Genomic DNA, 72,089 nt, shown 5'->3' on the forward strand with positions numbered 1-72,089 from the left:
CTGGATTGAATTAATCTTTTCTTGATACTGGCTTCCATGTAATAAAATAATTGTTTGCAAGTTTTGTAAAAAAAAACTCACATCTTTAGAAATTAAAATTTGCAATATTCAAGTTGAAAAACACAAAAAGAATTCCTTTATCAAAAGAGTTAGTTGTGAAACAGGATTCAATTGCATTAAACTATGAAACTGACAGCTGAGTCAAAAACAATTCTTTTTGAAACTTTCATTCCAATTATCTGCCACTAAAGGGTACACAAAAGTTCTGAAATACAAAAGTTTTATAAACATAGTTTAAGGTGGAAACAGGATCCAGAATCTAGAAAAAGCTCTAATTCACCCCTAATTCAGCTAGCCCAGTCTAATGATAGTTTTTAAGAAACTTTTAGCTTAAAAGTGTTACCTGGCACACTGGAATTTGTTTTCAAAAGCAGTGTCTGTATCCTAGCCCATGTTGTTTTCAGGCATTTTCCTGTAGAACCAGCAGCATCTTAAATTTGTAAGTTCAAATTCTGTACTAACCATTGATATCCACCAAAGGGAGGGACTGGATATAGAGAAAGATTTCCTTTCCCCTAAAATGTTTTGAGCACTGCAAGAACTGCTGATTACTATGTCCTATCAAAGTCAGATCTCAGGGATTCTTACAAGCAATTCAAAGGGGGATATGGTGGGGTGGGTTAGTTCATATTAGTGCCAGCCTGCTTTCTGAAGAAGATATCTTGTAGATAACCAGATATGAGATATCCCCTCAGGGACACTTTACATCGAATCATCCTACCAAAAGTCCATTTTAAGATGAAATATGAATCCAATATGTTCACAAACATACTCAAAAGGCATTCAAATGTCAATTGTCTCATATTGTGAAGTATTTTTTTAAACATAAACCTTTTATTTCCCAAAACTAAACTCAAAGAAAGTGACAAGCGCTACAAGTTTTATACTGAAAAAAAAAAAAAAGAAAAAAAGAAAAGAAAAGGCATCTATTTTCCTGCCCATTTTCTGGTCTTCTCCTCTCCCCCACTCTCCAACCTACAGACCATTAGTAGGTCTTGGTTGTTAAAGTTTATTTCTACAGTAGTCTTATAATGCTCTAGATGCTGAAAAACTTCTTATCCTTTAACATTGCTTGGCTTAAATTTATGCACTGCTCTTAGGAAGGAAACCCAAAAGCCTTTTTAACGACAGATGTATTACAGAAAATTTTCCTCACAAAGTTCTGATGCTGTGAAATATCAACTCCCTGAAATCACAGAAAGGAAATGACTTACATTCTTGAAAAATGAAATCACTAGCATCTTTCTCCAACAGCATTTTCTAATCCCCAAATTACACCCTGTGGCAACTGGGAGTATTTCATACAAAAACTACATGTAAATAGATGCTTATAAAACAAATAAACAAATATCACCAGGTACTTGAGGATAAGGGAAGAAATCACACATGGAAAAAACAGCAAAGATGATTTTCCTCTACATTTAGAAGTGCTAGAGCCCAGACTCGAAGTCAAAAGCAACCTGAGAATTTTAAGTTTGTCTTCCCTGCTGTGGGTAATGCACAGCTCCTGAGGAAAATGCTGGCAAAACCGATTCTTTCCTAAAATAAAATAAAAAAGAACTAAAAGGGGAGAAGGCAGTCAATAACCTAATATTTCTTTAGGAACAAGGTACACAACTGTATGGTCCCAATATTTTGCAAGTTTTCCTTTCAAATTTCAAATATACTAGTTTTGACCATTTTCCATCTCTTCATCTTTTAGAAAATGCCCCTCTGTTAGGCTCTGCCATCCCAGGACTGGAGGTGTTGTTTTCATCCTTTTGATCTCCCATGAATGGCCCTAGGTGTCCCTACCTGACAGTCCCTGGCTGTCCATGCCAGAGAGTAAACTGAGGGGTCTTCTTTGCTGTCACCTGGCCTACAGTCTGCAAACTCCTCCCAAAACCCACATTCTGCAGGCCACCCCCAACTCACATGTCCCCTGAGATCCCTTTAGATGCCCAGGAGCTCCATACTAGAGTCTGTTTTCCCAATGAGGCACTTTCTGGGTCGGGGAGCAGAGGCTATACTCTGATCCTTTCTGGAAGTCAGGCAGCCCAGCCTCCAGGGCACAGAGCAGGTGGCACCACAGACCCCAGGAATGCGGGGTCCTACACTGGTCCCTCTGAGTGCCATTTCATCCTTCCTCATCTCTGAAATGAGAATGAGGTCAGGCTCCACAGAGCCTCCTGAGTTTCTGAGGGCCTCACTAAGTTGCTGAGGCTGGCCTCCAACTTTTGATCCTCCTTCCTCAGCCTCCCAAGATGCTGGGACAAGGCAAAGTGGAGCTATTTCTTCAAAGATGGCCCAGATTTTTTTTCAATACTCTTTTGGTTTCACCTCTGAGCAGCCAACCTGGGGGATGATCAGTGAACACTGTTGGGCAAAATCCACTAGCCCGTGGGGCAAAGGCTGGTTCTAGTTTTGATATTCTCCGTGTTTTCCAGTGTGGTCTTCAGCACACAGTAATGCTAATGCTGGATGGCCTCATCTGGCAAATTAAAATACTGCCTAGATTACAAGGAGTCAACAAGCTGCCCACAGGATGGTTTGGTTGGGACCACATAGTCTTAGATGTGCCTTTAAACTTGGCTTTTTTTGTGGGGGAATTGAACCCAGGGGCCCTCAAACCCTGAGCCCCATCCCTAGCCCTATTGGGTATTTATTTAGAGACAGGGTCTCCCTGAATTGCTGAGGGCCTGACTTTTGTTGAGGCTGCCCTCAAACTTACTATTCTCTTGTCTCAGCCTCCCGAGCCAGCCACTGGGATTAAAGGCATGTGCCATTGTGCCCGACTCTTGCCATTTTTTGACTAGGAACTTTTGTGTAGAAATCCAACTATTTGGCTTCTTTTGAGAAACCAGGTCTGGAACCAGCGGCCCTCTTTTAGTGAAAAAAAAACACCACATCCTTGGGCTTGAGCCAGTCACTTTGCTTACCTCACTGCCTGAATGCTTAGGGACCTGAGTTGGCAAGCCCAAAGCATGTGTTCTAATAGCAAAGGGAAAATGTCTAGAACAGATCACAGAGGGATGTGATTCCAACACCATATGAACCAGGGGAGGCCACAGGCAGCTCTTCTCACCTGTTTTATTTTGCTGGTTCTGGGAATGGAACCCAGGGCCTTGTATGTGCCAGGCAGCTGCTCCACCACTGAGCCCCAGGCCCAGAATTTTTTTTTATTTAGAGACAGAGTCTCACTGAGCTGCTGAGGCTGGCCTCCACCTTGAGATCCTCCTGCCTCAGCCTCCCGAGTTGCTGGGTTTACAGGTGTGAGCTACTGTGCCTAGTTTTTATGCCCACCTTCTAACCAGAATGTGTCTTCCATGTTCTTTTCCAGCCCCCAACCCCCATTATCAGTTTCCAGTATCAAAACAGTGACCACGTCCCACTGAACAGCATCCCTGCCTCACTCGACCTAATACTGAAGGGGTGACCATTACCCTTCCATTCAAATAGGACCAATACTTGATTAAGAATGGCTCAATGGCTGTCCACATTTCTCCAATTAAAAGCTCATGGAAGCGGCTGGGCTGGGACTGGGGCTCAGTGGTGGAGCACTCACTGAGCATGTGCAGGGCCCTGGGTTTCATCCTCAGCACCACATAATAATAAATAAATAAAAAAAAGCATGGTGTAAAGCTACAACTAAAAATATATGATATTATAAAAAAACTCATGGAAGAAAGGCACATATCCCTACCTTTTCCTATGGAGCTCTATATATCTCACTAATCTTTCCATAGCCTGTCATCTTGAAAGTCTAACTTGTATCTTTTTATATGTTAATATTATCAGGCCTCCCAACTGATCAATCAATACCCACCAAGATGCATCGCAGACTTTTATGTTGTTTTTTAAACAGGGTTACATTATTTATATTTATTTTTAATTTTTATTCTTCAAAACAAGTTTAATTTTGTTACAACCCTAAATTAGGGGAAGAATTTAAATCTTAAAAAAATGCTCAAAAATCAACCCAATATAAAGTTAAGCTGCCCTCCCCTTAGCAATAAATATTGAACTGATATAGGTGACTGAACTGATATAACTGATTTAGGTGTAGATGGACACAACACAATGCCTTTATCTTTATGTGGTTCTGAGGATCGAACCAGGTCCCGCCCATGCTAGGCGAGCACTCTACCGCTGAGCCACAATCCCAGCCCGCTAACTTGTATTTTATGGATTAGGAAACTGAGAGCTGGGTGTTGGGTGCACGCCTATAATCCCAGCAGCTTGGGAGGCTGAGGTTGGAGGATGGCTAGTTAGAGGCCAGCCTCAGCAACTTAGCAACGCCATAAGCAACTCAGCAAGACCCTGTCTCTAAATAAAATACAAAAAGGGCTGAAGACGGGCCTCAGGGGTTAAGCACCCCTGAGTTTGATTTCTGGTATCCCCTCCCCCCCCCCACAAAAAAGGATTTCTCAGTATTTCTTCTGGTTTTTGGGGACAGCCTTGCAGTGCAGGTTGTTTGGCAGCATCGCTGGCCTCTAACACTGGAGTTCCCCATCATGTTTTGAAAACCACAAGAGACGACTCTACAGATACTGGCAAAGATCTTCTGGAGGGTAAAACCAGCCCAGGTGGAAAATCACTGCAGAGCTAATCTCACCCAGCTGGACTTCCAGAAAGACCACACAGAGAACGGGAACAGGTCACAGCTCAGGGGTTCAGAGCTGGCGACTTTCCACACTAATGACACCAAACAGTGAGACTCAGCGCTGTGGACATTAAGAAAGGAAAATCGGGGAGGGAGCCCTATCCAAAAGTACCTCCAAAAGATCCAGAAACAAAGGTTCCAACATTGAAAATCAGACTTCTTAAGAGCAACACTGGAAGACAAAAAGTACCAAATAACACTGAGAGAAACAGCACTGAAGGAAACAGCTATCATGCTGGTGCTGTGGCACAGGCCTGTCATCCCAGCAGCTTGGGACGCTCAGGCAGGAGGATCACGAGTTGGAGGCCAGCCTCAGCAAAAGTGAAGCCCTAAGCAACTAAGTGAGACCCTGTCTCTAGATAAAATGTAAAAAAAAACTGAGGATGGGGCTCAGGAGTTGAAAGCTCCTGGGTTCAATTCTTGGGGTTCAATTCTTGGTAAATCCCCCCTTCAGAAAAAATGAAAGACGACTTGGACAAGCTAATGTTCCTGTAAGTGCACACTGTATGGTATTCCAGCCTCAAAAAATTTCCCCCAGACACAGAACTTCTTCATCTACCATCAGACACCACACAACACACCCTGGCAACTCCATATGTAGAACTTCAAAATGAGAATTCAAGCTTTTATTTCACAGCTGATTCTGTTTCTGCTTCTGAAAGGTCAGGAGCCTGCCCCAGGGCTCCCAGCTGATCAGTGAATACCCATCAAGATGCATCTCAGACCTTAATGTTGTTTATTTCTGAACAGGGTCATATTAAGTCACTTAGAGCCTGGTGAAATTGCTGAGGCTGGCCTCCAACATGTGATCCTCCTGTCTCAGCCTCCAGAGTCACTGAGATGACAGGCAGGGTCCACTATCCCTGGTAAGAGCCCACTTCTTTACATACAAGAGCGTAGGCTCCTACTCTCTGGTGCCAAGAGGCCCTTCCAGAGAATAAGCCATGCCCAGACCACGAGCTCTGGGAAGCCTGAGGATCTGGCCAATCCCCTTGAAGATCCCAACAACCTCCACCATGTGTCCTCCTTTGTCCCCTGGAAAGCCCGACTCTGAATGGGAATTATCAAACCCTCTGCCCAACTCCAGCATTTAAAATCAGCAGTTTGAGCTCAGCATTCAACTGAGCCATTTTGTGCCATCAGAAGACTTCCTGGTTCTCTGCCCAGAAAACACTAGAAGCCCCTTGAAGATCAAAAGGGCGTTTCTGTTATTTGTCAATCATGTGTGTAGCCAAAATAGTGGTGGACAAAGTTCGCATTCAAAAAAATACTGGATGACTCAATTTTCCCCCTCCAATAATGTGCCACAGAGATTTAAAAATATTTTTTAATGGTGTATGGACACAATATCTTTCTTTTTTTAATATTTATTTTTTAGTTGTAGTTGGACACAATACATTTATTTCACTTATTTATTTTTATATGATGCTGAGGATCGAACCCAGGGTCCTGCACATGTGAGGTGAGTGGTCTACCACTGAGCCACAGCCTGTCACAAATTTTTTCGAGGCCCTGGACCACCAGAATCAGATTTTTATCTGGGCGTGGTGGTGCATGCCTATAATCCTACCGCTCAGGAGGTTGAGCCAGGAGGATCATGAGTTGGAGGCCAGCCTCAGCAAATTAGCATGGCCCTTAGCAACTTTAGCAAGACCTTGGCTCTAAATAAAATACAAGAAAAAGATGTGGCTCAGTGGTTGAGTGCCCCCAAGTTAAATCACTGGTTAAAAATAAAAAAGAAAAGAAAAGAAAAAGAGATACATTTCCCAAGCAAAAGAGACTTGAAAGAGTTCAAGGACAATCCCAGTGACCAGACCCCTCTCAGGACTTTCCCTTCTCTCTAGCAAGGATGATTTCATTCTAGAAGTATGAGTTTGAGATCAGATACTTTTCTTAAACACACATATGACCCATGTCACTAAACAAAGACTAGTTAAAATGTATATTCCATTTGGCTTTGACCTGAGGTTCATCCTCTTGGGCAGCAGAAATCAATGAGAACAAAAGGACCTTTCCACTTCCCAGAGGTCCGGCCCACAGCATGGCTCTTCCTGCCATCTTCTTGCTTTTGATGAACTCTTCTATGATGTCACATCCCTGGTCACTATTACTATGTTTCAGTGGGGAAAAAATGCAGTCCCTGGTCCAAATGATTCACAGACTCATCCAACCAACCCTGGGTGCCAGCGCCCTCCAGGCACTGCTCTGGATGCCCCGACAGTGGAGGTGAGAGACAAAAGACTTCCTGGCACAGTGGCCCACACCTGTGATCCCAGGAACACAGGAGGCTGAGGCAGGAGGATGTCAGTTCAAATCCAGCCTCAGCCAAAGTGAGGCCCTGAGCAAAACAGAGAGACCCTGTCTCTAAATAAAATGCAAAATAGGGCTGGGGATGGGGCTCAGGGGTAAAGGGCTCCCAGAGTTCAATCCCTGGCACACCCCATTCTCCAAAAAAAAAGACATAGACAAGAAACCAGAGACTTTTCTTTGGCCCTTTCTGTTAATAGGAGGTTCTGAGGCCACAGTCACAAGCTCATATAAATTGCAGGTTTTTGTAGCTGCTCAGCCTCCAGGGAGGTCACAGGCCATGACTCTAGAGTCCAGCAGCTTAGAAGCAATGGAGTGCAAACCCCCAGCTGTCATTTCTAAACTGGTTGGCCAATGGATGTGACATTTTCTTTTGCAATAATAATAATAATAATAATAATAATAATAATAATAATAAATACCGTAAGTGCTGGGACTTGGTAGGGTTCCCACTTACCAAAAGCAGACCTGACTGGTAAAAGGATGTTTGGTCTGGGTGCAGTGGTGCTGGTCTGTCAACCCAGGGCACCTGGAGGCTGAGGCAGGAGGACTGCAAGGTGGAGACCATCTCAGCAGCTCAGCCAGACCCTGTTTCAGAATGAACACAAAAAGGGCCGCAGTATGGCTCCTCGGACAGGGCCCCAGGGTCAACTCCGAGAACCAAAGTGACACTGAGCTGGTGCAAACGCCAGGATGGTCTCCACGCCCCCATGCCCCCGTCCCCCATCCCCCCATCCCGGGGCCCTCAGCCCCGCCCACGGCCCCTCTCACGTGTTCTCCTGGCCAAGGAGCCCCATGGTCGCCTGCTTGGCCAGGGCGCTCTCGTCAAGCCCCAGCCCATTCTCGTGGCTGTGTGAGGGAATACGAGGCATCTTTATCATGCTCTCCACCTCCTCAATCTTCAAGGAGCCAGCTGGAGTGCAACCCACGCAGGAATCACTACCCTGCCCCGGCCCAGGGGTCACCAAGCAGCCATTACTAGGGCGGCTTGCAAGAGCCCACCTCCATCGGTGCCCCATTGGAAGATATTGGAACACCCCACTCTCCATTGGCTCAGGCATGTGCCCATCCAACCTGCTGGTAGAGCTCCACCCACACACTTCCCTCTGTGTCTCTGAATTGACTTCCCTGGCAACACTACTTCCGGCACTCTGGGGTGTGATTGCAGAAGGTTGGAGCCCTGGAGTTTTGCTCCCTGGCTGAGGAGCTGAGCCCAGGCGGTGGGTGGCCCCAATGAGCATTTTTCTGGGTGTATGTTTGGTACAGGACTGAAACTAGGGGCTCTAAATCACTGATCCCCAGCCCCAGCCCATTTTTGTATTTTAGAGATCGGGTCACACTAAGTATCTTACAGCCTTTCTAAGTTGCTAAGGCTGGCCTCCAAATTGCAATCCTCCTGCCTGAACCACCAAAGCCACTGGAATTAGTGGTGTGTGCCACAATGCCTGGCACCTACTCAGAATCTTAATAAATGAGTAAGACTTTGTCAGAAGCAAATGGCATTCTACCATTTTGCAGATGAAGAAAACCCATCCAGAGGAAAACAGAACTTCCGGAGATAAGCGAGCTCACAGGAGGGAGAAGACACGCCTGAGGTCCAATCCAGCTGTGGGGATTGCTGATGCCCATGCGATTTCTTTGTCCTCTTCAGTCTGACTTTAAAATCTAATTATTTTATTCTGATCATTGACATCATTATTGAGTCGATGTTTGCCTCTTTCCCTCTACTGCTTTACATTATGAAGGTGGAGAACACATATTTACCATTTTAATTTTAATTTTGGAACATGGTACACAGTCTACAAAACAGCTCCTAGATAAGACTTTTTATGAATTCAAAGAAGGTTGTAGAAACACACCCCCCCCCCCCGCACACTCACACACACACTGTTGAATCCATGCTCTTTATTTTTATACTATGGATTGAAGCCAGGGGCACTTTACCACTGAGTCCAATCCCCACTTGTTTTTATATTTTCTTTACAGACAAGGTCTCCCTGAGTTGCTTAGGGACTCATTAAGTTGCTGAGTCTGTCCTCCAGCTAGTGATCCTCCTGCCTCAGCCTCTCAAGTCACCAGGATGACAGGCATATGCCACTGTGCCTGGCTTCAATTATATTTTTATCCACTAATATATACTAAAATGTCAGATCAGTGCAATGAAACATACACCAATAATCCTATGGAGAACTACCTTCCAGAACCATGCAATGGACAATCCCATCTCTGCCGCCTCTCAGTTTCTCAGTCCCAGCAACTTTCACCTTAAGTTCTTCAACCTCTCCTCTCCAACCCAAGATGGATGCCTTCAGTCACTTGGTTCCCGACTTTTCTGCTCCCTGACTGCCTTGACCTCTGCCCCATCTGACCTTTGAACACCCAAGCCCGGGGTCAAGCCTGCCTTTTCTTCTGTACTGGTGCTCAGGAGGAGAAAGTCACCCAGTGTTCCCCAGGAGTCCTTGGGTCATCATGGCCCCCAACCTCAGCTGCACACTCACAACTGTGCAAGTGATGATCTAATGTTGTATTAGTTAGATTGTTAGTATAACTGCATTAACAGAGAGACTCAAAACAATAGTGGATAGAGAAAAATAGAAATTATTTATTTTTCTCAGTTGGGCACATTGGCACATGTTTGTAATCACAGGGCTCAGGAGGCTGAGGCAGGAGGATGTCCAGTTGGAGGCTCAGTGACTTAGTGAAACCTAGTCTCAAAATAAAACATTAAAAGGGCTGGAAATGTGGATCAGTAGTTAAGCACACCTGGGTTCAAGCTCCAGTGACAACAACAACAACAACAAAAAGTTATGGATAGCTGCATGGGATTTCCAAGAAAGAAAAGCAAAGCTCAGGAACTAATGGCTTGACTTGATTGTGAATTCTATGGTATATTTAAAGAATGAACACCAGCCAGGCAAGGTGGTGCACTCCTGTCTTCCCAGCAGCTGGGGAGGCTGAGGCAAGAGGATTACAAATTAGAGGCCAGCCTCAGCAAAACTGAGGGCCTAAGCAACTCAGTGAGGCCCTGTCTCTCAATAAAATATAAAAAGTGCTGGGGATGGGGCTCCGTGGATAAGCGCCCCTGGGTTCAAATTCTGGTACCAAAACAAAGAATGAAACCAAATGCATCTCAAACTCTTACTAAATAAATAAATAAATAAATAAATTAATTAATTAATTAATAAAGAAGAAGAAATGTTTTCTAATATGTTCCCATGAAGCAAGTATCATACTGGTAACAGCAACAGGTAAAGATTCTACAAGGAAAAACAAAACAAAACAAAAACCCAGGTCAATAACCCCGTGAACAAGACACAAAATTTCTCACAAAAATCTGGTATTAGTAAACCAAATTTAGCAGCAGGTTTGCTCATTGATTTCAGTCCTAGGGAGGGAACCCAGGGATGCTCTACCATTGTACTATATCCCTCGCTCTCTTGGTGTTTTGAGTCACTGTCTTACTAAGCTGTGAAAACTGGTCTCCAACTTGCTTACCATCCTCCTCCCTCAGCCTCCTGAGCCACCTGGATGACAGATTAGCACCACTGTGCCCTGCTTGAATGAGATTCTGCCACTGCATCAGACTTCCTCCACCTCTGATTCAGTGTGGCATTAGCAGAACTTTTCAGTTCTGGGGGTGACAGGGAGCTCAGCTGGAGGCCTGACAGTCTGCTCTGAGGTTGGTGTATGACCCACTAATGAACACACAGGGTTAATGGCAATTGCTGACAAGGTAGGTCCCCTCTGAGAAAAGAGACATTTCTATTTCACTCCTGAAAGCATCTTTAAAACCCAAATTACAATCAAAGGGGAAAGTCTAATAACTTCCTATGGGCAAATTTATAATGAATCCAGGATTAATTGGCCTTCATGAAGTTGAATTCATGATTGGCTGTTTGTAAAGAACTCTGAACCACCTTGGTTTCAAAATGGCATTGAAGACACAGAAATAAGCCAGCATCCTATGACCAAGAAGAACAAATTCCAAATCATCCAGTTCTGCGGGCAGTTTTCCACCAGTCATGTCCCCAGGGACTGTGACCAGCAGGTGGGACTGAAGGGGACCTTGGGAGTGTGCTGTAGAGGAAAATGCCTATATAGGCTAGTGTTCTGGGGGTGAGTCCCACTCAAGTTGGGGTCATGCTACATTTACAGGTGTCCATGCAGACTCAGAGCTGGGTATGGTGGCACATTCTTTCATCTCAACAGCTCAGGAGGCAGAGGCAGGAGGTTCAAAAGTTGGAGGCCAGCCTCAGCAACTTAATGAGGCCCTGAGCAACTCAGCGAGACCCTGTCTCTAAATAAAATACAAAATAGGGCTGAGGATGGGGCTTAGGAGTGAAGCATCCCTGGGTTCAGTCCCCAGTACACAGAAAAAAAGAAAAAAAAAAAAACGGAAAGAAGACCAGCAGCCCTCAGGATGTGAGTGGCTTCAGGAGGGCTGACCTGTGTTCTAGCCTTCATACTCAGTCCCGAGGCTAGCTTTGAACTCAGGCACGTGGCCCGTGTGGAGGGACATGGGGCCAAGGAGGGTCTTGGGCACATCTGGACGACAGGTGGCTGTAGAGATGTCCTTACGAGCCTGCTATCTCCAAATGACAAGAAGATAGAGAAGTGTTGACAGAGGGCTCCAACTCCAAGTCAACACTTCAACAAGCTGGGAACCATAAATGGTTGACCTTCGTTTCTAACTCTGTGAACTACAGCCAAGGACAGGAGCAGCCCTGCCTACTGAGAGGTCTGTTGGGTAAATTACAGGCTAGAAAGTATGAAAATACTCATGAAGCTTTAAAGGACTGTTCAAAGTTGGTGACAGGTAGAGATTCAAAAATGTCTGCCAGGTTTTGCTACTGTGAGTAAAAGATGACAATATATTTTTCCATCTGAGTCAGAGAAGTCTGTTCAGTTTTACTGCCCACCATATTCTGTTGAGATAGATAAATCAAGGCTTCTGAGCATGGGAGGAGCTTATCCAAATTCCCACAGCTCCTCTGTGTTGGAAATGATGGCACATTGCACTCTGCCATTGGGGATCTTGTAGGATTTGGTACAAAGTCCTCTCTAAAGAGTCAGATTGACAAAGCTGGGTTAGGAGCAGTCTGGGTGTGATGTCACATGCCAAGAGCCTTGGCTTTAAGTGGATTATTTCCAGTTTCTGAGAGTTGAGTGTCTCCTTTTCCCTTTCCTATTTACCTGAGATTTACTCGTGTCTTCAGAGCAACATTCTGTGCTCTGCCTTCTCTGCTATTTGGCAATGCTGTCCTTGAATCAGGAATTTCCTCCAGGAAGAAGCCAGGTGGTTTCATGATGCAAAAGATAAACTCTGAGTTTAGGGCCAAACAGATGCAGTTGGATTCCCAGCTTCACTTTTTATTAATATGGGAGATTGCACAAGCCATGGTTTCTGAGCCTCAGTTTCCTCATCTGGACTGACTCCTTTGAGGCTCTGAAATGCTTTAAAATTTAATGAATTAACAAACCCAAATGAAAGAGCCCAGCCTGGGGTCCAAAACTGAGCCAATGCTCAAATAGAGGGGGCACCTTTGTCTTTCCCCTACCACGGAAGAAGTTTCTTGGGAATATAAGATCAGTGTGTCCCAGGGAGCAGATAGGCAAGACCTTACTAGCTCTGGCCACCAAGGACCTAAAAAAAAGCAAAGATTCAGTGAGACAAGTCCAGAGAAGGTGGTGTGGAAACGTTCAGAAACATGTGACTAAGATTTACCTGGGAGAAGAAGGAAAAGTTGCTTATTGAAAAAAATCTACGTCAAGAAAAAAATCCAGGGAATCTTAGGAACACTATTATGTGCAGAGTTGATAGGGCCTTGAAGATCATCTTATCCAGCTCCTTTGGCCCATGTGGAAATTGAGGCACAAAAAGAAGAGGTTAGTATTGGGGTCACAGAAGGCATTCATGGAAAACTTCCAACTCCGTCTAGTGTTCATGACACCTCCCATGCAGCCTGGGTGGGACTGGAAGAGGGCCTACCTGTGTCATGGAAAGGGACATCAACCCTGTTCCTATCTATTGGTGGTCAGAAGAAGAACAGGAAAGAAGGTGGGTCCATTGGCAGCATCCAAAGCTTGGACCCCAACTTTTCTGTCCATGCCTGGTGGCCTTGCAACGACTCTGATCTGCCAGTGGAAGATGGCTGGCCAGCCCTACCTGTCTAGAATTCTTCCTGGCCCATTCTGCCAAGAAAGAAGTAATTCCGCACTCAAAGTGGGTGCTGGGGCAGGCAGGATGTCCTTGGAGGTCCTCAACATCTCTGGAAGTCTTCACACATGGTCTCTGGAAAAAATAAGAGGTCATGTGCCTGCAGAAGAACCATTAGAAACTTCTGTGTGATGGTGACACAAACCATTTCTTCTTCCATAACCATTCTTGCTATAGCCCTGGCTCAGGTCAGACAGCCTGAAATGCATGCACTCTATTTTAAAATACCTCTTGCTTTATCTATATTTATATATCAATCTCTCTATATATCTATCTACCTATCTATCTGTCCATCTATATATATCATCTATCTATCTATATCTGTATATCTATATATCATCTATCTATCCCTGTGAATTCCTGAACTCCCCGTCAGAAGAAAGCACTCAATTCTCTCTTTGAGTGTGCTGATGGTGATGTGATTTCTCAGACAGAACCCTGTGAGCTCTGCAGCAGAAACAAGCACCCTCCCGATGTAATTTAAAAGAATAGCCTCCCAATTTTCTCATCTCTTTGCTGGATATACCTTATCCAAGGACAGGATAAGACAATGTTTGGTTAAATAGTTCAGAAGTTAATTCTCAAGAGATGTGAGAATTTTTTCTTACATTCCTCCACTCCTAGAGGGAATCTGGTCAGCTATTCTTGCTGGATTCACAAGGCTACCTTTGGCCCACATGTGCCCCACTCTTCAGGCCTTCCCACCTTCATTACATCACTGAAAGATAACAGAACAAAGGACAGGAACACTGACATAAATGCAGGAAAGCTAAAAGAAAACCTTAGCTATAAAAAGAGGAAGACATCGCCCTTCCATGGATACCATCTCTTGGGTCCCCTTCTTCCTCCGGGAGAAGTCTTTTCTGCTGTCCTTTAATAAACTTCTACTTTCCACTATGAACTTGCCTCGGCGTGCTTCTCTGGTGTTATACTTCAACATTGGAGAATCAAGGACTCATCACTGGTAAACAACGATAACACTGGTGTCCAAAGAAGTGAGGATTTCTGTCTTTTTTTGTTTTCTAGGCTTCCTTTGTTCTCCTGTCTTTTCTTCTTATTTTTCTCCTTCCTGAATCCTTGACTAGGCCCAGAACTAGGCCAAGAAATTCCTGGTGGGGTGGCCAAAAGGTGGAACACAGGTGAGCTGAAGGGGGAAGGGCAGTGCAGAGAGCCAAAGACAAATGAACTACCGTAAAGCTTCCTGTAAAGAGGGGCAATTCTTGGGACAGATTACCTTGGTTACAGGTGGAGGTGTGAGGTTCTTGAAAAGGGTCAAAGAAGCACTCTGAGTTAAAATTCTTCTCTTATGGGGACAGTCTCCAAATGGTTGGAATCAGTCAAAAGAGATCTTCTTGATCTTGCCTGACTCAAGTTATGTATCTGTACTGACTGCCTGACTAATTCTGGCTTCATGAACACATTTGCTTTTCAATTTTCAGTATTTTTTCTATAATATTCAAAAGATTCCTTGTGCCCATTTGCAACCACTGCCACTATCTATATTTTCTCTCTATAGATTTGTTTTTTCTAGACATTTCATGATTTGAAGCATCTAATATGTGATTTTGTGCATATAGTTTCTTTCAGTTAGCATATTTCCTTGTCATAGCATGTATTATGATTTTATTCCTTTTTATTGGTGAATTTACAGTATTACATTGTATGGCTGTCTCATGTTTTATGTGCCTATTCACTCATTATTTGGTTGACATTTGAATTTTGGTTATTATTAATAAAACTGCACTGAACAATCATGTGCGATATTTTATGTGGACATATTCTTCATTTCTCTTGAATAGATACCTATAAGTAGAATTGCTGAGTCATATGTTAAGTAGGTAACTTTTTTACAGTAGCTGTCAAATTTTCCAAATTGGGTGTACCATTTTATATCTCTACCAGCAGTATGAAGGGGTTTTCTGTTTCTCTGTATAGCAGCATTTATTATTGTCTTTTTGATTGTAGCCATTATCAGTATACTTAACTATAGGTTTAATTTACATTTTTCTAATGACTAATAATGTTGAATGTCTTTTCATATGCTTATTTTTCCCTCTGTAAATCTTGTTTGTGAAATGTCTGTTCAAATCTTTTACCTATTTTTAAATTGAATTATCTCTTACCTATTGAGTTGTAGGTGTTCTTTATGTACTACAGATAAAAGTTCTTTATTTTTACAATATTTCCTCCCAATCTGTTGCCTAATTTTTGAAAACAGGATTATTTTAATTTAGTCTCCTTTATTCTGATTATTAGTATTTATTTATTTATTTTAAAATATTTATTCTTAAGTTTTAGATAAACACAATATCTTTATTTTACATTTATGTGGTGCTGAGGATCGAACCCAGTGCCTTGTGCATGCTAGGCGAGCACTCTACCACTGAGCCACAACCCCAGCCCTGATTATTAGAAACTCAAACACAATTTGCTGGAGAGGACTTCTAAAACTTTTGAGATACAAAAGTATAATTGAATCAAGGGACAGTATTCTCTCACAACCGGTATATGGGCAACTACCTTGGGCTTTGCTACAGAAGTGGTACAATCAGATGGATGTAAGGAGAGGCAACTATGGGTGGCTTCAGAACTGCTCAGATAAACTACGTAGAACGCATTATAGCTTACTAATAGAATAAATACAAAAAAGGCTTTAGAGGGAAAACTACTGTTGCTTTGAATAAAAAAATAAATCTGCCTTTCCTTGAAAATCTATCTTCCTAGCTGACATCACCTTTATTTAAATGCTATTTTAAAATTAGAAGTTATAGTAACTTCAGCATTGCCTTGTGTCCTGTAGAGGTTGAAAGATATATACAAAATTGGTGTTTGTGACTTAAATTTTATTTTACATGGTTAAAAATGGCACAAGGTATTATATGGTTTTCCTCTTACACATAGCTGCTGCTTCTGATATTAAATGGAGGGTATGTAGATTGAATTCTTCCTAACGGACTCAAATTCTTTTTGATTCTGAGTTTAGAGATTTTGTTTCACAGAGATTTTGTTTCACACTGAAGCTTTTGCCCCTATTTTGAGAATACTTATCATATTTCTTGAAAATCAGTGGCAAGGTATGGGTAAGAGAAGAGTGTGTGTGTGTACATTTTTTAAAAGAAATTTCCTTATTTTTTATAGACACAACATACCACCCTATATTTTACCATTATAATGCAATAATGGCAAAAGCAGTAGAACTTCAGGTCAAACAACTCTTGCTACTAATGTAATCTCATTCTCAGAAAACCATTCTCACATGGACAGTGGTTAGAAAAAAGTACATGAATGTGCTACAAAAATAGAGCCACAAGACTTCTCACAAGTAAAAGAAATTCCTCTGTGTAAGTCCACAGTTGACCAAGGTCCAGCCTCCTTAACAGTGAGCAACAGTAAATATGCTGCCAAGTCACCATCTTCAGTTCTGAGAGTGAGTTTACATGCTTCCCCAAAGGCACAAAGTCTCATGACGATCCAATGAATCAACAGACACTTGGGAAATATTAATAAACAATTTTTTATGAACTATTACAACAAAGAACTTCAGCAAGAAGGAAAATGAAGTTTATGATCTTTGAGTAAACATTTTTAGCGTAACAGTCTCTGTGACCAGATATTTAAAGAGAAAAATCAAGCTTATAAAACACCATTTCTCTGTTATCAACTGGAATACACTAAAAATAGGATAATGGAAATACATGTTCTTAAAGCATTTCCACAGGAAATGTCCATAATTATGACATTCTAAATCATTTAGCAATTGTATATGCTACATTAACTAAAACAAAGGTATTCCTTATTGCACATTTTAAAGTTGGAAGGATACTCTAGTTTAAGTGGGGGATATTTAGGGGGAAAATATTTTGGCTCCAAATGTATACTGCGCCAAGGCAGCTTCATTCTAAAAACATAAACCATTTAAAATAAACTTTTATATTTTGAAGCCAATAATTCTTCAACACAATGAATAGTTCATAGTCCACTTTCTGACTAAGTGTCAGAGGTTAATTTTATGGGCCCTGTTTTAAGGCCTGTGAACAGCCCTCACTACTCTGAGAATCGGGTGTAGGTGGAGGTTCATCTTTAAAGCCTGAAGACATTAAGTCTTTTGCAGCAGGTGGTGGCCCATAGTCTTGGGGACCATGAGTTGGAGGTGGTAATGGGGCACCAGGAATGAAGTACTCTCTTGGGCAAAATGAGCCTAAAGGTCTAAATGGTGCAGGTCCTTGAAAAAAATCACGAGGGTCAAAAGGCAAATCCCGTTGTCCAGGTGGAACACCTGGTGCATATTCTCTGAAGCCTATTGGTGGATGCATACCAGGACCTGGAAAATAAAAAGGAAGTTATGTAAATACCCAGAAATTTCTGAACTTGGGTGATTTCAAGTATGTTAATATAGTCTTTAATTTCTCCCAAGCCTAGAACATCAACTGGTGAACATCCTGACTTGCCAGATGAGGCAAACTGAAATGGAACAAGTTTAGGTTATAGCCTGGCCAACCAGCCATGAAGCAACATATTAAGGATTTAAACATGGCTCTACCTAGCTCCAGGCTTATCTTTTTTCTTTCCCTACTATATAATTGCAGAATTATTTCTATCTCACAAGAGCTCCATTTATATTTGGAAGTACTATATTACCATGACAAGATGATAATTATGAAATAAGAACTTTACTACATCAAAGAAATTTTGATAAAAGGAAATCTTACTATTTATTACTGTATCCATTAAAAATTCATGAAGTATTTCAGCATGGACTTTACACATGCCATCAGAATCAAGGTGCATGCCCTCCTGGAAAAGGCCTTCCACAGCCACCTAATTAAATCAGCAACATTTATTAGGCCACTGTTAAATCCTCCTCTTTAACACTTCCTTCTGACTTTTCTCAAGGTAAGGAGGGTTTGACTTTTCCTTTTCTATATTCTATAACCTACTGCTTATGCATCCATTATGGGTGATTACAAACTTTATGCTATAGGATTTTCATATCTGTGACAAAATTTTAAGTTATGGCATGTGTCTCATTCACCTTTCCATCTATTGCAGTGCATATCAACATATTTTCAACAAACATCTGCAGAAGTAATATTTCTGGCTTTTCTCTATATAGCCCCTTATCCTTGTCTATGAGATAGCTATTGCCTATCTCAGTATAAGATTATGTAGTGTCCCATATGTCCCAGAAAACTGGAGGAAAAGTTAAAATGTACTCAGCTGTATCCTTTCATTGTTAAGACCTGAGATAGCAACCAACTGTTTTAGCAAGCAATAGAAATGAAAGATGAATGTGATTTATAAGTCAATCACTACTGTTCAGATCATCATACCAAATGGTGCAGGAATTGGCCGAGGCCCAAAAGGCCCACCGAGCTGAAATGGTGGTCCATACCAAAAGGGAGGTGGTGGAGGCCGTCCCATCGGGGGTCCCATAGGGGGGCCCATGAAGGGTACCCCTGAGAAAGGAGGGGGCCCTTTCATAGCCATATTAACCTGCAATTTAAGATTTTAAAGAAGTTAAAAGTTTTAAAATTCCTATGTATTAAGACAAAGTACCAACACCGATAAAAGCTAAAACCCAAAACAGGCACCTGTCCAGAGAACACCATCAGTGCAACAAAACTCTACCCACCCCTCCTGTGTATTCCCACTGACAGCTTCCAGAAGTTAGAAGGATTCCACAAGAGGGAGCAGTTTGTTACTGATTATATCTGCTCAGGAAAGGGAAAGGCAAGAGGACTGGCAGAGGTTATTAACAGAGGTGATTTCTGACCAGTATGTCACGCTGTATTCACTACAACCTATTTCAAAGGGAGTCCCCCCCCATCACTTCCCTTTCATCACAATAGCTCATTACTTCCATATTAAGAAAGAACAGAATAAAATGAAAAATCCATTCTCTACCCACGTAATAAGAGCTACTATTCAGAGTATCTTCAGTAAGTCTTTCGTATATTATTCAACCTCTGAGATCTTTAAGTAGACTGTCTCCTTGTTTTAAATAAGAGGGAACAAAAGCAAATGGATTATCATAATTTGTTGAAGGCCACACTGCATATTAAAGGGTCTCAATCCCAGGTTTGCCTCCAAGTCATGCTTTTCCCACCTCTACTCCTCTCTAACAACGGGTCTTTGCTCTCTTTTAAATCTTCTACTACAAAGGGGTTTGGGGGTCTTATCTCAGCTGCCCTTAGATTGCTCCAGAGATGTATATTCCTAGAATATGTATACACTGGAACTTGAGAAGTATTCTCCAACACAATGCTATATACACAAATTAGGAAGACAAGGCTTTAATATTTACTTTCATTTACTGTACACCATTTGAGATATTGATTTATCATTTCCTATGAGTAGTGGGTTTGAAACTAAACAATTAAAAATTTATTTTATTATAGAGCTGCAGAAGACCTACCAGATATAATAGCAACACAGTTACAAGAGAATGCACTTATGTGAACAAATGAGACCATTTCTTGGGACTGGCTCAAGAGGTCATTTCAGATTATCATTGTTGCAATGAAACAGTATTTCACTTTTAGAAAATCTGATACCAATCTAATTCAAATCACTCAAAGTAGGGTTTGCACAAATGGAGGAATTCTTAAATAGCATTCTTCCAAACATAAATAAAAATGATGAATTATATAATTTATAATGAATTTACTTTGCCTTAGAACATTCAACACAAAACACCATATAAAGTTAGAGTGATAACTTTTCACATTCTGTAGTTCATTATAGTTGTACACACTTAAGCCACATTTCCAAGTTAAGGAGAAAAGTAAGCTCATTATTGCATGCAGTTTAAAGCAAACAAGATCAGTGTCATGCTCTGAATATCCTTCCCAGAAATGCACAGAATAAAACCCAATTCAGTTCTCAACCTCTAAGTACTTACTCCAACTGGATGCTCAGTCAAAGAAGTAATGGTAGAAACTGAGGGGGTCTCAGGTTCTTGGGGAACAGTTTGCTTTTTAAAAAACAAATGGGACAGTACAAATAGAACACAAAGAAGGATAAAGCAAAGAGCAAGAACTGTAGGAAAGCTACATGTTCCTGCACGACCACGTGATTCACAGTAACTACAGAACTTACCTTGCCCTCATCCGTCACCTTAGCTGGAGAAGAACTTCTGGAGCTGCTGTTCATGTGAGCTGGACCACATCCTGGGTCTGTTAGAGATCAAAGAATGAATTCAGACTTATTCTAACATGAAAAGAATAAAAATCCTGCATCCACAATTACAGATTCTTTGAAATTACTTGGTCTCTTTACCAGAGGCAACGGGTTTCCCAGATGCCTCAGAAGACCATTGAGTACGAGGTAAAGGTCCATCCATTGACCCTTGGGAAAGAAAGATCAGAGCCCTTGTATGTATTTTTCAGAAGAAATATACCACTGGTGGACAGGTCAGGGTTCAACAATAACTAGAAAGCAACATTAAAAATGGGTTGCCCAGGGGTTGGTGTCTTAGCTCAGTTGTAGAGTGTTTGCCTAGCATGCGTGAGGCACTGGGTTTGATTCTCAGCACCACACCATCTACAATTAAAAATATTTTTTTAAAAAAATGGGTTGCCTAATACGTAAATCACAATTTATAAAGAGACTTAAGTAAAATAAATAACTGCCTTGGGTTGATAGAACAGCAAATTAATACATACTGGTCCTAAACTTTAAGCTATAGACTTGAAGTATGTGTAGGTTGGCTTTTCTTTAGTCTGTATAACCTGACTTCCAATCTTACCAAGACTACAGTCCTATTTAGAATTGGAAATAAGACTCAGTATTTCATATTGGAAATATGTATGCCACATAAAGTTTAAGGCTACTTTTATAATATTTGGGAAAGGAACACCATAGAGATTTAATTTAAAGATAAAGGTTTACACTTCACAGTGTAAAATTTAAAAGAAAAAAACAATACAGGGACCTCCAGGAAAAAAAAATGTTTTCTATTCTAGAACAGATTTTACAGAAAACATTCACTAAGATAAAGTAAGAAATTATCTTCTATATATTGTACAGGCCCAAATTCTATGTTTTCATTAGAATATTCAAAAGGGAAAAAAAACCCAAAACCTTGAAGCAGTTTACTATAAAGCAACATGTGAATGCTCACCAAATCCATTTCTAGGCATATCTCTTTGATTAAGAGTAGCAGAAGGAGGTCTCCCAGCTGGCTCTGCTGTCAGTGGAGGGGAACATTCTCCACCACTCAAGGGGCATGGACCAAAAGAGCCATTACGGCTCAGTGGACCTAAAGATAACAATGCCGTGTTACTACTTTAAGGCAGCCTTCTCCCTGACACCAACCCCCACACCTCCCGCTTTAGCAAATCATTTAGATTATTTCATAACCATTACACACAGAAATAAAAAGTAATTTACATACATTCTGCACCAAGAAATAAAATAGCTCCTTTTACAAAGTGCCCCCTACCTCTCCCAGGAGGATTTTGTAAATTTGGTCTCCCCGGCATTGGTTTTACAATCACAGGTTCATCTTGCCGCATTGCCATCTTTTGGGTCATTTCCAGTAGTCTTGAATATTGAGAAAGAATGGGCTGAATTATGAAACAGCAATCATAGATAATACCTAGCATAACCTTAAAACACTATAAAACATACAGTAAGATACAAAAATCACATACTTCTGTCTCAAATTAGCAGCTTCCCTTTTCCCTTCAGCTATAGCTCTTTCTGCAGAACGAGCTTTGAGCTATTAAAGAGAAAATATTCAAATTCAGTTGCGGTAGGCTATGCAAAAAATAAAGAAAAGGGGGAAAAAATCTTACCCAATTATCATGAGCTTTCTTCTCATGCATAGCAATCTGAAAAAGACAACACATTAAGAAAATGTTTTTAGGGACTCATTATAATAGCCTATAATTGTCTGTATTAGATATCAAAGAATTCTACAACTACAGGACAGTATTAATTACTACCTGGTTTTTAAATGAGCACTTGGTTTTCTGTAATTCTTCTTCCATCTCTTCAATTCTCCGCCTAAAAATTACAACAATTGAATAAAATTTGAAACATTCTAACCATTTTCCCTTTATTCCATCAGCTATACTTTTAAAGACTTTTATCATACATAAGAAAAACATTTCTCTAGTTATATGAATCCAGTGTGATCAAAACTAATACTACAGGCCAGGTGCAATGCCACAAGCCAGTAATCCCAATGATTGGGAAGCTGAGACAGGAGGATCACAAGTTCGAGGTCAGTCTCAGCAATTAAGTGGGAACCTATGCAACTGAGACCCTGTCTCAAAGTAAAAAAAAGGTCTAAGGATGTAGCTTAGTAGTAAAGCACCAAAAATAAATAAATAAATAAATAAAATAAAAACCTAATACTAATAACTTTTTTATCATTTAATTCCTTAACTGTTCATCAGTGTGTTCTCAAGTAATTCTGCTAGAAATATCTTTGTCCTTAAAACTTTTTTTCTTTTTTTCAAATTATATCCATAGAAGATTTCCAAGGTCTATCAAATGCCACACTTTTGTGGGTCTTGATATAACACACAGCAAACTGATTTCTTAAAGAATTACTACAACATACAAAACCCCCAGAACTGTTTGCATTGACCAAGTTCCCAATGGTCTTGCCCATTGGGTACAAGTAAATTTTTGTTAACATTTTTCATTTGTTAAGTTGAAATTTATTTTTTCTCCTGTGTGAATTGAATGTGTTCCTATCCTCTCGTTATTTATACTTCCATGTTATTTTCTTCTATCTACATAATGTAAAAAAAAAAGATTAAAAAGAAAGCTAACACTAATTCATTAGACATTGACACCCTCCTTTAGAAACTGAACTCACTTGTAATTTTTAACTTCCTGTACAGCGGAAACCACCTTTTCATCTGCAGCTGACAGCTGCTGCTCTTTTTCTAGTCTCTCACATTCTTCTTGAATCAGTTTCCTAAAATAAAGCCAGTTATCAAATCAAAAGTTTCTCTTTGTGAATATCACTTCCCACAATTCTATAAAATGCTTAGGCACATAAAATAGGAATTCAAACCTGCAATTTCATAAATCAAACTCTGGCAAATCACTTACATTTTCTAACTTCTCCTCTTAATTCTCAACTTACCAGTAAATAAAATAAATGTGAAAACAACATGTGCCCCAAGGGCAAGTCTCCTGTGTGTAAGATAATAAAAACTCACTTTACTTCAATGTGGAAGATCAGGATTTACTTCAATGTGGAAGATCAGGACTGATCAACCTAACATAATTAAACATATTAGGATAAAGCAAGGGATAATTCTTTTCTCGTTTCTGCCATGGGTAGGACACTAAGTATATCTTTGTCATGGAGGAACTCTTTTCTCAATCCAAGACTGGTACCATAATAAAGATATAGTCAGTCAAAGAAAAAATCTTCTAGAATATGTCTTTTAGCTATGCAATTAAGCACAGAACATTTTTCACACTTTAGATATCTATTTCAAAAGAATTGTAAATTAAGCAAAATGACAAATCTGAGTTTTGATAATGTCTATCAACCAGAAAAAGAAGCCAAACTGACCCACTATCAGAGTATTATCTACTGACAAGTTTTAACTCTGATCATGAAACTCAACATGTTCATCTACTGACACAAAGGTAGCCACATTTAATGTTTTAAAAAATACTATTTTCTGCTATCCTTGTACTACTTTAGCCATAGTTCCAATTCAAAAGATAATTAACTTGAAACTTAATTTTCCATAAATCAGAAGAACTACAGTAAAAAAGGATTACTGATACCAAATAGAAAAAGGGGATTATATATTCTTATATAGCTTCTCATTTAATTCTTCAGCAAGTATTTTATGAGTGGCTATAATATACTAGTTACCTTGTAAGATGCTAAAGAATAAAAGAGCTCACTGTTTCAGGTATAAATGATGCCTAAAGGAATATAATCATTTTCCCCACTGGCTTAAGAAGGAATATGGAGAAAACTGAATCTTGAAGAAAAGAGAGAATTTTGTTTCCAATTATCAAAGAGTTAGTCTGAGAGCACTAAGAACAATCAAAACATCTTTATAAGAATATAAAATTGTGTTTGAAGGGATCCAAGCTAAAAAGTCAGTGAAGATATATGTATGTGGCCAAGATCCATTAGAAAAAGGAATCTCAGAACTACAAGCAAGGCTGGCACTTTAAGGTACTTTTCTCCTATTGAAGATAACACAAAGATATGAGTCTGAACCAAGCCTTCATTAAATTCCTGGGCTTAGAGGAAAAAAGAGGCTACCAATAAAGGGACCCTTAATAAAAGCCCTAGCCTTTGAGTTTAGATTAGAAAGTACTGCACACTTAAGTGATGAACAGGCAAAAAATCTAAAAGAAACAATACTGAAACATTGAAAAGACAAGTCATTTTTGAATTATCTTAATTGCTGACTAAGTTTAAAGTGACAATCTTACTCAAGTAACCTCAACACTTTTCTATAAGAAGATAACTTCATCTTAGTCCGCAAATTTTATCTATAATTATCACAACAATGTTGGCCAATCAAAACTGACCAGGCACTCCATAAGACAAAATTCTGTGAGAAAAAAATCCCACAGAAACGGAAACCACCGAATGGGGTTATCTGCACATGTTTTAAAATCACTGTGCTTTATATAGTCAAAAAAGTAAAGTCAAGATTATGAATTTCAGAGCTGGGAACATAGTTTAGTTGGTAAAGTGCTGCCTTGCACGCACAAGGCTCTGGGTTCAAACACCAGCACCACAAAAGAGGAAAAAAAAAAGATTACGAATTTTGTCAAAGGATTAGAATCTATAAAACCAAGAAATAGTTGGGTGTGGTGACCTACCTACAGTCAAAGATACTCAGGAGGCAGAGGCAGAATTATGAGATTAAAGATAGCTTGGAAAGCAGTAAGACCCTAGTCCCTTATGAGAAAGAGCAAGGCATCTGGGGAGGTAGCTCAATAGTAGAGCACATGGCTCAAGGTCCTGGGTTTGAGCTGGAGTACTGAAATAGGACTGGGGTTGTGGCTCAGTGGTGAAGCACGAGCCCCAGATGTGTGGGGCACTGGGATCAGTCCTCAACACCACATAAAATAAATAAAATATTGTGTCGGGCTGGGGATGTGGCTCAAGCGGTAGCGTGCTCGCCTGGCATGCGTGCGGCCCGGGTTCAATCCTCAGCTCCCCATGCAAACAAAGATGTTGTGTCTGAGAAAAACTAAAAAATAAATTTTAAATTCTCTTTCTCTCTCTCTTAAAAAAATCCTATAAAAAATAAAATATTGTGTCCATCTACAACTAAAATAATATTTTAAACCCTGGATTTTTTAAAATCCTAAACTCAATGAATGATTTTAGCAGCAGATTTGGGAAGTAAAATAAATCCTAGCGCTTTTAAGACAGGTCAGAAGAAAATATCCAGAAGAAGTAAATCCAGAATGTAGGAGGCAGGGGAAATCAAATTCTAAAATGCATTATTATAATCAGAAGAGAGAATGAGGTAAAATCAACATTTAGAAAAAGACTCGAAAATTCAAGAAGTGTTTAAAGGTCCCAAGCAACATAACTGCAAGAGGAAAAGTGGGTGGGGTGGGGAAACTACACATAGGCACTTCCCAATACAACTGTTATAAAAACAGAGAAAGGACTACAGAAACTACGGGAGGGATAAGACCAAACAACAATGATAATGGACCCTTAAAGAAAAAAATTAAAACAGATGGTAATTAATTGGATATTTTTAAATTGCTAAAACTAAGTAACAGTCAAAATTCAGTAGCCAAAAGAAAGATCCTTTAAAAATGGAAACTGGTTTTAACTCTAATCATGAAGTTCATGTCAACCTAATACAGATTATAAAGGTAGCAATATTTAGTGGATAAAATACTATTCTCTGTTTATCCTTGTACTACCTTTGATACACTAATCAAATCTATCATTAAAGGACAATGTTCAAATAGAATGAAAATAATTTCAAATAAGAAACCAACAGTGTAGAATGCAGAACTATAGAAACTTTAAATATGTGTATAAATTGAATGAATGTCTTGTGGAGTTCACAGTATAAGAAGTACTAACATACAATGCCACAACAGTTATCTGATTCAGGAGCTACTTAAAGCCCATAAAAAAAAATAATAAACCTATTAATCTATGTCAGGTTTTTATTAAATCCAGAATATATACCATGGCCTTTAAATTATGAGAAGATGAATAAAATAATAATTATATAATTATAATTCCATTATAATTTATGATTACAACAAGCTTATACAGGGGATGAGGAAAATAATTAAAAATATTTAAACTATTAAAAAGATACAAGGAAGAAAAAAAGAACAGGTCATCAAATAGAAAGCAAATTCTTCATATACCACAGGCACATATTGACATGCACAGACTTATATTTTAGAAAGTCCACTCAAGCGGCTATAGAGAAAACTACTAAGAATTTGAAATAAGTTATATACAAATATAAAAAATGGAGAATGAAGAGAGATGATCCTGGTTAGAAACAGAAAAGATGACACAGGCATGAACTAACATAGTACCTAGGGATGAGTAAAAAGAGTACAAACCACAGATGATGACTGAATGAATTTTGGAGGAGTTGAGAAAAATAGTGCTACAATTTAACTGCATTACAAAGAAAATTAGTTGCCATTTAGGTCATTCAGATTACTAGTAGGGACAGAGAAAACAAGTGTTCTTTAAAAAAAAATGATAAAATGAGAAATGTTTCTTTGAAACAGGCCAGGAATTTAGAACTGGCCTGAACAAAAATTTGAGATTCGAAAAAGGTCGCTTGGAGATCACAGAATTTTAGAAAATTAATGGAAAGGTTTCAATATTTAATGCATTAATTAGGCAACAGAAGTCAAAATACCTAAAAATAGTTAGGTCTGTAAGAAGGTCTGTCTTTGCTTTACAAGATATATATATATACCAAAGAGTAAAATCAGGTGCAAACAAATAAAATCTGACACAACCTATTTCTAGAGAATTCAAGTATTTTTGTGGATTAAAAACTTCAAATGAACTTTCAAAAAATAACTAGCTCCACACTAAGAAGATTAATATATAAATATATACTACAAACAAGTACTTCTGTAATCATAACTCCTAAGGTCCTTGCCACAGTTCCATTTTGTGTGAACATCTGAGATATTCAAGTCCAAAACTTGTACCATCAATAAGTAAATATTATTCCTTTTTGAAGTTTTTATTCTACTAAAACATGTTATTCCAAATCACTCAGTATTTTTAAAGGTCCAGAGTTAGAGATACAAGTTCAAAACATTAGAATTACATAACTGATCACAATGAAAGTTAATTAAAATAAATAGGGGGATCATAGAAAGGGTCTAGAACTTTGAGAGGTATTTCCACATCAGTGACTGTTAATACCATTTTACCACTTCCTGCCTTCATATGAATTTGACAATTGATTACGATGTCCTCACAGCCTTAGTTTATGGTTCCAACTACCTAAGGACTCTTAAGACTGACGATGGAAAGAAAAATGCAACTTATAGGAAACAAAAAACAAAGGAAAAAAGACAAGTCTCTACTTATTACAACTAGAAGAAATTGTAAATAATCTTAAGAAAAGATAAAATTATCTATTAGTTCACACAGTGATAACAATAACAAACAATGAAAATCTTACTTTTGTAGTGCCATCACATCTTTCTGGTAGAGTTCTTTTAAAATCTCCACTTTCTGCCTTAGAGTTTTGCATTCCTCTTCCAGTACAACTTTAGAAGACTGTAGTGAATTGCAGTCACCTTCTAATTTCTTTATTTGGTCTGTAAAGGATAAAACAGCTTATCTCTATATGTTTACAAGGACTTAAGAACTTGTTTGAGGGAGTAGTGCCAAGAAAAGTAAGAAGCATAAAAGCAAGAAGCCATTCTTTATCTTTCCAATAAAATTTTAAGACTTTCCAACATGGCAATTTCTTCTCAAGAAGAACCCACCTTCTAGATTACATTTTGTGGACATCGAGGCTCTTAGCTTAGGTTGTAAAAGTTTTAGATCCTCTTCAACTACTGATATTGTAGTTTGTGTCTAAAAATTGCAGAAAAGAGAGGTATTCTTAAAAGTGAGGCACAGGAAGAATTCACAGGCACTATGGGACTCTTACAAAGAACTGTACCCGAGAGAGATCCATCATCTGCTTAATTTGATCTTTGATCTTCTCATTCCGATCACCTAAAAAACAAAAGATTTTAGCTTTTTCTTTCCTTACTTTTAACTCTATATTCTCCTAACTTCCCCAAACTAAATAATGATTGTGTTCAAACACCAGAAGAAAAAAAAATCAATTAAATAACTAAACTGATTAGACTAATGACTTTTAAGAGAATTGCAAGCTTAGATTTAAAAAAAAAAAAAAGAGAGAGAGGTGAATTTCAGGCTGGGGTTGTTGCTCAGTGGTAGAGTGCTCACCTAGTATGTGTGAGGCACTGAGTTTGATCCTCAGCATAAAAATAAATAAAAGTACTGTGTCTGTCTTAAAAACAAAACAAAAGAAAAGGTGAATTTCTAGTTTGCACAACTAAAATGTTATCTATGCTATTCTTGTAAGATAAAAGCTTTTCTTCCTCTCTCAGATATATCTTCACCTGGGCAAGTAAGTGTCTTATTTAGAAAGATTAAATCCTCTATTTTCTCCCTGAATCTACTACCAGGTGTGGTTTGAAATACTTGCTATGTAAGCAATATCCAACTTGGGAGAAAACATCTGGAAATATTTTCCTCATCAGTAAACACTGTTACACTCCCTCTCTCTAGCTTTCTGATAGTCTCTAGCCTCTGTTCTCACAGCCTTAGTTTATGGTTCCAACTACCTCCGGACTCTTAAGACTGACTGTGGACCTTAAAACCACAGAGCCAGAGAGATGATGAGTATCAAAATCAACTATCATCTGCATAAGTTAAGAAACAAATTTCTCTTACTGTACAATGTTCAATACTCAGAGGTATTGGATGTGACTATTGTAGCTGCAGTGTACTTACTAGTTTTCAATGGGATAGAAAAAGTCAGTGTTCTTCACATGCCTATTGCTACATTATACCCCAGCAACCCACCTCTGCCAATGCAATAGACATATCTATAGATCCAGTGATATGTGTCTACAACCCTGAAGCTTAAGAAGAAAATCAACCAGCTGAAAAGTGGCATCTGTATAAATACTTAATTAAACACAGGAAAGCAAAAAAAAAGGATTCAACCTCCCTGAGACTGATCTTACCTGCTACCTCTCCATTGGTTAATTCACCTGACTCATCTTCTCTATTTTGATCCTCAGATTCAGATTCACATTGTAACCGATTCAACTGTGTGATATAATTAGTCAAAGCCTAGAAAAGAAGCAAAAGGTTGGAAGACTCTCGATTTTAATTCAGAAGATTTCAGGAGAATTCATGAGATGAAACATGTATTTGGCGTATAAACTTACATTAATAGTATCATCTTTGGGATTATGAGCTACAAGTAAATCTTCCTGGGACTTCTCAAATGATTTGATTTGTTCACTGAGATCAGCTTGTGATGTACTCCAGTCTTTGACTTCCTGCTGCAACTGAAAAGTCAAAACACATGAATTCCTATGGGTTAGGGAGGGGTTTCTGCACTGGATACATCAGGACTACAAGACTTAGACAAAGAAATAGAGAACCATACTCCTCGGTGGCCTGCCTCAATCGAGGAGGTTGAGACCTTGGTTAAGGAAGAGGGCAGAGTGGCCCCAACTCTCACAGCTGCAGTAAGAACATCAGAGCTCTCAGGAAGTTGACCCTGTTTATTGCATTCCCCAGAAAATTGCTGCCAATTCAAATAATTTACTTCCAGCAGGAATGGCTGGGCACATATGACTGTCTCCTAAATTTACACTCCTTATCATGTAATCTTCCCTTGGCCGGTGAATCAGTAACTACTCAAAAGAGGATCATAACATACTTAATTTTCTGGTTTAAAAAGTTTCTTTGAGGCTATGCAAGTTAATAACTGATTGACATTTGATAAGAAAAGCAATAATCCAAAAATCCAAAACAGATGGAGAACATATATATGCACTCAATTTAGGGAGCATGTTTAAAGTTTGCATATCTAGAAAAGGTCCTACATGAATATTCCTTACCTCAGAAACAGATCCAAGAAAGATACAAGATAATGATATTCACTTCTCTAGTTTACATTATGTATGACATCAAATTTTCTTTACCTGCTCTTTCATCTTCTTAAGCATGGTATTTTCTTTCTGAAGCTGACAGCATTTCAACTTCACCTTCTCTTCACGAAGCTTAGCTTCATTAAGGAGAATTTGAAGCTAATTCAAAACACTACAGTTAGTGAATTAATTCCAAAGAAAAAACAAAATTATACTTTCCCAAACCAGACATCATATAGTTCTCATTTTTTGCACATTTTAGCACACTTCAAATTTTTGGTCCGCAACAAAACTAAGATGTAGTATTAATATCCCATTAGCAAGAGTTGGCAGCTTTACCTCTGAAAGTTCAGAAGTATTCACTGAAATGACATCTTTAAGCTTCTCTATAGATTTCTTATTTTCCATTATCTGCCAGGTGAAAACAGAACACAAAATATGCATTAGGATTTCAGTAGAAATACTGATATATGTGTGTGTGTGTATGTACACACATATATATATACTAAAAAAGATAAACACATCAAAGTATTTGTCAAGCCATCCCATTACATTTCAGGTAAATGCAGGGGATCCAGCTTTGGACTAAGCAAAAAATCAAGAACTGAAAGAGATGAGGTCAATGAAGTCATAAATATTTCATGGCATCCACAACCTTACTGTTTATGAGATAACCAGAAAAAAAGGTCAAAGTATAGAAAATCATAATGCAATAATAAAATGTTTTAAAGCATAGAAAATTAATTAATTACTGTTTCAAATATACCAGTTCAAATTACTAATTTTTTTCTAGTGATAGAGAAAAAAATTTCCCAAGATCATTTTTAAAATTTTCTTATCTGAAGTAAAAAATGATAAAATTTAAGGGAGAATAGACTAATCTCACATACAGAAGAATTCCAAAAAATTTATAAATATATTTGCTCCTTAAGGAAGTGGACATAACTCTGCAATCTTTGTTTGCAATGCCTGGGATTGAATCCTGGTACTCATGCATGCTAGGCAAGTGCTCTACCATGAGCTGCATCCTGAGCTCGTAACTCTTCATACTTTAACTGTGGGCTGTGCATGGTAACTTCCAAAGAATATAATATGAAAAGAATTGGAAAGAATTTTTACAGTGGAGAAATCTGATAAATACTACCTCAGCTAGGTGATCAAGCTTACTTGGGGGTAGGATATTTCAGAACACACTCTCTACTATCTTTTGCAACTTTTATGTAATTACAGAAACTTATAAAAATTGAAAATGAAATATGTAAGTAAAATTTTTTTAAGTACAGAAAATTGATTAATTCATTACTCTTTCAAGTAAAAAGTAAACAAATACTGTTCAATTGGACAATAGTTTTTTAGTTGATCTGCATGTTTCCAAGGGCAGAGCAAAGCAATATAAAAATTATCCAAGGTTGAGAATAAAAATATTTCCTAGGCTCATAAAAATAATTTGTTGTATCAGTACTTAAAAGTTCCACAAAATGGGCACAGAAGTGGGTTCAACTTCCTTGACTCCTAATCTTACTTTAGTTAACAGCTGGACTAAGTTCAACTTAACCAATTTTACAAAATATTTCAAAAGCCAAATTACAGCAACACTTAGCAGCAAAACTCTTACCAAGTCGTGATTCTTAGCTTTCTGTTCTCTTTCAGATTCTAACATAACATGAAGACTTTTAGCTCTCTCATCCAGAAATTCTTTAGCTTTTTCAAGAAGCTTTATTTTATCCTGGGAAAAAAAGGTGTCAAGATTACTCATTACATTTACTTGAGTTTAGAATGTAATTCCCCCCAAAGAAGGGATTTTTACCTTATATTTAGTTGCTTCATCAGAAAGAATCATATTTTGTTTCATGGTTTCTTGGACCTGTTTCTTTGATTCCTTCATCTATGTAAATAAAGCATTCAGAATTAAGATACACAAATTATAGTGCTACTATACAAGTTACTTCCAGACAAGTGACCCTTTCCAGAAGAAAGCAGTACTTAATACATATGACTGCTTAGAATTTGGATGATTTGTAGAAAATAATGAAACAAAAATTTTAAAATACAATTTTTAAATTAAAACAGGTAGAAATGATTCAAGCTAGAACCAAGGGAGAAAGAAACAAAAAAATAATTATACCTTCTCTTCATACTTTGAAACTTTCTCTATCAGTTCTTCATTTTCTTTCATGAAATTGATTATCTTTTGGGAAATTTGCTGTTCAGTGACTAAAAGGGTGAAATACACAAGATTATTACAATCACTAAATGAAATTCAATTACTCAATCTACTAAAAGCAAAGACATGTTATATGGTACTATGAGGAAATACTTCTTAGCATAACTATTATGCTTTTAAAAAGCAATCTAAGCTTATTAGCAATAAGAGTATAAAATTATTAAAATTTAAGAAAAATATAAGAACAATGATATTTTGCTGGGCGCGGTGGTGCACACCTGTAATCCCAGTGGCTCAGGAGGCTGAGCTAGAAGGATCCCAAGTTCAAAGCCAGCCTCAGCAACAGCAAGACACTAAGTAACTAAGTGAGACTTGGTCTCTAAATATAGGGGGTTGGGGATGTGGCTCAGTAGAGTGCCCCAGAGTTCAATCCCAGGTACCCCTCCCATCCAAAATGATATTTCAATTTAAGCTTATTTCACAGATGGGAAATACAGTAAAGTGTTGTAGCTTGATATTCCTCCCTTCTCAAAACACTTTCTTTTCAGAAAATGGAATCATTTAATTCTTTGCAAAGAAAAACAGAAATGAAAGCATACTGATTCACATTACCATTCTTTAAATTATCTACTCAATTACTTAATGCATGATTAAATCATTAGCACAGAAATACTCTTTAAATGTAATACATCTGCATTACATCAATATTCAAAGTTAATCTGCCCCAAATTAAAACTTATCATCTCCCTATCCACAATTTGTTCCTCCTCTTTATCTCCTATCTCAGAGTTGGAACCATCATCATCTACTCTATTATCCATGCTAGCAACCTAGGAATAGTAAAATTTTCAGGAGGTAAAAAAGTAATAGACATTAAAAGTCACTGTATCTACTTCTAACATACATAAAACACACATCAAACACCAATACAATACAAGTTAAAAAACCTAAAAATTTACCTTGATATACTCTATCTTTTACCTAGAAGAGAGGAAAAAAGATTAAATTTGATGTCAAAAATCTGCTCAATAGAAACAGCATTCCTATAACAACAGTCAGAATCATAACCAAGTGAGAATTTAATAACATTCTGGTTCAGGATAATAAATTTATAGGATTAAAAATAAGTAAAGGTTAACAAGCATTTTAAATTTAATTCGTAGTGATATTTCATAAATAGGCTCTGACATAAAAACACTAAGATATGTACCTTATTTCACAGTAAAGATGTGTGTGTATGTGTGTGTGTGTGTGTACTCAAAATCGTTTACTTGAGAATTCTAAATAACCAGGATAAAGTCTAGAAACAATGACTATTCAAAAGGAATCTGAGGAAACAATATTAAAGGCATAATCTTTGTACTAAGATATGCCACTTTCACTCACCAGAAAACATCTTAGAACTCCAATTTAAATTTGGCTATTGGCTGAATTTAGAAACTAAGAGGCTACATCATCTTATTTCTACACACCACTAAATATATAGCAAGAAATCTGAAAGGGAAGACTGCTAGAAGAAAATGCACAAGCAACAAGAGAAATGACAATTAACATATTCTGGAAAGGACAAAACCAATCATTTCCTAAAGACAGCAATAAACTGCCTGATAATAAAACCTAAGCAGAAATTGTTAAAAAACATCACTAAATTTCTTTGTAACTTAGCATATACTTGTCCTTTCAAATGTTATAAATGGTGATGGGATACTCAGATGTGTCCATGGATCATCCATGGGATCTTTGTAATAGGAAATTGCATTCAGAAAACTCCAATACAGAAAGAAATGGCATTTTTTTAATGTCATAGCCTTGCTAACATTTTACTCAAAATGACAACAGAGGAAAATGGGAAGTAGCATAAAAGCAGTCATCTAAGGAAGAGACTAAAGCTCCAAAGTCAAATGCTGAAACTGAGGAGCAAAAGCTAGGAACCAGATCCCACATAACCTAGTGAAAAGAGAAACAGGTACCGGGGTTCTTGAAATGAAAGAAACAAGAGAGAAAAATAAAGTGTTTTCATGTTTTTCCCTTCTCTTTATCCTTCTATTTCCTTTTTCCTTTTAGCTGAGAAAAAGTTCAATGAGATTAGAAAATTCCTCACAGGCAAACGATTCTTCTATTTAAGAAGGGAATACTTTTTAAGAGATTTTACACTCAATTGTACAAGGAGAGGAAACTTATCTTAACATAATTAAGAAATCAGAAAAAGAACACTCAGATTTGAAAAGATTTGTATCCAATGCTTTTGGCCTCTTTAACTATTAGGCTTTTCATATGCAAAGTCCATTTACCTAAAATAATTTTCTTCCAATTATGTTAAATAACTATGAAACAGAATGACCTACAGTACAAACATAAGTATGTATAAGCATATATATATATATATATATATATATATATATATATATATATATATATACGCTTATACATATATGTACACACATACACAAAGATAGACTAATTCTGCTCAGAAAAAAAAGACTTAATGAACAAAACATTTAATGAATTTTTGGACAACACATAATCTATACTTCCAAATAAAAAGGTATTTTCTGAACATATGATCAAATCATAAAATCTGGGAAATATATATATGAAAGACTGGAAAAATTATCTCATCTCCTTTTTCTCATTTTACTGTATTTCTTTGTAGTATTTCCCCCTGTTTATATGTGTTTATATTAACACGCAGTTCATCAACATTTAAATCTTAGTTTTTGCTTTCTTTTTCCACTTCACATTTAATTGTGAGCATTTTCTGTACCTCAAAGCTTTGAAATAGATAAATCTGCCTACTATTCCATTAAGCGAACATACAATAACCCCTAAATGAATTATGTTGTGCTAAGTCTTCAATCTAACGCACTGTTCCACTGAAAAACATTACCAAAATCTTCAAAGCATAGTTATTTCTTTAATATAGATTACTAGACATATATGCTACATAAAAGGATATTTATCTAACCTATCCCATCTTTTATTCCACTTTTAAGACTTCTGATACGTATGAAACTACTGGTCAGGATGGCTGTAAGAATTACCAGTTTTACCAACTGCAACCACACTAAATTATTTTATAAGGTTAGTTTGACTTAAACCAGTAATTTGTGTTTTAGCAACTGAAAAGGAAAAAAAGGGGGGGGGCAGTGACTATATAAAATAATCCTTGTGCTTATGTGCTAAGGTATAAGTAAGTTAATTTACTCACAACAAGAACAGTTCTCCAAAAGAAAATGACAAAGGATACCAATCCAAAGAAAACAGTGAAAACTACAGGCTCCCATGGTAGTCCATAAAAATCAGGTCCAGGTTGATACTCATCAGGCAATGGAGTAAACAGCTGAAACAGAAAAATTAGAAGAAATGGGAAACCTTAAATTTATAACAAAACAGTCACAAAGAATCATGGCAATTCTAAACCAACCTCCTCATCAGAAATCCACCTCCTCAATATTTTCCAATAGCTTCTTCAAGAGAGAGGATACTGACAGTCTCATATTTTTTGTTCACTTGCAGTGTTTTCAAGTATAATGAATCTAAAAACTTTTTTAAAAATTTATTTATGTATCTTTAGTTTCAGGTGGACACATTATTTTGTTTTTATATGGTGCTAAGGATCGAACCCCTAACCTTAACCCTAACCCTGACCATAACCCTAAACCTAACCCTAACCCTAACCCTGTGCCTCATGCATTCTAGGCAAGCGCTCTACCACTGAACCACAACCCCAGCCTGAATCTAAATACTTTAAATTGAGCATACATTTCCAGTTTGTAACAGGCCCTATATCATCACATTGTCTAACACCTGGCTAGAATCCCTCTGGATCATTCTTTTCTCTTAGACAACCTGGTTTTTATAATTTAAAAAATTCATTTAAGGCAAAAACTTAAATATATGAAAGAACTAATTAATTTTATGGCAACAAATAAAAACAATGATGATATACGTATAAGATTTTAAATCTTACTTCCATTCCATTCTTATATAAACAGATAAGTGACATGTAATTTCAGACAACTCTTGAGAACTGGCTTAGATAAACTTCTCTGAATTTAACATCCTTCTATAAAATTCAAAGCCTGATTTTAAATGGTTGCTCAAAGGCAGTGCATTAAACACCTGCCTACCTTCCCTGTTTTCATCACCCTCTATACGTAATTCGAGATAACTGTCATTTGGGCCCAATTCCCCAGCAGTCTCTGTAGGGAAAAGACCTGTAGTAACCTTAGCTGTTTCAATTGTTGGCTGCATTTCGAAACATAACATGAGGTTGTCACCTCTATTCCATCAAAAAAAAAAAAAGTGCAAGTGGGGAAAGCTCAAGTACACTCTCACTGTCCTCGCTTAACAATACAGTCATATTCTGCCTGCCTTGGGCCTGACACACTCCATTTCTCCGTCGCCACGACAGTCAGTGCACCCACTCCGCCAGAACTCAGCCACCCGCCTGCCAGAATTGGGGTCCCTCCCTGGGAATGGGACCGTCACCTCCAGTAGCTTGGCTATGAGGGCTGCGTAGAGCACCGACAGGGGTCCCAGGAGCTCCGGATCCCCCGGGGAAGCAGTGACAGAAGGCACAGTGGCAGGTACTGAGTCCATGGTGTAGGGACAGCTGAGCGGAAGCAACTCTTCCCTGCAGAACAGCACAGGACCCTCTCTTTCAACATTTCCTACTTTGGGAGGACCCAGCACAGGGGGCGGGTAGTGGGAGTGAACTTTGCCTTCCTCCACCACAGGCGCTTTCGGCCCAACGCAGGTAAAACGCATCATCAGATGAAGCCGCTGGGCGGACTGCAGTCTGCAGACCTAGGATGCCAAGGGGCGGGAGGGAGCGGGAAGAACCAACTGTGGAGCCCGGCGGGGGACAGCGTGAGGAGAGCTGAGCAATGAAAGAATTCCAGGAGGAAAGAGGCTCACCTGCCCCAGGAACTAGGAAGAGGACCCGCGATTTAGAAGGCCCTGGAGGAAGCCAGGGAACTAGCAGAAGGGGATTATAGGCAGAGACTAGGAAAAAGGAGAAAGTCAGGCCTCCCAGCCCCTCCCAGAACAAAACCCTTTTTTCAACGTGTGGAGACACCAGGTACCTGACCCAAAAGTGCAGACAGAAGAGGAGATGCTTCTCCTGCTCCCTTCAAAAGGACTACTGCTGGGACTGGGCTTTCCTTCCCTACTCACTCCAGTCCTATGTGACTTTATCCACTTGTGGATGACACTCTTTTTAAAAAGCCTTACCCTAAGGAATCATGTCATTAACACCCCACGCCGGTGGCTTCATTTCTGGATGCCACATTTTAAGGTTGCATGACTTGTGGGAAAAAACAGAATCATGAATAGCCCAAAAAGCACGTGCTAAAAATTGAAGGAACTGGGGACGCTTAACTTGGGGAGGGAATGAACATATGTGGATCTTTAAAAATCTGTCCTCAAGTTGAATATGGTCAATTCAAAAGAACAAGAATAAGCAGGAAAGCACTGAAAAAGAAGAGCAATGAAGGGTACAGGGAGGGCAGACTATATAATCAAATCATGTACCCTCGTCCAAGCCCAAGAATACATAGAGTTTGTGGGACAGAATAGAGACTCCAGAAACAGAACCAACTGCACTGGACATTTGGGGTACAATAAAAGTTAGTCTGGGGAAAATAGACTTTCTAATAAGTAGCGTTTGCAAATACCACATGGAAAATTATAAAATTGGATTTTTCTCTAATTATTCAAAAGATAAACTACAAATGTATAAGAAACCTGAATGTAAAAATAGAAAATAAACAAGTACTAGAAAATATTTGGTGAAATTTTCTATGTATTATGAGTGGGCAAAACCTGCCTCATTGAAAAAATCTTTCCTGGCTGTATATAAACCCGCTACACACACACACACACACACACACACACACACACACATACACACACACACACACACCCATGCAGTTTGACAGTGACAAGCTGAGAAAAAATATTTGCAACATATTATTGTCCAAAGAATCATGTTCCTGAAATATAAAGAACATTATAAATAAAATGGCCAGCAAACCTATACAAAAATGGGCTGAAGAAATAAAGAGATCTCAGGAAAAGAAATGCAAATAGCTATAACATATGGAAACATGTTCTGCTTAGCTCATAATGAACAAAATACAAAGATACCATTTCTCACTTGCATTGGCAAGATCCAAACGTTTGACAACATACTCAGTAGGTGAGAGAATGTGGGGGAATACAAATTCTCAGACACTGCTGATAAGTATACAAAATGATACAACCCTTATGGATGAGATTTGGCAACATCTCCCAAAACTGCTTATATATTTACCTATTAACTCAACAATCCCACTTTTTTTTTTCACTTTTTCAGTGCTGGGAAGGGTACCTAGGGCAAGTGCTCTACTGCTGAGCTATAGTCCCCCAGCCCTAACTTCTAAATATACTGGGAATACAACAACAAATGTTTAAAACTTGTATTTACAAAACTATGTTATTCAAGCATTAATTATAATAACACAAGATAGTCACAAAAGGCTGAAACAACCGTCATCAATAAAAGTTGTTGAATAAACCAAAGAAGAAAGAAAATAATTTTAAATACTGCTAAGAGCTGGTTTCCAGAATACATTTTTTAAAAATGAAGTAGAGAAAAGTACTTATAGAACACTATTTGTATCTTAGAAAGTGAAAAAAGATGAATATATTTCTTATAGCTTTGAGGTAAAATTGACATGCAATAAATTGCGTGTATTTAAAGTGTGTAATTTGATAAATTTTAACATGAAATTATGAAATCACCATTATAATCAAGATAATATACACATCCTTTACTTCCAAAAATATTATCATTCTCTAGGTAATTCTGCCCTTTGTCACCCTTCCTTCTTGCCCCCCACTTTCCCACTCCTCCAGCAAAATGTCTATCTTAATAGATTGGTTTGTATTCCTCAAGTTTTATGTGTATGGGATAATATATTGTATTTTCTATGGCTTCTCTTATTCAGCATAATTTGAGATTCGTCTGTACATCAGTTTATCTATCATCTATTTTTATTGCTAAGTAGCATTTCATTATATGTACGTACCACAATTTGTCTATCATCTATTGATAGACATTTGGATTTTTTTCCAGTTTGGGGCTTTTACAACTAAAATAGCCAAGAACACTGAAATAAAATTCCTTCTATTACTATATAACTTATCTTTTCTTTGGAAAAGAATGGTTGGATATGACTGGTGTATGTTTACCTTTTTAAGAAGGTGACTCTACCACTTTATATCCCCACCAGCTGTGTACCCATCCAGTTCCTCCATCTCTTCTCCAACCACTCAGCACAATTATCTTTAATATTAGCTATTTAATAAGTGTGTAGTGGTAACTCTTGTGCTTTAAAATTGCATTTCCCTGATAATTATGTCAAGCATTTTTAATGTCTTTATTTACTATATGTTTATCTTCTTTGATTAAGTGTTATTTTACAGGACTATATTTTTTCTTTCTAATGAGTTCTAAGAGTTCTTCATATATTCTTGATGCAAGTCTTTTATCAGATAAATGCTTTACACTAATTTCCTCCCAGCTTGTGTTTTGTGTATTTCATTCACTTCAAAGTGTATTTTGAATTACAGAGGTTTTAGATTGATGAATCCCAAATTGTCAAATCCTTTTTAATGATTTTGTTGTCAAATTTAAGAAATCTTTGCCGAACCTAAGTTCAACAAAAATTTTTCTCTTATTTTTTTCCTAGAGGTTTTGTAGTTTTGAGTTTAATATTTAAGTCTGTGAGTTAATTCAGGTGTCTAATGCAAGGCATGGATCAATATTTTGCATATAAATATGCAGTAATTTCAGTACCATTTGCTGGAAAAACTTTCCATTCTCTACTTGTCTTTCCATCTTTGTCAATGACTGTTGCCATATATATGTGTATCTATCTCTGAATTCTTGCCTCTGTTCCAATGTTTTGTCTGCGATCCTAATTACTGTAGCTTTAGAATAATTTTTTTTCCTCTTCATATGGTACTAGGGATTGAACACAGGACCTTGCATATGCTAGGCAAGTGCTCTACCACTGAGCTACATCCCCAGCCCTAGCTTAAGTCTTGAAGCCACGTATTCTAGGTCTATTGCAATCAGCTTGTCATTTTCTACAAAACTCTGCTAGGATTTTGATTGGAATAATGTTGACTCTGGTGATTAAACTGGGATGAATGGACACCTTAGTCTTCTGACTCATAAATTAGGTATAACTCTCCATTTAGGTTCTCTTTAATTTCTATCAGCAATATTTTATAGTTTTTAATATATACATTTTAGTTTGTGCCATGTTTATGTTTAAATACTTCATATTTTTATTCTATTGTACATGGAAATCTTTAAAATTTCAATTTCTAACTATTCATTGTTAATATATAGAAAATATAATTGCTTTTAGATGTAAATTTTACAATAGCTTTTTTCTAGATCATACCAGATTTTATCTATATATGTTCATGTTATCTGAAAATAAAGAGAATTTTATTTCCTCCCTTCCAATCTGAGTGCATTTTATTTCTTTTTCTTGCCTTAGTATACTAGCTATTTCCTTACTGCACCCCAGTACAATGCTGAATAGATGTAATGTGAGTAGACATCTCTGTTTGGTTTCTGATCTTGGGGAAAAGTATTCAATTATCAACCATTAAGTATGAGGTTAGCTGAATTTTTTTCAGAGGATGTTTTAAGCTCCCTTCTATTCCTAGTTTGTTGTTTGTTTTTTTCTACATCAATAATCAATGCTGAGGGGCTGGGGTTGATACTCAGTAGTAGAGCACTTGCCTAGCATGTGTGAGGCAATGGGTTCGATTCTCAGCACCGCATATAAATAAGTGAATAAAATAAAATCAATCAACATCTAAAAAAATTTTTTTTAAATAATAATCAGGGCTGATTTTTTTTTTACATGTCGATGGGATTTATTGTCACTTACTTGTACATGCACACAAAATAACAATATAATTTGGCCAATATTACTCCTCAACATTTTCCACCTCTGCTATATTTTTTAAATGCTTGTTTTGTATCTCTTGAGCTGAACACAAAGATTGTGCTTTTAGGTACATCAATGTGGTAAATTTCATTGATTTTCAAATGTTAAATAAATTTTGGATTCTTGACATAAATCCCCATCATCAGTCTAGTTTTTTATGATGTATTTTCCTTTTACATATTGTTGTATTTGACTTAAATTTTTGTTTAGAATTACTGTACAGGTTCATTGGAGATCCCATGAGAGGTCTCTGGTTTTCTTTTCTTGTTATATCTTTGTCTTGGTTTAGTGTAGTGATAACACTGGCTTCATAGGAGAAATATTTCCTTGCTTTAATATTCTACAAGGGTTTAGTATTACTAATAGGAATTAGTATCATTTCTTCCTTACAGGTTTAATTGGATCACCAATAAAGCTATCTGGGTCTTATATTTTTTTTTCTGAGTAGAAAAGTTTTTACCTATACCTTCAATTTCTTTAATAGTCAACAAGGTTTATGAAGATGTCTGTTTTTCTTGAGTGAACTTTTGCAATTTGTGGCTTAAATGGAATTTCTTCATTTCAACTAAATTGTCAAGTTAATTAACATAAACTGTTCATAATATCCCTATTATCAGTCTAGTATCTGTGGAATCTGTAGTTATATCCCTTTTCTGATTTTGGATTTTGGTAATCTGTGTCTCCTCTTTTATTTCCCTCGCTAGATGTTGATCAATTTTATTCATCTTAAAGAACTAGCATTGGGTTTCATGGATTTTCTCTTATTTTCCTTTTTTAAAATTTCACTGACTTATGGTCTTTATTATATCTTTTTTCTTGCTTACTTAGAGATTAACTTATTTTTCCTTTTCAAATTTCTCATAGTAGGAACTAAAGTTAATGACTGGAGACTTCTTTTTTAATAAAGCTATTTGGGCCTGGTAGTGCTATAAATTTTCCAATAACGCTTTAGTGACATTGCACAAATGGATATGTTGTTTTCAGTTTTATTCAACTCAAAATATGAATTTCTTCTCTGATTTATTTGACTCAAAAATTATTTAGCAGTGGGGGCTAAGGTTGTAGCTCAGTGGTAAAGTGCTTGCCTCACATGTGTGAGGCACTGGATTCGATCCCCAGCACCACATGAAAATAAATGTACTGTGTGTTCATCTACCAAAATATATATATATAATATATATATAATATATATATATATATATATATTATATATATATAATATATATAATATATATATATATATATATATATATATATATATTTAGCAGCCTGGCACTTAAGTTTCCAAATATTTGGGAATTTTCCATTATTGATTTCTCATTTTATTGTGTTCAGAGAATAAGCTTTGCCTGTCTTTGAATACTTTTATATTTACTGATAATTTTTTTTTAAGATCCACAATATGGGGGCTGGGGATGTGGCTCAAGCGGTAGCGCGCTTGCCTGGCATGCGTGCGGCCCGGGTTCGATCCTCAGCACCACATACAAACAAAGATGTTGTGTCCGCCAAATACTAAAAAATAAATATTAAAATTCTCTCTCTCTCTCTCTCCCTCTCTCTCCCTCTCTCTTTAAAAAAAAAGATCCAGAATATGGTTTATCTTGGTAAATGTTACACGTGCACTAAGAAGAATAGGTATTCAGCTCTTTGGGGGTTTTCTATAAATGTCAATTAATTTCAAATGGATGGATTGATTACGTCATTCATACTTTCTACAACCTTACTGTTATTTTTCATTTTCTGCCAATTGCTGAGGAGAGGATATTGAAATCTCTAAATGTAATCCTATATTCATCATTTTCCTCTTAATTCTATCGATTTTTATACTTCATGTATTTTGAAGGTCTAATATTAAAAGTACAAGCATTTAGGTTTATTATATAATCTTGACTGACTCCTTTATCATTAGGAAATAACTTTCTTTAGTCCTGATGATATATTTTGCCCCACAACCTCATTTGGTTTAATGTAGCTACTCCAGATTTCCTTGACTAGTGTTTAACATGAGATACCTTTTTCAATCATTTTAATTTTGACTTCTTGGTATCTTTATATTTACAGTGTTATTCCCATAGACCTCTATTTGGGTCTTGCTTCTTTAGGCAATATGACAATCTCTGTTTTTAACTGATGTATTTAGATACTTTCCACTTAATAGGATTACTGATGTGCATATGTGTAAGCTTAATATAATCTTCTATTTGTTCCTTCTGTTCTTTGTTCTTTTTCTTTTCTTTCTGACTTCTTTTGCAGAAATACCACTATAGGTATTTTTAGTGACTCCTCTATTGGCTTATTAAGCTATAACTCTGTTTTCTAATCTTAGTGCTTCAGGGTTTAGAATATACATCTTTAATTTGTCACAATCTACCTTCAGATGATACTATAGTACTTCACATATTCAATAAGAACGTTACAATAGTTACTACGCTTCTGAGATTTATACTGTTGTCATGTATTTTACTTTACATGTTTTCTAAGTCCCATACTACACTGATATTTGTCTTTAAACAGTCAATGACTTTTTAAATGTTCAAATAAGAAAAATTATTTTGAATATTTATGCGCACAGTCACCATTTTCAGTGTTCTTTATTCCTTTTTCCATTATTTCCATCTGCTGTCTTGGTGCAAGTGTAGAGTGAATTCTTTCAGCTTGTATGTCAGTACAAGTCTTCATTTTAGAAAAATATTTCACTGGGCATGATATTATTGGCCAACATTATTGCTCTTCAAATATATTAAAGGTATCACTCCACTATATTCTCTTATGCCTAATTTCTGACAAGAAATCTGATGTCATCCTTAGTTCTTCTCTACATAAAAGTCTTCTCTAACTGCTAAGATTGCTCTTTATCACTGGTTTTGAGCAATTTATTTATGATATAATATACCTTGATATAGCTTTATTCATGCTTTTTGTACTCTAGTTCCATTTAATATCTTGGATCTGCAGATTTACAGGTTTTTTTATTTTTTTATTGGTTATTCAAAACATTACAAAGATTGCAGAATCACATCGGTTACACATTCACATTTTTACATAATGCCATAATACTAACTGTTGTATTCTGCTACATTTCCTATCCTCTACTATCTCCCCTCCCCTGCCATTTTCTCTCTCTACCCCATCTACTGTAATTCATTTCTCTCCTTATTTTTTCCCATTCCCCTCACAACCTCTTATATGTAATTTTGTATAACAATGAGGGTCTCCTTCCATTTCCATGCAATTTCCCTTTTCTCTCCCTTTCCCTCCAACCTCATGACTCTGTTTAATGTTAATCTTTTCCTCCTGTTCTTCCTCCCTGCTATGTTCTTAGTTGATCTCATTATATCAAAGAAGACATTTGGCATTTATTTTTTAGGGATTGGCTAGCTTCACTTAGCATTATCTGCTCTAATGCCATCCATTTCCCTGCAAATTCAATGATTTTTGTCATTTCTTAGTGCTGTGTAGTACTCCATTGTGTATAAATGCCACATTTTTTTTTATCCATTCATCTATTTAAGGGCATCTAAGTTGGTTCCACAATCTAGCTATTGTGAATTGTGCTGCTATGAACATCGATGTGGCAGTATCCCTGTAGTACGCTCTTTTAAGGTCTTCAGGGAATAGTCCGAGAAGGGCAATAGCTGGGTCAAATGGTGGTTCCATTCCCAGCTTTCCCAGGAATCTCCATACTGCTTTCCATATTGGCCCCACCAATTTGCAGTCCCACCAGCAATGTACAAGAGTACCCTTTTCCCCACATCCTCGCCAGCACTTGTTATTGTTTGACTTCATAATGGCTGCCAATCTTATTGGAGTGAGATGGTATCTTAGGGTGGTTTTGATTTGCATTTCTCTGACTGCTAGAGATGGTGAGCATTTTTCCATGTACTTGTTGATTGATTGTATATCCTCTTCTGAGAAGTGTCTGTTTAGGTCTTTGGCCCATTTGTTGATTGGGTTATTTGTTTTCTTATTGTTTAATTTTTTGAGTTCTTTGTATACTCTGGATATTAGGGCTCTATCTGAAGTGTGAGGAGTAAAAATTTGTTCCCATGATGTAGGCTCCCTGTTTACCTCTCTTATTGTTTCTCTTGCTGAGAAAAAACTTTTTAGTTTAAGTAAGTCCCATTTGTGATTCTTGTTTTTAACTCTTGTGCTATGGGTGTCCTATTAAGGAATTTGGAGCCCGACCCCACAATATGTAGATCGGAGCCAACTTTTTCTTCTATCAGACGCAGAGTCTCTGATTTGATATTAAGCTCCTTGATCCATTTTGAGTTAACTTTTGTGCATGGCGAGAGGAGGGGATTCAGTTTCATTTTGTTGCATATGGATTTCCAGTTTTCCCTGCACCATTTGTTGAAGATGCTATCCTTCCTCCATTGCATGTTTTTAGCCCCTTTATCGAATATAAGATAATTGTAATTTTGTGGATTGGTTTCTGTGTCCTCTATTCTATACCATTGGTCCACCTGCCTGTTTTGGTACCAGTATCATGCTGTTTTTGTTACTATTGCTTTGTAGGACAGTTGATGCATGTATATACTATGTAACATTTAAATCAGGTTAAATATATCTACCTCCTCAAACATCATTTATGGTAAAACTTTCACAATCTTTTCTTCTAGTACTCTGAAATGTACAGTATGTTATGGTTATCTATAGTCCCCTACTATTCTCTCTGCACTTATTTGAAAGTTTCCATGATAAAAATACTAAAAATAAATTTTAACTTAAGATATAACTTCAAATATTTAAAGGATTTCTATGTAGAAAAGAATTCAATTTTATAGAGGAAATCATGTGGAGGAAAATTTGGAGTCAATACAAGGATGAACTAGACAACAGAAGAACAAATAGCCTTGTAAGAGAGTGACTCATGCTAGGAAATACTGGTGTACAGGCCTCATAACTACTTGTCAGGGCCACAGTAAAGAAAATTACAGCAATGAGTGAGAAACTAGACTAACAGCCTCCCAAGGTTTCTTCTAACACTAAGATTCTACTAAGATTCCATTGATCAATGAATCTGATTGGTGCACATCTCCCAAACACATCAGAGCCTATTCCTCTCCAGTCCTATCAGATATCATACTACTTGTTTAAGATTTTACATTGACTTGTTCATAATTTTTGCATATATTTGTTAAGTCCTTTTCTTAAGGCTTTCAATAATCACAATCATGCCTTACACCTGTTAGACTCTTTTAGTCCTCGCACAATGTCCTGTACGTTCTGGGCCATCAAAATGCCTTTTTGAAGGCTCCTTTCAAATCAGTCTCATAACATTGTGCCTCTTCTTTGCCACTCACGTCAATGTCTTACCTGTCACCGCAAAATCACTGACCATACCTGCACCACATTCATGTACCTCGACCTAGACCTAGAGGAGGACTCTGTGCATACCTAAAAATATGAATAAAGAAATCCTTCCCATATCGTGAGGCTGTAAACTTTCCAAGTGATGTTGATTCATTCTGATAATCAAATTATGACTGTGGAAGACTGGGCTTTAATCACTGGAAATATTATTCTAACTGCCTGGCTTGGACATACTCATTACCCAGGTGGCTGCCACCACCATGAACAAACATGGAGCCAACTGAAAAATGATTCATTTCTCCCCATCATATCTTTTCCACCCTGGTGGTCTTCCTCCCCAGGTATTCATTGTCTTTATACCACCTCTGACTGCCTACATGAAAATTAGGGGGTGCGTGGGGGTAAAACCCTACAAAATGCCAGACACCTCACCAGACACTTTACCTTGTCAAATAATTTAATTCTTATGATTGGAGTAAGCATGATCTACATTTTTTAGATGGGGAATCTGATATTCAAAAGTTTAGTTATTTGCCCAAACTTCTAAATGATAAAGTTGGGATTTGAAACCAGATCTACCTGGCTTCAAAATCTATACATTTTCCAAGGAAAACAACAACATCACTTTTCTTACACAAGTCTTGAAATAACACAACCTACAGGAAACAACTTCAGTTGAGAAGGATTACTGTCACAATGGCCCTAGGATCATCTTATCCTCCAATCTCTAAAAGCTTTCTCATTCCTATAATTAAACTCTAAAAGTCCAATATCAACAAATACCATGAGGGGGAGGTAAGTCCTAAAATGCTTAGATAAGCTTCTAGACAGATTAAATGTCTTGTTTGGATCATGATTTTCTTTAGAAAGGTCAGCCTTAAGTGACTCTTTCTAAGAAACAGATCTAACCTAATTCCTTTCATTCTTAAAACTTTCTAAGGATCCCCACTATTAATGGTCTAATGCTACTTTGGCTCATGACTTCCTTTAAGATTTGCTGGCCTCTCCAACAGACCATCCCCCTCCAACTTCACACTTTATACAACACCAACTATTCACATTCTCCTGGCCTCCCCAAATATCCTTTTCTTCATGTTTCCATTTCTCTGAACACATTTCTTCTGACTGCCAGCTTCCCCCACCATCCTCCACCCCAGCCTGTCTAATCAACAAGAAACCACATGTCACACTCCTGTTTGCCCTTTGCCTGTGCTTCAAACACATCTCAACTACTTTCTGACCTTATTGATCACCCTTCCAACCATAATAAATGCATTTATGGACAATAATGTTCTACCATCAAATAAATACCTCTCTTTCTGCCATTATCTTACTGTGTTTCAAGTGAATGCTATTATCTCCCTGCCAGAATGAAAGGTTCTGAGGGGAAGAACCAAGTTTTTACAGGTGTACAAATGTCCAGCCTTGGTAGACAGCAAATCTTCCTCATATGCTAAACTAAGTAGCCATTAAGCCACACCCCTATGGCTTTTGTTTTAGGAGCTATCTACTCAAAGGGTCAGGAGTCATTTTCATAAAGACATTTTAAGTTCTTCACTTCATGACCAGAAGCCACTTAAAAACTAATAAATAATCAACATTCTAATTGAAGAAACTATGTCAAACTTACCATCTTAGTGAAATAAAGCAAGAATGAATATAACAAGGAAAGCATGTTGTCCAAAAGGGTGGCATCTGCTGGCTCTTCCACCTTTATCTCCTCTACGTGGTTTTCTGTATCAGCATCATCAACAGGAGTACCTTCTGTTATAAGTAGCTCTAAAATTGAAAGGGGAAATGGCTATTTTATTTTATGCTATAGAATAAGAAATGTCTCTCTTCAGTTTCAATATTCATCGAGTGTTTCACTAAATATATGAGTCACAGTGCCTGGAATATGTGGCTCTCCTAAAGACAATTAACACAGAGAAGAAAACTTCAAAATCCTAATTAGAGCTGTCAGACCCTTCAATTATAAAATGAACAATCTCCAGTCTACTCTCCACTACTTCCATGGCCATACAACTGCTATCAGAGCAATATTTACTAAAGGAAAATTTTAAAAACCAGAGATATATAGACAGGGTCACATTCAACAAACATAGATTTAGTGCTGGTGAAACTTTGTGTTAAAAATTTTAGGAAAGCTGAAAGAGAGGGAGTCTTGGTTTGCAGATTTACAGGTGGAATGAGCCAAGGCTTAACACAGCATCTGGCAACTGGCAGAGATACTCAACAACTATTTATTGAGTGGACAGATGACAGCTATTTAAAAAGAACACAGTAATACCAAGAGAGACTAAAGGGAATTGGGTACAAACCTGCATTGAGGCTCTGTGAATGAGGTAGAATTCCAGTTAGACCAGAGAGCTTGTAGGGGTGGAATTTCAGTATGAGCTACATGAGCCTGGGGTACTTTTGATTAAACAGCTAGGAGTCCAACATGCAGTTATTAAGAAGTTGGACCAGTTGGGCTGGGGATGTGGCTCAAGCGGTAGTGCGCTCATCTGGCCGTGCGGCCAGGGTTTGATCCTCAGCACCACATTAAAAAAAAAAAAAATGTGGTGTCCGCCGATAACTAAAAAATAAATATTAAAACTAACTAACTAACTCACTCACACACTCTCTCTCTCTCCCTCTCCCTCTCTCTAAAAAAAAAGGAAGTTGGACCAGTTGCCTCTAAGGTCTTTCTCAACCCTGAGATTCCATTCACTACTATTTTTTTAAGCTTTTGGCTAATTTTTAATTTTTTTTTTTAGTTTTTGATGGACCTTTATTTTATTTATTTGTATGCAGTGCTGAGAATCAAACCCAGTGCCTCACATGTTAGACAAGCACTCTACCACTGAGATACAACCCCAGGCCCTCCATTCATTATTGGTCTATGAATTTGACTGCTGGTGAAGTCTGCCCATTGGCTCAGCATCTCAGCACCTGAGACACATTAAATGACATTTGGGAAGATTTTACCTATAAAGGTGATTGACATCATTTTGTGGTGGAACCTAAAAGGCCAGGGAAATAATTCATGCTTAATTTTGTAAGCCAAGTTTTCCCTAATCTTGAAAGTTTTGCAGCATGAAAATAACAAATCTTAATGGTGCGTGATTCATTTTCAGAACCTTATGGAGTTAAAGACAGTTCAGAAGTCAGTAGTGTTCATATATGGATGCAATGTCTTCTGGAAAATGGGAGAACTGATATGTCATTCCTTCTCAAATTAACTGAATCCCCCCCTCCTATGAGTTCTCCTACACTCTGTGTGTGCAGATGGGGGGGGTCAGGTTCAGTGCTGCTAAGCCCTGCACTGGTGCAGGATAATGCTATAGCTATGCTTACAGACCAGAACGTTTAAAAACACAAAATACAGTAATTATGGCTTCATAGCACCATACTGGATGGATAAAATAAAACAATTAGTCATCATCTAATTTACTGATAAAATGAGAGTGAGCAACACAAAAGTAGAATGCTGTTGATGCCATTATTGGGGATTTTTTTGAAAAATTGTTTCTCATCTACCACTGGATACTGTGAACTATGATGAAGTATTCATAAGTGTCAGTCAAAAATGGATTGCAGTTCTGTACTGTTTCCTGTAAGTATATAGTATAAAGATCTGGACCATTGACTGCATTTGAAAAAGTTTAATTACCATGTCCAGGAAGCAAGTCAAAACAGGACTTGAGCTATATTACATTCCATATAGAAGAAAAGGGAAAAAACACAGAATTTATGAGACTATGAACAGTGATTCTCAAGCTAACTTGTACCAGGCCAGACTTTCCTGGAAGGCCTGCTAAACACAGATTGTGGGTCCCACCCCCAGAGTTTCTGGTGCTGTTGGTCTGGTTGAAAATTACAGTTTTAGAGCATAAGGCCTTTGAAGAATAATATTTTAGTTGTAAATGGTTTACACAAGCTAGTCATAGCTAAACATTTGCTTTTAAGTGAGTTACAGTCTCTGGCCTATTTTTGATTTCTAGTCATCTTTATTCTTGATTTTCTCTCACTTAAGAGATTTTTTTCTGAACTCACATGTACCTATATCACTCTCTGCTCTATTTTGTACCTTTGGCAACAAATATCCTTGAAAGCCTTCATTATGATAATGCCTCTACTTTGTAGAGAAAAATTGGCAAGCTTTACCTGGGTCTACTTTCTCAGTATTTGGGATCTGAGACACTTCTAAGACACCCATGTCCTCAGTCACAGGTTGACTCAAGAGGCTGGGCTCTTCAGGATGGTTCATATTTAAATGATGACTCAGGAGGCGAGGCTCTTCATGAAGATTTCTATTAAGATGATTTGTGTTCTCTTTAGGAAAATCATCTTCATGGGGTGGCTGCATCTCTACAGGGGAGAAGAATGCATTGAGCCAGCTGGATGACACTATCTACCCCCACTTAAGCCCAATGATCAGCACTCCCCCTCAGCACACAGCTCCAGATACCTCAACACTGCCCTCCATGGCCTGGCATGCACCCATGAGAACAACTGGGCAAGGATACGGGACGGTTAATTGTTTTCATCCCATTTAAAGGATGACTGAACTATACAGCCAAATTTATAAAGAAGTCTTTAATCCAAAGTATTTCATAAACAAATACATTTATGATAGAGGCTTCAATAACTTACCTTCCCTTGGCAAACCAACATACACCCACATGAATAAATGTGCAGAAGAGAATTCTGGTCCAGAACAAAAATGTGAAATGTCTATTCTGCTCAGAAATAACAGGAACTCTTTCATCTACAAGTGTGCTGGTCTCACCGAGCCAGTATAGAGAAGGGAATTCCGTATGTCTAGCTTGCTAATGTGCCTTTCAAATATGTTCAAAGTAACCTAGGAGCCAAAAGGTGAACCTATCTCCTTCCTGAGCTCAGGACATAGAACAATAGGATCCAGAGCAAAGATTATCTCTTTACAGCTTCATATTCTACCCTGAACATTCACTTGTACTTTGCATTCTTATCCAAAATATATCTGCTTTGATTAAATGTACAACTGTTTCCTTCCCCAAATTATCAGGTAAAATTAGCATTCTTGGGAAGTAAATTTTTCCAATGGCTTTATGTTCTTCTGGAATTCTTATCATATACTCTCAGTTGAAATATTTCATTTTGAAAAACAATGGATAGAGATGATCAAATATGAAACCAGGAAACAGAAAGCTTTTTTCAGGATATTGGCTCATTGTCAGTTTGACGAATATTTAATTGAAAGGCTTCTATGTGTCAAGCACTACATTATAAGGCTTGTCATCCTGGTTCCATCCTTGATTAATATGAATGCAAGGACCTTAGAACCCAGTGGAGTAAAACCAGAATAAGTGACCTCTCCCCCAAGAGACTAGAGATAGCATGGTATCCACAAAAGATAAATGCTGGGGAGGGGAATTCAGGCAAGCTATCCATTAAAAGTTATTCTAGGGCTAGGGTTGAGTGACAGAGCACTTGCCTAGTGCAAGTGAGGCACTGGTTTCGATCCTCAGCACCACATAAGAAGAGATTAAATTCTAAAAAAACAAAAAAGTTATGCTAGTCACTCCACACCCACATGATCTAGTACAGATATTTTATGATTAAGAAATTATGTTTAATAAAGCCCTTTTATAATTTTAACATAAAATCTGTACTGTTAACAGGTCTACTTTTGTGCATTAGTTTCTCATTTATATCTTTCTCTTTAGCTTTTTATAAAATTTCTCTTTGAACATGCTAACCAATCCCAACTGTCCTAAAGGAAAAAAAGAATAAGCAATGTCCTTTCATGCTCTAGCCCCAAAGAATGAATAAAGGAACATATGGGGCTCCTGAGTCAGCCTTCTTTCTCCTTTAGGCACATGGAAACTGAATAGAACTTTACAATAATACACAAAAACACCTGGATGGAACAACTCCTTCTCTCCAGCTCAAGCCGCAGGCAGGTATTTACCTTCAGCTTTAGCCCAGATTTCCTCTAGAGGAGGCGCTGTTACAAATGGAGCAGTCTCCTCCACTGTGGAGTGCTTGTACCTCACAAAATAGATCAAGTATTGGATATCATCAAGCACGGCAGCCTCTTCAAATATGTTACTTTCCTTTATTCCTATGTCTCTAACATCATTCACACGATTATCAAGCATTTGCTCTGCTACGCTCAAAATGTGTGACTCAGAGGCACGGAAGACCTTATCTAGAACCTTATCTAGAACTTTTTACACATTATAGGGCAGGCTCTCCTGCTGTGCCGACTTCAGCTTTAATGACATTTCCTGCAACATGGCTTCCAGTTCTTGGACATCAAAGTACTTCAGGAAGTGTTGCAAGGACTTTTGTTCTGTAAAGAAGCTGCGGATAATGGGCAAGTCTTCCTTCTGATCACTAACCTCTGGCTTTAGGGCTATATGTGGACTCTGTGGGAGTACATCATCTTCAAGGTCTGCAGAAGCAGGACCCTGGCTTTCTGCATCCGTGATATGCCCTATGTCCTCAAGGTCCTCTTTTGAGATTTCTTTTCCAGTAGCCTTTTCTGTAGACCCTGAAGTGTTCAGATGTTCCTTAGGGTTGTCTTTTTCAAGATCGTCAGAATCTTTATCCTGAAATACTTCACTTATCCCTGAAGTCTGAGTGTTTTCCTCATCACTTCCGTCAAAGAGTCCCTGGGCTTCCTCATCTGCCAGAGGACTTTCCTCCTTTCCCATTTCCATATCACCTCGTTCCTTGTCCATCATGTCTACCCTTTTAGCTGTGGTTTCACTTTTCTTAAAAATCTCCCAAATTATACTCATTGCTTTCTCAAGAACGTGTTGGTTAACATTCTGAATCCCAGAATGTTTTTCTTTTGACTGTTTTGCACTTACAGCATTTTCATCCTCCACTAGCTCTTCAGGGGGATAATAATCCTAAAACTGAGTCTAAAACTGAATTGAGTCTAAAACTGAATTGGCTTATAAAAATTTTGGAGTATTTATTATTGTTATTGCAACAAACCTCTTCATCTGAATCTGAATGGCTACATCCTCCCCACCACCCACCTCTAATCCAGGACTGGGAAGCAATTCTGTCCACTTCCTGAGCACAGAAGAGGCTGCAGTTCCCAGGTGGCCGGTACAGATCCTTGGCCTCTTTCAAAAGCAAAAGATTACTGGCTCACCTGCTACCCTACCTCAAATATGAAGGGAGGCTTCTATGCACAGAAATGACAGGATTGAAGCAGAGTCGGGCCGAGACCTTGGAACACATTGCATGCCTGGACTCGGTGCTCTTCCCAAGCCTAAACTCTAGTCCCTGTTAAAAGGCAAAACCAGCCCAATCCCCAGTGCAGCAAAAGGACGGGGGGCCAGTGAGCTGTTCCCAAGGAGCCCCATCATCAACCTGCCGCTGGGATTAGGGCCACCGAGCCCTGGAGAGCATCTGCCCTGATACTGCACCTGCCCAGGTCCCTGTGGCGGGGGCAAAAAAGCGCTCTGCTACAGCGTGGGGAGCCCCGGATGCGTGGCGTGCAACCTCATCACCCACTGAGATCCTAGGTGAATCCTGGAAGGGAATAAACTGAGAGCTGTCCCTGGGGAATCCTGTTTCCCAACCCCCACCTCAGTCAGTAGAGAAAAATAAAACGCTGGCAACAAGTGGGAGTCGAAGCCCCCCCCCCCCAGCGGGCTGGCTGGGGCGCCGGCAGAGCCGGAGGGGACACACGCAGGGTCCTGAGGCTCTTGTCACTCCTGCGCCCCACCCGTCATCCTGCGACCCCCTAGCCCAGTCCGTGGGGCTGGGGACTGGGGGATCGGAGCCCCATGCAGCCCAGAAGAGCCACAGCGGAGACCCAGGCCGCCTGCCCACCTACTCACTGCTGCATTCGTCGTCTGCACAGAGTTTGTGCTCCCAGAAGCTTCGGCCGGTGCTCAGGTCCGGTTGGCCCAGCACTCGCCGGGTCGGACAGAGCACGAACAGCCAGAAGAGAAGCCCCAGTGCCGCAGCCATGTTGTGGTCACCTCGGGGAGCCGGTGACACAGTGGAGTAGGCTGCGGCGGGCGTCGGCGGGTGGCCCAGGAGCTGGGGCTCAGGGGGCGGGTGGGTAGCGAGGCGCGGAGGGGCGGCGCCCGGGAAGGCTTAAGCCTTTCCCGGATAACACGTCAGCAGGGATATATTGGGGTCGATGCACTGGCTCTACTGGGGAACGCAGGGAGCCAGAGCTCCCCGTCCTTCTCTAGTGGAGACCTGCTCCTCAACTGAAGAATTTCTCCTCTAGTCGCTGCCGTGGCAACTAGGACTCTCTTTCTTGTCCAATCACCTGCCTTTGCTTCGGTGACCTCACAAGCGACCCTCCGTGTGATTCCATTCCTCACCCACCCATCCCCCGCCACTCCGCCAACCCGTCCTTTCTGGCTTTCCCCAATGTCTCATTTCTGGTTCATCCTGAACTAGCCTACTCCACTTCACCATTCACTCCCATCCCCCATTCCTGGTCTGGTACCTCCTTTTCTGAACTACCAAATCCCACCCATGACTTGTCACAGCTAGTCTATGGTTCCAAGCTCCCTCCCCTTCAAACTCCTAGAGGTTCCTTGAAGCCCCACCCCAAGATCCCTCTGATTAGGAAAGGGGAAAGTGGGAAAGTGAATGGAACTGTGATTGAGGGTGTAAACTGGAGACTGTGACCTGCTTTTTTTAAGGCAGGGACAAGTGAGGGCAGAGAGATGGACAGTAGTCTTTGGGCTAAGATCTTGAGATTCTTATCTTTATCCATAAGGGAAGAAATCATTTAATTCAACAGCATATTTTTAACTTTCATTTTGTGCTACCATTCATGCCAGACGCTGGACAAAGCCCTAGCATGGTGTGGGAGTGGATGAAAATCAAAAGACAAGATATCTGGTCCTGGTCCGAAAAAGTCCACAACTTAGTGGGAACCAACTGTCAAAACCGATTGTCAGAGAAGAAAGCTATTAGCTAACATTTCTTGAACACTTTCTTTATGTCCAGTTGTTATTCTAAAGGTTTTATATATATCAATTCATTTAATCTTCATAACAATAGTACCTTACAGTAGTAGTAGGTCCTATTCCAGTCCTTATTTTAGAGTAAATTGAGGCAGTCACACATCCAGTGAGCAATGGAGCTAAGTTTCAAACCCAAGGAGTAGACTCCTTTTCATCACAACCCATCAACTAACAAGCAAATGTTGTACTTTCTGACAAGAGGAGCAAAATCTGATTTAAATCATAATATAGCTGAATTACTGATATGTACAGTTAAGTGGGGGAAAGGCACAAGCTAGGCAGCCCAAGGAAGAGTGTCTGCAATGCTCCCATCCTTGGTGGAACCATTCTCATTTGTCTGTGACCAAGGGCTTGTTACTATAGTCTCTGCTAAAGTTATTCATCAACCTCCAACAATGAACCCATCAGTTGTTTCCCCAAATTAAGTGAATCTTTAGAACTTAGAGAAAAGAATGTAGTCCACCATGTTCATAATGTTAAATAAAGAAAACAATGGAAAAAAGGTGTGCACAAACATTTGTCTACAGGGGCCATGAGAGGTCCCCGTTGGTCCAGTGTACTTCTGCGCTTTCTGGAGAACCAGTGGATCATAGAGAGAAACTGTCTGAGTCATTCTTCATTTCTTTTCTACCATGTATTTATTATGTTATAAAATGTATCTAGTAGGCATCTCTAACAACATGTTGAAAACTGAATTCATTTTTCTCTCAAAATCTGCTCCTTTCAGTCTTCCCTATCTCAGAAATAAGAATGACAATTTAATTCCCATTATCCAGGTGCTCAAAGCCCAAAACTTACAAACCAACATTGATCTCTTTTCTCTCACATTCCAACTCCAGTCCATTAGACAATATTATGTCTTTATTTTTTATAATTTTATTGAGATATAGTTGACCTACAATAAATTGCAAATGTTTAAGGTGTAAAATTTGACAAGTTTTGACATGAATATACCAATGAGACTATCACCAAAATCAAGAGTCTTTCATCCTTCTTTGTAAGCCCTCCCCTCTCCTTTTCTGGCTGTCTCCAAACATCTCCTGTCATTATAGATTGTTTTGCATTTTCTAGAATTTGATATAAATTATAGAGCATTTTATTTATTTATGTTTCTGACTTCCTTCTTTCCAAGTAAGCATTTGAAACATGCCCAGAATCTGACCACTCCTCTGCATCTGCTAAGCCAATATACAGGCCAAACCCACATCATAAGTCACCTGAATGATTTCCATAGCCTTCTTCCGTCCTTGCTTCTGCCCTCATTTTCCCCAATATCTATTGTCCTGATGGCAACTAGAGTGATATTTTTAAATATAAATTTGATTGTGTCTCTCTGTTCAAAATCTTCCTATAGCTTCCCATTTCCAAATAAAAGGCAATGACTTTAGCCAGGCCTGGTTGTACTCATCTGTAATCCCAGAAGCTCAGGAGGCTGTCAGGAGGATCCTGAGTTCAAAGCCAGCCTCAGAAATGTAGTGAGTCCCTAAACAACTCAGTGAGATCCTATCTCTAAATAAAATATTTTAAAAAGGACTGTGGGTGTTGCTTAGTGTTTAAGTGCCCCTGGAGGTTCAATCTCTGGTATCAGGAAAAAAAAAAGGAAAAAAAGCCATGACTTTATTATGGACTGCCCTGCCTTATTATGGACTGCTCTTAATCAATGTGACTCCCCTCATCCTTTTCCCCCCATTTCCTAACATTCTTCTCTTGCTCTTTTAGTTCCATTTAAATACACCAAGCCCATCCCTGCTTCAGAGCATTTACACTTGCAACTTTGCCTCAACCTTAACTCCCCAAATCATCTGACTAGCTAACTACCCCCTCACTTTATCATGTCTTTGTAACAGTGACATTTCATGTGATAAAGGCCTTCCCTGGCCACCCTACACAAAATAGAGCCTCTTGCCATGACTATCAAGCCCATCACCCTGCCTTTCTTTCTCTTCAGACCTGCCTTACACCACTTTTACTACTTTCCTTACATTTGTTTATCTACTTGACTGCTCCAACCCAACCTCAAACACAATTTCCAACACGAGCAGAAAATTAGTTGTTTTGTTCACGACTGTTACATCAGTGACTAGGGAAATGCCTAGAATGTATGAGAGAGTTAACAAATGATTTGTTGGATAAACTCATGGTTCCAATGATATTATAAATATACTATACTATTAAACTAAACACATATATTAACTATTAAGCGCCCATATATAAATAGTACTGAGAGGAAATAAGCTATGAGAACAAGGCATTAAAGGTCCACCTCTCAGCAGCATGCATCCTCAACTCCAGGAATGTACCCCTGAATGTTTGTGTTGAATAAAAACATAGTTGTTGTGGAGAGTAGTTGTTTGGTTACATGATACTGGAATATTTAAGCAGATCTTTAAAAACTAGTTTTAATTTTTTCTTATTTTTCTTATTATAGAATATGGTATGTTGTAGAATTTTTCTTATTATAGAGATTAATGATAATTCATTGGTGGAAAAATCAGAATAGCAAAATGATCTAATTGCATATTATCTTCTTGATATTTACTTTGACTCATAATCAGATATAATTTTATATGCATAGTTAGTGCTTCCAGTTACTGAAGAACTAGCTGCTTAGTTTGTAGAGTTTTCAATATTTTGATTTATCAGTATTATTTTTTAAACTTATTGCCTTAAAGACATATTAACTAGTCTGGTGGATAATGAGAAGAAAATTTCTCAACTGGCCACAATAAGGTAGTGGTAGCTCTTTCTACCAGGATACATACAATTAGTGGATGAATCAGCATTCACTTTTACTCATAGCATTTAAATATGTGGCATTGATGTTTAATATAAGGTTATGTTAAAAACCTTCAGAAAAGTAACAGGATAGAATGTGGTGGTGATTGTTAGCATGGAGATAAATAATCTCAAGTGCATTATTTTTTAATACCTCAAAGGGAATTCTTACGGGGTAAGGGTTGAGTAATTGTTAAAAATAAATGTATCCAGTTTGGGTGGAGGGGACATAAAATTCTAAGTATGAAGGGTTCCTAATGTCAGAGTACAATCTAAATGAGACAAGAAAAACATGTCTGAAACAAATAATTGGCAGCATAATAACATATACCATTGGAAACTTGTGAAGGCACTTGCCTAGGAGCATTCAGAAGGCCTAACGCTGCCGTTACCAGGAAGAACCTCATCTATTGTAAATGATGTGCCAGAGAATAGTGTTAAACATTATGGAGGACTAAATCTCTCCAAGAGGGGCAACAGATTTACCCTCGCATATGAAACATTGGAAAAAAGTGGACAAAATACAAACAACAACAGTTCTCAGATATTAGATAATAAGCAGCATAAGAGTGACCTCTAAGATAAAGTTAAGCATGAGAGATGAGTGCTAGGATTATCCCAATTTACTCCCTGGAAAGAATTTTTCAGGCCACATTCAGAGAAGGCAAACTCAAATAGAAAATCTCCTGAGTTGAAGAGATGGATTTTAAAAGTCTGAAGAGACCGATGCAGCTAGAAGTCACAGATCAGAGTAAAGGAGAGAGTAGAGAACTGCAGAGGGAGAGAGAGTGTGTACATGTACTAGCTCTCTAGACATCTATGGAGGGTTCCCCTGAAGTCTGTGGTTAAGTAACAATGGGCACACATGTAAGGCCAGAGAAAAAATCTTCAGAAAGGAACAGGATGGAAGGTGGTGGTGATTGTTGGCATGGAGATCAATTTTTGTAATCACCAACTGGAATGGAAAATCTATAATAAAAGGGCATCAAGTAACATAGTCAGTAAAAGGCAAAAATTAGCCGAAAATTGAAGGTAACTCCTGTCTAGCAGAATCTTAAAAAGATAAAAATGTTTCCAAGATAGTTCAGAAAAAGCTGTACACAGCTCAAGAATATTTAAAAGAATACAAAATATCCAATACTCAACAAGGTAAGTTCACAATGTTTGGAATCCAATAAAAATGTATGAGGCATACAAAGAGGTAGGAAAATATAACCCATGTTGAAAAGAAAATTAATAGAAATGATCATTAATTACACTGTGATAGAGTTATTATACAAGGTCATTAATACAGTTGTATACCATATGTTCAAGATGCTATGGAAAAGCATAAGCATGTAAAGGAGAAAAAAGAAGATATAAAAATGATCTAATTCAAACTCAGATAAAACAATGGCTAAGGTGAAAATTACACTGAATGAGATTAACAGCAAATTCTACATTGAAGAAGTCAATATCAGCAAACTGAATATGCAGTGATAAAGACTCTCCAAAATGAAACACAGAGAAAGAGACTGAACTGAACAGAGCATCAGTATGCACAGCTTCAACATTTAAGGCCGGGCTTCATGATGCACACTGTAATCCCAGTGGCTCTGGAGGCTGAGGCAGGAGGATCTTGAGTTCAAAGTCCCCCTCAGCAATTTAGCAAGGCCTTTAGTAATTATGGATTCCCTATCTCAAAATAAAAAAATGTAAAAAAGGGCTGGTGATGTGGATCAGTGGTTAAGCACCTAGATTTAATCCCCTGTGCCCATCCTCCACAAATCAACATTTTAAAAACCAGAAGCACTAAAACATCAAAGAAACCCAAAGGCCCTTGTAGACACAACTGACTTTGCTTCAAAGGTTTTTTGCTTTTTGTTTTCCACTTCAAGTTAACACTACCTTTAAAAAAAATCACATTTTTGAATTTATTTTTTCTGACATCTAAGAGGGATCTTACATTTTTCTACTTCCCTTTCCAAGACTATTCCCTCTTTTGCACTGTGTAATCTTAAATTTAAATGTAAATTAGTTGCATTGATTTTCCTTTGTGTTAATAGTCAAATTATGATACAATTTGAATTATTGAAATGCATATGGAGGGGTTTATTTTCTTATTTTTAATGAAAACTCACGTTTTTAAAATTAGCACCTAGGGGACTATAGGTGGAGACTTAATATGTAGAGTCATCAACATGATAATTGTAATTAAATAAACACAAATCAGTTCATGATAGCTGATTTCATTTACCATTATAATCAACTTTCTCCTCTCTAAAACAGCACAAGTAGTCCTAAATTGACATTCACTAATTGTATATTAGAGTTTCAAGGAAAACACTGAAGAGTTAGTGACTATCATAATGATTGAGATGTGTTTTGACATCAGTAATTATTATTATTTTTAAGATGGGGGTTTTGCTATGTTGCCTAACCTGATCTCCAACTCCTGGACTCAAGCAATCCTCCTGGCTTGGCCTTCTGATTAGTTAGGACTACAAGTCACCAAACCAGCCCAGTAATTATTGTTTAGTAGATCTCTTTTTGGACACTAAAATCACTACTAATATGATTGTATATGTTTGAAATTGGTTTTATGAGCAACATACAGATTTGATGCAATTCCCATCAAAATACCCACAAATTGGTGTGAACATACTTTGTATACAACCAGAGATATGAAAAACTGTGCTCTATATATGTAATATGAATTGTAATGCATTATGTTGTCATACATATATTTAAAATAATAATAATAATAATAATAATAATAATAATAATAATAATAATAAAAAATGTCATTTTTCCAGAACTAGAAAAAACAGTCCTGAAATCCATTTGGAAGAATAAAATATTCAGAATGGCCAAAACGATTCTAAGTCAATAAAGCAAGCTAGAGGCATCATCACAATACCTGACTTCAAATTATACTACAAAGCTATTCAAATAACCATTGCATGGCTCCGACATAAAACCAGATACATAGACCAATGGGAGAGAAGAGAAGACACAGAAAAAGATCCAACACAGTTCATAGTCATCTGATCCTTGACAAAGGTGCCAAAACATATTGGGAGAAAAGACAGGCTTTTAAACAAATGGTGCCAGGAAAATTGGTTATCCATATATAGACAAAAAAGACTAGACCCTGTACAAACTTGAAAGAGATCAAAAGCCCAGGAATTAGACCAGAAACAATGCAAATCCTTGGAAGAAAATATAGGTTTGAGACTCCAGCATATAGGTACAGGCAATGACTTTCTTATTAGAACTCCTAAAGCTCAGAAAATAATGACAAAAGTTAATAAACAGAATGGCTTCAAATTAAAAAGCTTCTGCACAGCAAAGGAAACAATTAGTAACATGAAGAAAGAACCTACAGAATGGGAGAAAATATTGGCTAACTACTCTTTTTTTTAAAGAGAGAGAGAGAATTTTTTAATATTTATTTTTTAGTTTTTGGCAGACACAACATCTTTGTATGTGGTGCTGAGGATCGAACCTGGATTGCATGCATGCCAGGCAAGCATGCTACCACTTGAGCCACATCCCCAGCCCTGCTAACTACTCTTTTGACATAGGATTAATATCCAGACTATATAAGAAACTTTAAAAAACTCAACATCAAAACCTCAAATAACCTAGCTTAATTGGGCAAATGAATTAAACAGATACTTCTCAAAAGAAGAAATAAAAATGGGCAACAAATCTATGAAAATGTTCAACATCATTTGCAATTAGGGAAATGCAAATCAAAACTACAGTGAGCTTTCGTCTCACTCTAGTCAGAATAGCAGCCATCAAGAATGTGAACGATATGGGGCTGGGGTTGTGGCTCAGCAGCAGATCGCTTGTCTAGCACGTGCGAGGCCCTGGGTTCAATCCTCAGCACCACATTAAAAATAAATAAATAAAAATAAAGGTATTGTGTCCAACTACTTAAAAAAAAGAATATGAACAATAAAAAATGCTAGAGAGAATGTGGAGAAGAAGGGACACTTTTATCTCTGTTGATGGGATTGTAAATGAATATAACCACTATTGAAATCAGTATGGAGGTTCCTCAAAAGACTAGGCAGGAAACCACCATATAACCCAGCTATACAACTACTCAATGTTTATCCTAAAGAATTAAAGTCATAATACTAGAGTAGTACATGCATACCCATGTTTATAGCAGCACAGTTCACAGTTGCCAAACTATGGAATCAAACTAGGTGCTTATCAAGGATGAATAAATAAAGAAAATGTGGCATATACACACAATGGAGCTTTACTCAGCCATAAAGGTGAATTGTGTCATTTGCTGGAAAACGGATGAAACTTGAGAACATTCTGTTACACAAAATAAGCTAAACTCATAAGGTCAAGGGAGCATATGTTTTCTCTCGTATGTGGAAGCAAGAGAGAAAAAAGGAAAAGAAAAGTGAAAATCAAAAGGAGATCAGTAGAGTGTAGGAAAGGGACTAGGAGAGGGAGGAGTGAAGGGAAAATAATGGGGAATGATATTGGCCAAACTGTAATGTTATATTGTGCATGTGGAAATATGTAACGACAAATACTGCCATGATTTATGACTATAATGTATCACCAAAAAAAATGGAAAAAAATAAAAGAAAGCAAACCAAAAGAACAAAATTGCTTTCATGTATGTATATGCACAGCTTAGCCAAACATTTGTTGTGAGCATAAACATTAATTAATACTCTGGAACAGTGATGAGCAAATCATAGCTGTCAGCCTGACACTGTTTTTTTAAATTGTTCTCTTTGTTCCTTTTTTCTCTTTCTTTTTTTTCATTCTTCTCTCTCACCCTCCCGCCCTCCCTCCCTCTCTCTCTCTCTCTCTCTTTCTTTCATATTTCCCAGGCTGGCCTGAACTCCTAGGCTCAAGTAATCTTCCTGCCTCAGCTTTCTGAGTAGTTGCGACTGTTGGAGCACACCACGGTGTCCAATAATAACACTTGCTTTTGTAAACAAAGTTTTATTAGAACACAGAAGCTTATATTATTTACCCACAGTCTAGGCTGTTTTTGTGCTACACTGGCACTTGAGTAGCAATGAAGACTTGCCTACAAAGTCTAATATATTTATTATCAGTCTCTTTTCAGGGAAAATTTGTTGATCCCTGATTAGATTATAGATTAAAGTCAGCAGAATAAATACATAAACATTTCAATTCTTACGATGAAAATTGGTGGTATGAAATGAGATAAATGATCTGTTAATTGCCAAGATAAATGTCTCTTCCCTATAGAAAGTGTGTATTCAGGGCTAGAAATCTTGACACTGTGTCATGTCAAATGTAGGAAAAAACCTGGCAGTTCATTTTGATGAGAGTTAAGAAATTTCTTTTCCAGGACATTTTGAGGTGTATCTAAACTTTGTAGATAATACAGGGAAGAACATTTTAATCTGCAAATAGATTATGTTCATTATTAGTTTGTAATCATTTCACAACTATCATATAATATTAAAGCATCATAGGAGACTGCCTATTGGATTGTAATAGAAACTTTTATGACTCTAGACATTAACTTGTATTTTTCTAGTTAATGTAGACCCATACTTTTAAGCTACTGCTATTGGTAAAATATATGATTACTTAAGTCTGACTGCCTTACTAATTTTGACCAGTTTATTTTTCAGATATCCATTTTGGGATTTACTCTTTCAATTAATTTTGGGTTCCATGGGCAATGAAATTGTTGTTGAGTATGTAAGATGTTGTAGTTTCTATGTAAGTTCACCTAAGTGCCTCTACCACTATTGATGGGCAAGGATATAAGTAATTTAGTACTTTTACTTTAAACTGTTATAGATCTACTGTACTGGATTTGTTTTCCTGACACAAAAGAGTATAAAACTAGAAAAACTAAACATTTTTGGGTATTAATTTCAGACGTGACTGTAGGCCTGGTGCACAAAACACACTTATACAGGGAGATGAAGCTCAAGTAAGATGGTGGTCATACTGAGTTAAGGAGAAAATTATCAAAGTGCAAGATTATCATAGTGGTTGGAATTTTGTGGACAAGAATGTCTGAGTTATGTATGGTGGGTGCAATGTGATTATGTGTGTATGTTAGAGAGACAATACTAAAAGCCTGGAGGAAATTCATTTTTGATATGAATGTACCAGATGAGACTCTTTAAGGCTTAACAGAGTTTGACTGCTATAAAGACTGAAGATGATGCTAAATGGCAATGTTGGAAGAAATTAGGTTTCCAGCAGAGTCAGGTTGCAGCAGATTCACTAATATATCAGGTAATTAATTAAGAGTTCAGAAATAAGCCTTAGCAAAAAGAACCACACACAAAAGAGTAAAGGGAAAATGGTTGACCTACATTTGAAACCAAAATTGATTCATGCTAAACATGTAAGAGGCAGCCAGAAAGGAAAAAGGAAAAGAAAGGTGTGTGTGTGTGAAAGGAATCTCACAATAATCAAAGGGAGATCAGTAGAATAGAGGAACGGGATCAGGGGAGAGAGGAAAGCAGGTAAAAGAGAAATACTCGAGAATGATATTGGCTAAGTTTTATCACTATATTGTACATATGTATGAAAACATAACAACAAATCCCACCATTATGTACAAGCATAATGCACCATGAAATATAAAAAAAAAAAAAGAAAAATACCAAACCAAGCCGGGCGCGGTGGAATATGCCTATAATCCCAGTGACTCAGGTGGTTGAAGCAAGAGGATCATGAGCTAAAAGCCAGCCTTAGTAAATCGAGGTGCTAAAGCAGCTCAGCAAGACCCTGTCTCTCAAAATACAAAATAGGTCTGGGGATGTGGCTCAGTTATTGAGTACCCTGAGTTCAATCTCTGGTACCAAATAATAATAATAATAATAATAATAATAATAATAATAATAATAATAATAATAATACCAAATCTAATATGATCAAAACAATTCACCAGTAATTAGCCTGCATGACACATAAAACAGAATATCCTTTATAGGAAGACAACATAATCCAGACTTCCTATGATGTATCATCTATAAATGACCAGAATATAATTAAAAATTTTTTTTTTGCTATCAGGGATTGAACCCAGGGGTGCTTAACCATTGAGCCAGAACCTCAGCCCTTTTTTGCATTTTATTTAGATACAGGGTCTCATTGAGTTGCTAAGTGCATCCCTTAGTTGCGGAGAATAGCTTTGAACTCTTGATCCCCCTGCCTTAGCCTCCTGAGTTGCTGGGATTATAGGCATGTAGAATATCATTAAATTTTGCCAGAATGCAAAGTAGATCGAAAAATGAGAACCACAAGAGAAAAATATCACATATAAAAATAGTTCCATGAGCTGACCCATATGTTAGGATTAGCAGAAAAAAAATTTAAATAGTTTTTATAACTAATTTCAAGGAGTTAAAGAAAAGCTTAATCATAATGAATAAGTAGATATGGGTGTCAACATATAAATGAAAAATTTCTTTTAAAAGAAATAAAAAGTATAGTATTTGAAATAAAAAAATTCATGAAACAAATCTATTATCAGTTTGTATAGTGCAAAAACAGCAAAAAGTTAACCTGGAGATAGACCAATAAAAATTATCTGGTCTAAAAATCAGAAAGAAAAAAATAGAGACTTGGTTACTATCAGTACAAAGTGACCTAACATACATATAATTAGATTTCTAGAAGAATAGAGGCATAAATTGTACAGAAAAAAATATTTAAGACAATGATGGCTAAAATTATCCCAAATTAACAAAAAAGATGTTAACAGATTTAGGAAACTCAGTGAATACTAAGGTTAGTTACAAAGCAAATCACATCTAGATGCATCAGAGTCAACTGTAAATAATCAATTGGGAGGAAAAAAGGTCTTGAAGGCAATTAGAAAAAAGTGGTGTGTGATGCATTGGTAAAAATGACTAAAATGATAGCTGACTTCTTATCAGAAATGAGAGGTTAAAGTTAATGGAAAGGTTTAAGGTGCTAGAAGACAAACACCACTAATCCAGGATAAATACTCTTCAAAATTGAAAGCAGAATAGACATTTTCAAATAAATAAAAAGTAAGAAAATTCAATACCAATAGATCTCTACTATGAACAATGCTAAAAGAACCTCTTCAGGATAAAAGGAGATGATCCACCAGGTAGAAACAGATGCACTGTGTGTTTTAGTTCACTGTGTAATAAACTTAATGGTTTAAAATAAAAATTCTTTGTTATTTCTCCTTATTCTGTGATTTGGTTTTACATAACCTGATGGGTCCTTTGCTCTAGGTATTTATTACTGCTTATGTGGTTTCCTTTAGCAGGGATTGTTTAACCAAAGGTAGAACTGATAAAATAGCTTCCTTTACATGTCTGCTAGCTCAACTGGTTGGGTCAGCCTTATCTCCTCAAATGCTTTTAGTCATTCAGTCATTCTAAAATTTTTTATTTGTTGATTAGATAACTAGAGAATAAAAGTAGAAGGTATACACCTTCCCAAGGTGTTAGGTTAGGATTGGCATGGCATCACTTTCACTGAAAATATATTTTGTTCATTAAAACAAGGCAAAAGACCAGCCCAGACTCAGAGGGTGGAAAATAGATATTACTTCATAATGAGAGAAGCAACATGATACAGGAATGTGAAGAATTTGGGCTAGATATTTTTAAAGACAATGCACCATAAACAGAAATGAAAAGTACTAGAAATAGTAAAATGTAGGTAAATATAAAAGGCAATATGTATACATATTTATTCTTTTAATTTCTTGGAAACATGACTAAGGTAAAAAACAGAATGTATACAGCTGTAATATGTATGAAGACAAAGCACAAAAGACTTGGGGAGATGTGAGAAAGTATCACAATTTAAACTCTTAAAACTGTTATAAATTAAAGAATGCATTTCATAATTCCTGGAAACATTGCTAAAACAATAATATATAGCAATACAGCTAAAAGCTAATGATAAATTAAATAAAATTTAATTTTTATTTAATGTAATTTTATTTAATTACATTAAATAAAAATAGGAATAGAACGAAAACAAGAAATAGATAATAGATAAAAATACATCATGAATAGTAAGCCAAGAAGAATGCAGAGGCTATACTAACATCAGATGAATTTAAATTCAAGATAAAGAGTTTTATAAGAGATAAGAAAGACATTTCATAATACCATAATGTGTTTTTTAAGAACACAGGACCATAACATCATACAACCATTTATGCTCCAAATATATAAAAGCTGACAAAACTGAAGAGACAAATCCATACTTTGAATTTTTAACACCCTTTTAATAACTGATAGTAACACTATAAAAAATCACTAATGATACACAAGAGTCAACAAAACTATCAACCACCTTAACCTTACTGACATTGACAGACTTTATATTAATGTCTTTATATTAAAGAAACTTTACACTAAAGAAGGTAGACATAAAAGATCGCATTCTATCCATTCATCTACTGAGGGCATCTAGGTTGGTTCCACAATTTAGCTACTGTGAATTGTGCTGCTATACACATTGATGTGGCTGTGTCCCTGTAGTATGCTGTTTTTAAGTCCTATGTAAATAGACTGATGAGAGGAACAGCTGGGTCAAATGGTGGTTCCATTCTCAATTTTCCAAGGAATCTCCCTCCATACTGCTTTCCATATTAGCTGCACCAATTTGCAGTTCCACCAACAGTGTATCAGTGTACCTTTTCCTCCACATCCTTGCCAACACTTATTATGGTTTGTATTCATAATAGCTGCCATTCTGACTGGAGTGAGATGAAATCTTAGAATAGTTTTGATTTGCATTTCTCTAATTGCTAGCAATAATGAACATTTTTTCATATATTTGTTGACTGACTGTATATCATCTTCTGAGAAGTGTTTGTTCAGTTCATTGGCCCATTTTTTGATTGGGTTATTTGGTTTTTTGGTATTTAGCTTTTTGCTCTATATGTGTAATATGAATCGTAATGCTCTCACTGTCATATATAAATTTTAAAAAAATAATAAAAAAGATCACATTAATGTATGTATATGAAGTATCCAGAATAGTTACATACAAAGACAGAATGCAGAGTGACTAGTAGTTACCAGGGCATTGTGGGGATGGGGAAAAATGGGGAGTGATAGGTTTTATAACTAGATGGAGGTGATGTTTACACACTATAAATGTACTAAACGCCATGTAAGAGCATACCCTAAAAGGTTAAATTTATGTTTAAATTATAGATTTTACCTCAATAAAAATAAATAATTAGAACTATAAGACTAAGAAAAACCTCATTTGGATACTTCTAGTACCTAATCAAGAAACAAAATCCAAAGTATCAATTCTGTTTTTAAATTCAAACTGCTTTTAAAATAATCATAGTTCATTGGTTCTTGCTCACTCTTATGAACCTTCAGGGGATCTGCAGTGGTATGTCACAAAAGTATATTTTTGTCAACAATGGACTGCTTAAATGATGATGGTCCTATAAGATAACATCACCTACTGACATCATAGCAGCCTTTAGTTAAATATATTCTTTGCTGTTTGTGTGACAAAACTAATGAAATATTCCTCAACATTTGTACTATACTGTACTTTGAAATGAAATTAACCTATAGACCAATGTTTCTCAATGTGGTACTGACATTATGAATGGCATCCCTGTTCATTTTATTGGCTTGTCCTACTCATTGTAGGATGTCTATCATCACTGGATGGGACCCACTAAATGCCATCAGTAGCACTAAATCTGGGCCCACTAAATGCCCAGATAGTGACAACCACAGCTGCTCCCATATTTCCATTTGTTCCTAATTAAGAGCCATATCTCTAGAGTATAAAAAGCAAAATAATTTCACAAGTGCTGAGGCATGCATAAAATTCCATAATATGTAAACTTAGTGATTAACAAATGAGTCACTTCAAAAGTTCTATTTAGGTATGAAAAGCAAACTTTGCTTTTGACACGGAATGCTTATTAAACGTTTATTAATTTTACCATAAAGCCAATTTTGTGGTACTGAGCATAAAAAAATTCTAACAAAAGAATAAACTTTATTGCCAAGTAAAGTACCTGGTACCCATTGAATAAATATAAATACTTTGCTTTTCATTTTTAATTAAGGATGAAAACTTTAGATAAAACTGATTCTACCGTTCCTTCCTCAGCAGTGACCATTGTCTGAAAGTTATCATTCTCATGAATTTGTGTATTTTATTACAAATGTTAAATATATCTATAAATAAAATATTGCAATTTTGTTGATCATGGCCTTTTGATCAGTCAGCTGCTGGCAAAACAAGGTGTACTGTTTTTACAGTAAATTCTTTTTCATAAGTGGGGGATTAACTCTCTACTGACAAAAACTTATAGCAAATACATACTCCTGTAACATAGTTGTTTATTATCAAATATTGTGAACTGCATATAAATGTTATGCTCTATACTAGTACATGACTAGAAGCACGAAAAATGATTCTGGTGTTGTGTTTAAATTTTTTTTTCCTTATCAGGTCACAAAGACATTATTTATTTTAAAAATATTTTTATTAGTTGTTGAAGAAATTTTTATTTTTATGGTCTTTATAAGGAAGAATTCTGCAACTACTAGTTATATGCTTTTAACTTTGATGCACCATTTTTATACTCCTCCAGAGGTTTTGGTAAAAAGACGATTTATATAAAGGCCATAATACAATAATAAGCATGTAATAGGTTCTATTGTTACATGACACTAGACTAACCCTGACACTTCCAGTTAAGGAAATTGAGGATTAAAAAAGTATAATGAGGGCTGGGGATATAGCTCAGTTGGTAGAGTGTTTGCCTCACATGCACAAGGCCCTGGGTTCACACACACACACACACACACACACACAAAAAAAAAAAAAAAAAAGGTTTAATGAAGACAGGGGTTACTTTACTGACTTCTAAAACAGAAAAGAAGTTAAATGATTTATGTAAGTTCACACATTGATTTTTATTTGTCCCCATTATCCAGGAAGAATGCTAAAACACTGTTGAAGAAATTTTTATTTTATTCATTTATTTGTATGTGGTGCTGAGAATCGAACCCAGTGTGTCACATATGCTAGGCAAGCGCTCCACCACTAAGCCACAATCCCAGCTCCACAAAGAGATTTATTTTCTCCTAAAAGTCTGCTTTTTAAATTTGGGGGTTCAGTTTTTCTGGATTCTATGTGTAATATGACTCTCCTCACTCCATATAAATAGACTATAGGTCCCAATGGGCCATCATTTCCCTTGTAGATAAAAACTATGTTTTGTTAATGTGTTTCATTAAGCCTAGCACTTTGATACACATTAGGCAACTCTAAATGTATATTCAAAAGAAGAAATGGAGAGAAGAGAGAGAAAGGGAGGCAAGGGGAAGATAAAATATAGAAAAAATATCTAGATATTGCTCCTTGATACAAACCAAGTATCACAACATAAAAGTCAAAGGGTATTAAAATAGACTCTGGAATGCTAGAAGCAAAAATACTGCTTATGTGTAACTGGACACTGACTCTGCTCTTTCTTCTTCAAGATGAGAATATTCTGCTTATCTTAGTGCCAAATTAATTCAAAATAAAAAATTTTTAAAAACCTGATATGCTAGTAAAACCATTTATTAATGTCTTTGTAGAATGTTCAGGGAAATCTAGGTATAGAAAGGCAATGACATATTGAAAACCTGATACAGCCATTCTAGCTGAACAATTCCTATAGGGAAGGTTGTGATAAACATCATAGGAAACCTAGAGATGGGAAAAAATGATTAAAGATATAATGTATTACTTCCATTCAGAATAGTCATTGGCTCCTATATTTAAAAGTAAATAATGCAGGAACATACAACAAGTAAGTAATAGTGTCTTCCCAACAATTCCTAACCTGAAGTTCAAGTGTATGTGTGAGGGAAGGCAATAGAAAATAAAAAGAAGAATGAGGTCAAAGACATGCCTCAGTGGTCCTTAACAAAACAAAACAAATATAAAACTCTAATATTCCTAGATCAATATTATATCTAGTTCAGTATAGTCATAAAAGTAATTCTTAATACTTGATGAAAGTACACACCACTACTTGCCCAAATATCACATCACATCTAACTTCTAATTTTTAGAAATAGAGGAGAAAAGGAATATACTAAATAGCACCAAGGAGATGGTTATCAGCAAAATTCAGATGAAGGGTTGCTTAACAAATAAAAAACTGTTAAGAAAAAAAATTTAAAGGGAATCTATAGATTAAGAGATATTAACCAATGGTACTATAATATTACTGATTGAAACAAACTGTAACCTCTCCTCCCAAAATGAGATGCACTTAGATATCTGAGTATTGATTATGTTTGCTGCTATTAACAAACTACTCTTTTAGTGTCAATCACAATTATATTTATTTATAGTTGAAATCATAAATGTGAGGATTCCTTTCAAAATAACCAATGGGGGTTATGGGAAGGTTATTAACAATGTCAAAGCTGAACAATAAAGATAT

General features: G+C 37.3%; 3 protein-coding genes across 3 annotated transcripts; all 3 read right to left on the minus strand.

Annotated features, from left to right (window-relative positions):
• Positions 1 to 17,181: 17,181 nt before the first annotated feature.
• LOC143642344 (transport and Golgi organization protein 1 homolog) lies at positions 17,182 to 21,437 on the minus strand. The gene is made up of 4 exons (XM_077110669.1): positions 21,349 to 21,437; positions 20,325 to 20,401; positions 18,557 to 18,719; positions 17,182 to 17,547 (listed from the first exon to the last, which is right to left on the minus strand). The coding sequence occupies exons 1-4, from the start codon at positions 21,365 to 21,367 to the stop codon at positions 17,234 to 17,236; spliced, it is 573 nt and encodes a 190-aa protein (XP_076966784.1). The 5' UTR covers positions 21,368 to 21,437; the 3' UTR covers positions 17,182 to 17,233.
• Positions 21,418 to 29,856, minus strand: LOC143410721 (transport and Golgi organization protein 1 homolog). Its single transcript, XM_077110656.1, has 12 exons — positions 29,848 to 29,856; positions 29,673 to 29,795; positions 29,466 to 29,574; positions 28,367 to 28,422; positions 28,188 to 28,278; positions 27,878 to 28,016; positions 23,059 to 23,160; positions 22,175 to 22,235; positions 22,025 to 22,060; positions 21,881 to 21,948; positions 21,670 to 21,770; positions 21,418 to 21,443 (listed from the first exon to the last, which is right to left on the minus strand). The coding sequence occupies exons 1-12, from the start codon at positions 29,854 to 29,856 to the stop codon at positions 21,418 to 21,420; spliced, it is 921 nt and encodes a 306-aa protein (XP_076966771.1).
• Positions 29,857 to 33,248: 3,392 nt separating this feature from the next.
• LOC143642330 (transport and Golgi organization protein 1 homolog) lies at positions 33,249 to 53,008 on the minus strand. The gene is made up of 5 exons (XM_077110657.1): positions 52,819 to 53,008; positions 51,030 to 51,233; positions 48,511 to 48,659; positions 35,795 to 35,887; positions 33,249 to 33,377 (listed from the first exon to the last, which is right to left on the minus strand). Exons 1-5 carry the CDS (start codon positions 53,006 to 53,008, stop codon positions 33,249 to 33,251), a joined length of 765 nt encoding a protein of 254 aa, XP_076966772.1.
• Between the last annotated feature and the right edge of the window lie 19,081 nt (positions 53,009 to 72,089).

This window comes from Callospermophilus lateralis, chromosome 11, assembly GCF_048772815.1.
Source record: "Callospermophilus lateralis isolate mCalLat2 chromosome 11, mCalLat2.hap1, whole genome shotgun sequence".
NCBI lineage: Eukaryota > Metazoa > Chordata > Mammalia > Rodentia > Sciuridae > Callospermophilus > Callospermophilus lateralis.

Bases quoted from the DNA above. Each gene is read 5' to 3' on its own strand.
- LOC143410721 (XM_077110656.1), bottom strand. The intron at 29,575-29,672 runs GTAAGTTTATAC...CTTCTTTTCTAG, and splicing joins CCAAAGATGATACTATTAAT to GCTTTGACTAATTATATCAC. The intron at 22,236-23,058 runs GTGAGTTCAGTT...TGTAATTTTTAG, and splicing joins CAGGAAGTTAAAAATTACAA to GCGGAGAATTGAAGAGATGG.
- LOC143642344 (XM_077110669.1), bottom strand. The intron at 18,720-20,324 runs GTAAGTTCTGTA...CTTAAATTGCAG, and splicing joins AGGTGACGGATGAGGGCAAG to GTTAATATGGCTATGAAAGG. The intron at 17,548-18,556 runs GTATGATGATCT...TTTATTTTCCAG, and splicing joins GCCAATTCCTGCACCATTTG to GTCCTGGTATGCATCCACCA.
- LOC143642330 (XM_077110657.1), bottom strand. From the start codon at position 53,008: ATGCTTGATAATCGTGTGAATGATGTTAGAGACATAGGAATAAAGGAA. The intron at 51,234-52,818 runs GTAAATACCTGC...TCTCCCCTGTAG, and splicing joins AATCTGGGCTAAAGCTGAAG to AGATGCAGCCACCCCATGAA. The intron at 48,660-51,029 runs GTAAAGCTTGCC...TTTCAATTTTAG, and splicing joins TACTGAGAAAGTAGACCCAG to AGCTACTTATAACAGAAGGT.